Source organism: Scardinius erythrophthalmus, assembly GCF_964197995.2.
Source record: "Scardinius erythrophthalmus genome assembly, chromosome: 24".
NCBI classification, from domain to species: Eukaryota; Metazoa; Chordata; class Actinopteri; order Cypriniformes; family Leuciscidae; genus Scardinius; species Scardinius erythrophthalmus.
The window spans coordinates 32611124-32683212 of NC_138244.1; the positions used below are offsets into that span (position 1 = coordinate 32611124).

General features: G+C 41.4%; 2 protein-coding genes across 3 annotated transcripts; both read left to right on the forward strand.

Annotated features, from left to right (window-relative positions):
- The first annotated feature begins 3797 nt into the window (after positions 1-3797).
- On the forward strand, positions 3798-41092 carry ano1b (anoctamin 1, calcium activated chloride channel b). Of its 2 annotated transcripts, XM_081356043.1 has the most exons (24): positions 3798-4020; positions 6535-6858; positions 16439-16537; positions 16618-16769; positions 20224-20278; positions 20360-20411; positions 20545-20600; positions 21072-21113; positions 21192-21256; positions 21326-21460; positions 23073-23233; positions 24317-24399; positions 24766-24837; positions 25473-25547; positions 30089-30290; positions 30398-30509; positions 33571-33628; positions 33706-33806; positions 33899-34041; positions 34299-34451; positions 34727-34779; positions 38406-38590; positions 38657-38762; positions 38877-41092. In XM_081356043.1, exons 1-24 carry the CDS (start codon positions 3922-3924, stop codon positions 39099-39101), a joined length of 2808 nt encoding a protein of 935 aa, XP_081212169.1. In that variant the 5' UTR covers positions 3798-3921; the 3' UTR covers positions 39102-41092. The 2 variants fall into 2 exon arrangements, with proteins under 2 accessions (XP_081212169.1, XP_081212168.1); XM_081356042.1 differs by having other exon boundaries at positions 38406-38762.
- Positions 41093-68164: 27072 nt separating this feature from the next.
- Positions 68165-69814, forward strand: LOC308684710 (endonuclease domain-containing 1 protein-like). The gene is made up of 2 exons (XM_081355965.1): positions 68165-68546; positions 68967-69814. Exons 1-2 carry the CDS (start codon positions 68226-68228, stop codon positions 69564-69566), a joined length of 921 nt encoding a protein of 306 aa, XP_081212091.1. The 5' UTR covers positions 68165-68225; the 3' UTR covers positions 69567-69814.
- The last annotated feature ends 2275 nt before the right edge of the window (positions 69815-72089 follow it).

A 72089-nucleotide genomic window follows, 5' to 3' on the forward strand; every position in this document is an offset into this window, starting at 1 on the left:
GATGGACGGGACCATCCATGATGAAGGACACTTGGAGCTGGACGGGACCATCCATGATGAAGGAGACTTGGAACTGGACGGGACCATCCATGATGAAGGAGACTTGGAACTGGACGGGACCATCCATGATGAAGGAGACTTGGAGCTGGACAGGACCATCCATGATGAAGGAGACTTGGAGCTGGACAGGACCATCCATGATGAAGGAGACTTGGAACTGGACGGGACCATCCATGATGAAGGACACTTGGAGCTGGACGGGACCATCCATGATGAAGGAGACTTGGAGCTGGACGGGACCATCCATGATGAAGGACATTTGGAGCTGGACGGGACCATCCATGATGAAGGACATTTGGAGCTGGACGGGACCAACCATGATGAAGGAGACTTGGAGCTGGACGGGACCATCCATGATGAAGGAGACTTGGAACTGGACGGGACCATCCATGATGAAGGAGACTTGGAGCTGGACGGGACCATCCATGATGAAGGAGACTTGGAACTGGACGGGACCATCCATGATGAAGGAGACTTGGAACTGGACGGGACCATCCATGATGAAGGAGACTTGGAGCTGGACGGGACCATCCATGATGAAGGACATTTGGAGCTGGACGGGACCATCCATGATGAAGGACATTTGGAGCTGGACGGGACCATCCATGATGAAGGAGACTTGGAGCTGGACGGGACCATCCATGATGAAGGACATTTGGAGCTGGACGGGACCATCCATGATGAAGGACATTTGGAGCTGGACGGGACCAACCATGATGAAGGAGACTTGGAGCTGGACGGGACCATCCATGATGAAGGAGACTTGGAACTGGACGGGACCATCCATGATGAAGGAGACTTGGAGCTGGACGGGACCATCCATGATGAAGGAGACTTGGAACTGGACGGGACCATCCATGATGAAGGAGACTTGGAACTGGACGGGACCATCCATGATGAAGGAGACTTGGAGCTGGACGGGACCATCCATGATGAAGGACATTTGGAGCTGGACGGGACCATCCATGATGAAGGACATTTGGAGCTGGACGGGACCATCCATGATGAAGGAGACTTGGAACTGGACAGGACCATCCATGATGAAGGAGACTTGGAGCTGGACAGGACCATCCATGATGAAGGAGACTTGGAACTGGACGGGACCATCCATGATGAAGGAGACTTGGAGCTGGACGGGACCATCCATGATGAAGGACATTTGGAGCTGGACGGGACCATCCATGATGAAGGACATTTGGAGCTGGACGGGACCATCCATGATGAAGGAGACTTGGAGCTGGACAGGACCATCCATGATGAAGGAGACTTGGAGCTGGACAGGACCATCCATGATGAAGGAGACTTGGAACTGGACGGGACCATCCATGATGAAGGACACTTGGAGCTGGACGGGACCATCCATGATGAAGGAGACTTGGAGCTGGACGGGACCATCCATGATGAAGGACATTTGGAGCTGGACGGGACCAACCATGATGAAGGACATTTGGAGCTGGACGGGACCAACCATGATGAAGGAGACTTGGAGCTGGACGGGACCATCCATGATGAAGGACACTTGGAGCTGGACGGGACCATCCATGATGAAGGAGACTTGGAGCTGGACGGGACCATCCATGATGAAGGAGACTTGGAACTGGACGGGACCAACCATGATGAAGGACATTTGGAGCTGGACGGGACCAACCATGATGAAGGACATTTGGAGCTGGACAGGACCATCCATGATGAAGGAGACTTGGAGCTGGACAGGACCATCCATGATGAAGGAGACTTGGAGCTGGACGGGACCATCCATGATGAAGGAGACTTGGAGCTGGACGGGACCATCCTCGATGAAGGACATTTGGAGCTGGACGGGACCAACCATGATGAAGGACACTTGGAGCTGGACGGGACCATCCATGATGAAGGAGACTTGGAGCTGGACGGGACCATCCATGATGAAGGACATTTGGAGCTGGACGGGACCATCCATGATGAAGGAGACTTGGAACTGGACGGGACCAACCATGATGAAGGACATTTGGAGCTGGAAAGGACCATCCACGATGAAGGAGACTTGGAGCTGGACGGGACCATCCTCGATGAAGGACATTTGGAGCTGGACGGGACCATCCACGATGAAGGAGACTTGGAGCTGGACGTGACCATCCATGATGAAGAAGGCTTGGAGCTGGACAGGACCAACCTCGATGAAGGACACTTGGAGCTGGACAGGACCATCCATGATGAAGGACACTTGGAGCTGGACGGGACCATCCTCGATGAAGAAGGCTTGGAGCTGGACGGGACCAACCTCGATGAAGGACACTTGGAGCTGGACGGGACCATCCACGATGAAGGACATTTGGAGCTGGACGGGACCAACCTCGATGAAGGACACTTGGAGCTGGACGGGACCATCCATGATGAAGAAGGCTTGGAGCTGGACGGGACCATCCATGATGAAGGACACTTGGAGCTGGACAGGACCATCCTCGATGAAGGACACTTGGAGCTGGACGGGACCATCCATGATGAAGGACACTTGGAGCTGGACGGGACCAACCTCGATGAAGGACACTTGGAGCTGGACGGGATCATCCATGATTAAGGACATTTGGAGCTGGACGGGACCATCCATGATGAAGGACATTTGTTGCTGGACGGGACCATCCATGATGAAGGAGACTTGGAGCTGGACGGGACCATCCATGATGAAGGACATTTGGAGCTGGACGGGACCATCCTCGATGAAGGACACTTAGAACTGGACGGGACCATCCATGATGAAGGACATTTGGAGCTGGACGGGACCAAACTCGATGAAGGACACTTGGAACTGGATGGGACCATCCATGATGAAGGACACTTGGAACTGGACGGGACCATCCATGATGAAGGAGACTTGGAGCTGGACGGGACCATCCATGATGAAGGACATTTGGAACTGGACGGGACCATCCATGATGAAGGACATTTGGAGCTGGACAGGACCAAACTTGATGAAGGACACTTGGAACTGGATGGGACCATCCATGATGAAGGACATTTGGAACTGGACGGGACCATCCATGATGAAGGAGACTTGGAGCTGGACGGGACCATCCATGATGAAGGAGACTTGGAGCTGGACGGGACCATCCATGATGAAGGACACTTGGAGCTGGACGGGACCATCCTCGATGAAGGAGACTTGGAGCTGGACGGGACCATCCTCGCTGAAGGACATTTGGAGCTGGATGGGACCATCCACGATGAAGAAGGCTTGGAGCTGGACGGGACCATCCATGATGAAGGAGACTTGGAGCTGGACGGGACCAAACTCGATGAAGGAGACTTGGAGCTGGACGGGACCAAACTCGATGAAGGACACTTGGAACTGGATGGGACCAGTGGAGACTGTAGGTCTTGCAACATGGCGTAATCCAGCTCATCACATAACAATAATTCAGCGGGGCCCCTGCTAATAGCACAAACCTCAGCGAAGGGAGTGTGGGCGAGACAAGACATGAAGATGTAAAGTCAGAATTGCGAGATAAAAAGTCGCAATTACCTTTTTTATTTTTTAATCCATGGCGGAAACAAGTTTCCGTATTACAGAGATTTTACAAAGGTAAAAACAACATACCTAGCTATGTTGACATAATTCTGAAAGTCCCGTTTCCATAGACTAAGCGGACTTCTGACCAGCAGCCATGTGTGTGAGTGAGGGCATCTTGGAGGCTTTGATGTATGGCTTTATAGTTGAATCTAATATTAGCTCCTCTCACTCCTCTCACTCCTCTCAAGTAACAACAGGGATCAGTTGGTGACCTGCGGCTTGCTTCAATCTGAAAGACAGAAAGAAACAGACAGACAGAGAACGGTGTTGAAGATTAAGGGAGTGTGAGAACAGGTTCTTACTGGGATTGGGAGATGGATTTAACCGAGAAAGAAAGTGGCGTCTCTCAACCTCAGACTGCCTGCAAGCAAGCACACTTCTTAAGGGACGTGCTCTTCCATGGCAAATTTCAGGTGCGTGTGGCTTGTGTTAATGATTATTCAGGAAGTTTTAGGACTTTTATACCCCATATTTATAATGCATATGCAATATCTGCGGTTAATAATGACTATTATTGCTTAATTGACAATTGGATAAACGCACATGAAGTACATATAGATCAATAAGTACAGTAAATGAGCATGTGCTAGATCTATATGGTCTAATGCGTTTGATCCTAAAATATGAGCGCATGTCCCCATAAGATGAAGGGGGGTGCCAGAGGAAATCCTACACCCCATAACACAGTCAGCAGTTGCTGGATCGGTTGCTGTCGCTCCACAAAAAAAGCTGACCTCATAAATTAGGACTTCAAAAAATATTTTCTATCTAAGATTACTGTCGCATAGTGTGTTTGTGCTGAGCGCATTTACAGGGAACGCATCAGAACTAGTCACAGTGCAACAGAAGCCGGCTTACTGGACTTCATTGTCAATGTTATATCTGTCATATTATTAGTTATTAATTGTGGTTCCCATAGATGTAATAAGAGCCGGTAGTTGACAGTCTCAAGTTCAAGGTAACTCGTGTCGAACATGATTTAGCAGTGTATTAGCGGCTGCGTGTCAAACATGACTCAGATCCTTTCATTACGGGAGCTGAACTAAGATCAACACATTCACCAACATCTGCAGGAGTTTGATCTCCAGCACTCAAATAGTGTGGCCAAACATGGACATTTCATGTTCAGAAGTTATGAAACAGCACTGGATCTATAGTGGTCATAATTATGGCTTTCACAAAGGGTAATATTAAACTACTCAGAGATGAATGAATATGCACATAAGAGCGTTGTGCTCCTCCATCTGACGTTAAGATGATCTAGTTGTGTTGAACCTCACATTGCTGGTTAACACCAGTTGGTATATTCAAAGATCATCATTGCATTGTGCAATATTACTCATGATGACTACCATATTCTTCTGGATAGAAGGAGGAGGAGGAGAGAGAGAGAGGCAGTCATTTAGCACAGAGTCACTGTTTTTATGTTGTGTGTTTCTGTAAAATATATATTCATGTGAAATTATTTTCATAATTGAGAATATATTTATTTGGCAGATCAGAAAAGGCCTAAATAGAGTTGGACCTTATTTTTTTGCCAGGAATGTATTAGTCTAAAGATTGGAACAATTCTGTTGTTAAAATGCTTCTGTAAGACGTTTCTTCTGCTCGATTTATTTGGTCAAAATAATACAGTAAAAACAGTAATAGTGTTTCAGATAGCTGTATTTTCACATGTTTGCTGCTCAGTGATCAGTTGTTATTGGTGCTTAATTATTAATAATGATCAATGTTGAAAATAGTTTTTGCTGCTTCATATTTTTGTATAAACCGTGATATATATTTACAGGATTCAAAAGAACAGCATTTATTTGAAATAGAAATCTTTTGGTAACAATATAAATGTCTTTACTGTCACTTTGTTGTCACTTGTTATTGTTGAATAAAATGGTTTATATATATATATATACTCCAAACTTTTGAATGGTTGTGTTTCATAGTTTCCACAAAAATAAACAAATACAAAATATTTTCACATAGAAAATTCCAGTCATTCCACTGGTAGTGCTGAGTGTCTTATGAAGGCATTTAATGATTTTGTATTCTTTGTTATTGTGTACATTTTCAACTATAAAAATGAATTTTCGTCATTTATATTGTGTCCCTGTTGCCTTTGATTAACCTGAGAAAACAACATTTGGTTTAGTTGCTCATATAAGTGGTGTTTATATCCTAACATTTTACAGGCTTCTCAACAATGCTTATGTTTGTAAATACACACTAATCTCGTACACACTAGAGAGATTAAATAACACTAACACACTTTAGATCAGCTCTGAAAATGTCTTCTGCAGCGTTAAACACATTTACATCACACTGATTTACACATCTGTCAATGTCCTTCAGTTTGTTTTAATGGTAAAGATCCTGTCCGATACGACAGAAACTCTCTTTTCACAGTTTAGAATAACAGTAAATACACAGAAAAAAAAAAGTCTTTGAAACAGTTTTCACAAAGAAATTTCAAGTAACACTGAATTAAACGAGAAAGTGTTTTATTGTTAAACGCTCGACATCATTCTCATACGTGCATTATTTGACAAACACCGTGAAAATGATTTTTTCAGACGACTAATGAACAAAAACACGTGAACGCTTTCTGCTGACTCTCAACATTCACTCTTTCTCTTCATTCAGCATCCACTGCAACGGTGCCTTTAGTTTGCTAAAGAATATGATAATAAGCCACAATTTGTATTTGTCCGTGAACTTCTTCCAAGCGTTTCCGCAGAAGCCTTGAGATCATGACGAAGTGTGTCCAAAGCTTCATCATATGCTGATCTGAGCTCAGGACAATGAGGTGTACGAACACTTAGAGCTGCTGTGTTGGGTCAGATGCTGCGATCTTGACCTTTGACTGGCCACTGCAGTCACACACACACACACACACACACACACTCATGTTCTGGCCTCCTCTCTCCTCTCAGCTCCTGAAGTCTCTCACTCCTGAGGAGAACACTCAATGCCGGCAGGGTCTGTTCTTCCAGGACGGCCGGAGACGGGTGGACTATATCCTCACCTACCACATCAAGAAGAGCAGCCGGGCCGGGGGTTCCCGGCTCCGAGACAACGCCTTCACACGCACCCTGAGACGGGGCCGTCCCCCTCCTCCTCCTCCTCCTCCCCCGGCCGACGCCGAGCGGGGCTCGCCCGACCACCAGGAGCACCACGACCAGGACAAGGCCCAGCGCCGGGACGAGTTCGAGAGCGGGCTGCTGGAGATGGGCCTGGAGCTGGAGCGAGACGAGGAGGTACGTGTGTTTGTCCAGGCCCGCTGCACAGGGCTTTTGTCCGCCGCACGTTTGCTTTGTCTTTCGGCTGAGCTCAGCTGTTTCACTTCAGCACAAAACACACATTGTCGTGTCACACAGCACTGACGGCGAGAGCCGAGACTGACACACTTGCAGCTGCTCGTTCGGGGGGTTTGCTGTGGTCAGGCGGTCCTGAATGCTGATTGGTCAGTAAAGCAGTCCAGCCATGCTGGCATACCGTTACTGCAGTGAATATCAGTCGCTGTGTGTGTGTGTGTGTGTACTGGAACACACACACGGGTCTGGAGGCCTCCGAACTACACACACGAGCAGGGAAACCTTTACTTATTGCTTAACCAATCAAAATATAGGAACAGAACTACAGTATATAGTAACACCAGCTACTGTGTAGAAGAACATTTGATTTGTGGCCTTAAAGTCATTCTTATTTCTGAATATCCTTCCAGTGAGGAAATGACGTCTTATTGAACATGTACTTGCTGATAATATAATGGATTAAACGGCCACTTAAGTTTACGTAAAGAGAAAACACTTTCATGACTGTTCCTTTCCACACCTAAAGTTTAACGTTTAAAAACTCCTCTTTATAGTAACGCTTTATTGTAAAGTATATTTTAAACTATTATGTTTTAATAATCTTACAGAAGCACACTTATTTTGAAGTGTTGACTAACATACTAAAGCACATCTACAGATTATAATTTTAACTGTAGCGTGTTATTCAATATTACATTTAATATTAAAATATATTTTTATGTATTTAAATTGCACCTTCATTAAAAATATGTAATTACAAATACATTGAAAAACATGACAGACGTTTAATATATATGTGACATTACAGTATATTTTACTTGATCATAAATGCGTGTCAGCGCAATACTAATCACTCTAAAGCTCAGCTAACTGTATTTGACACACATGTAAACTATAATACATTTTCATTTAATTACAAGTGTCCAGAAACATTACATTACATTAGTTCACATTTACAGTAAGTTCTTTTAACATAAACTATTTCCGTAAAAAAAGAAGAAAAAAAAAGAAAGTTCGGTCATTGTATAATATAATTACTGACAGAGCATTAAAGCTTAATTTGGCTCAAGAAGACTCTGTGGTAGATTTCTCCCTAACCCTAACTATCTGAGGCGTCTCCAAATCGACACCCAATACCTTTATACTCTAGCTCTTGCGTCTTCAGGCGACAACTGGCCGAGTCTTACTCTAACTAGCTTGCTTCCCTAAACTAGCTTCCTTCCTAAACTAGCTTCCTAAACTAGCTTCCTCCCTAAACTAGCTTCCTTCCTAAACTAGCTTCCTCCCTAAACTAGCTTGCTTCCTAAACTAGCTTCCTTCCTAAACTAGCTTCCTAAACTAGCTTCCTCCCTAAACTAGCTTCCTAAACTAGCTTCCTTCCTAAACTAGCTTCCTAAACTAGCTTCCTAAACTAGCTTCCTGCGCAGGAATAAATCGACAAACAGACTCAAGCAAATGTCCTTTAAATGTCCACCGTAAAACAGTTTTTATAGAATCGAGAAAACAAATAAGACTAACATGTCACCTTCAATACGACTGGTTCAATTGGTTCAAAAGCCCCAACCTTTCCCTCTGGCACAAGCTAACTCTGATTTTGTGATTGCTTATCACAAGGTTTCAGAACTAGTAATCTGTCTAGTTTCAAATCCCTTAATTATTATTTATACACACACACACACACACACACACACACACACACACACACACACACACACACACACACACTCAAAGTCACAAGTTTTCCCCAAAGAGTTTGGAATCATTTTAAATCATTAAATCATGAATGTTGTTCCTGCAAGAAAAACAACTGCTAGTTGATTAAAGTTGATTAATTAAAATCCATCACAACTCTTAAATATTTTAATTTAAAATTTAAAATTAATAATATTTTAGAAACAGCTATACAATGAATAATATGAGGTTTTGTTTGATTTATTAGTATCTTTTTTACCTTTTGTCACCTGATATCAGTTTTGGCAGAGCTTCCACAGTGATACTGTAACACATGATCCCAAATAACATTCATTCGGCTCCAAAGCCTCTAATCATACAAATGTGCGTCTGCTGTGAAATTGTTTATATCTCCAAATAAAACAACAGATCGTTTTTAAATTGCTGTGCGGCCTTATTAGCAATAATGAATCTTACTTCTGTAAAGTGACCACTCCATCACTGGTAATGTGTTCTTCAGAATGAATGGGATTGACCTGTGTGCACCTGCTCTTCTCGGTGAACCAGCACACGTTTATGAGAGCGTATGAATGCATGTGAAACCATGTATAGTCTGGCTCATGTGCTTTGCTATTAAATGCCTCGCAGAGTTTCATGGATTTGATAATTGGCTGAAGTAATGATGATAGCAGCTGTTTGTTTTTTTGGTCTTGGCTGTGAGACTCTGACATGGGATCCGCTGTGCTGCAGTCTATGTAGGGCTCATAGTAGTGCACATGCTCCACATACTGTGTGTGACGCGTGTGTGTGTGTGTGAGAAACCCAATCTGGCGCGCCTCGTTTCCTGATTCCAACACTCGTCTTCTCACTGTTGCTTTAACCCTCCGGTGCTCTTTATTTGGGACTCACACTTGTGTTCTCAACGGTCAAAAGTGACTGAACCCCTGAAATGTATATTTTTTAGCAATGACATTTTTTCTTATATTAAAAATATTTTATGGTACTAATTAATATTAATGCAATCATTATTATGCATTTTTTTCCAACTGAAAATAATGCAATACTTTAATAAGAATCAATGTATATTTAATTTATATGGTGAAGACTTTACCGAGTTTTATTACATTTAATTACGTAATTCTGTATAGTGCGCTAAACTGTTTATTTCATTTGATTCTTTTTTTGTAATTGTATTTGTCCTATTGTTCGTAAAAAAAATGTTTTATGGAACTACTGACTGTTTCAACTCACTGCTGTTTGTTGACAGTGAAACTGCTCTGAATGAACAGATGAGGGGGTTAGGGGGCATTTGGGGGTTTTTATGAACGCATTGACTGGGAGGGTTTTGCTTAGGGCCCCCAGAAGTCTAGGGCCGGCACTGAATCAGACACTGGTGGGCGATCTGCAGACACTGTAAACAGACACTGCGTTAAACATTCTATAAATATGAAATATGTTGATAGCATATTTAAATGTTTTAAAAATGTAACGTTTATTTTGTTTTTGTTTTACAAAACCCTGCGTTTGTTATACTTTGTGTCATTGTGAATAGCCAGTCAGTCATAATACACATTTAAGGTTCATGAAACAGTTCTTGTTTTTTGTCAGATGTGACTTGCCATTCAATAAGTGAATCGGATACTAACCTTGTGAGAAAGAAGTGCACTTTAGCATACTTTTTAAAAGAGTATTTATTATAGAAAAAAAAAATACTGTTAGGATTTGCAGACAGAAAGAGCAGAACAGCCAGGGAAGCTCAAAAAGATCTTTATTAACACAAATTAAAAGGCAATACAAAAATCCTGGCATAACCGAACCCAGACATCAGCCAGAAGAGCTGGGAAACAAATGGCCCATGGCAAGGCAAAACAAAAGACAACAGGGAAAATGACGATGACGACACTTTGGGGAACGGGTACCCACTATGCCACAACGAGCCCTGCCGGTCCCAGTATGAAGCTGAGCACAGGCACACTTAGGAGAGCACTAGAGAGCCTGGTGTAGACGGGATGTCCAGACTATAAAAATCTGAAAGGAGGGCTCTAGAGGATGCCATGTCTCTGGTTGAATGAGCCCTCACGGCCAAAGGTGAAGGCAAACTGATAGGCCATAGAGGTAGCCTGAATGATCCAGTTGCTGATGGTCTGCAGGAAGCCCCTTCCTGGGCGACTCGAAATACACCAGCAACTGGTCTGACTTCCGCCATGAAGAAGACTTCCGGACATAAATCTTGAGAGCTCTGACAGAGCAGAGCAAATTAAGTCTTTCTTCATCCGCCGTCACGTGAGGTGGAGGATGAAAAGCCTGCTGAACCGTAGGCCGTGCCACATTAGATGGCACTTTAGGCACATAGCCCGGCCTGGGATGCAAGATAGCCTTATTATCTCCTGGAGCAAACTCAAGGCACTCAGGTGATATAGAGAGGGCCTGAAGATCTCCTACTCTCCTCAGAGAAGTAATCGCTAATAAAAAAGCAACCTTTAAGGGAAAGGTTCTTGGCCTCAGCCGACTCCAGAGGTTCGAAGGGGGCCTCGACCAGCCCTTCGAGAACCACAGCCATGTCCCATGTGGGAACTCTGGTACGAGCCGCAGGACACCTTGAGTGTAGACGGGGTAAGACGAGCCGAGAAGCGATCTTGGAGGAACTCCTGCACTGAAGCCACCGGGCAGTTAACTGGGTCCACCTCACGCTCTCTACACCAAACGGTGAAAACATTCCATTTTAGGCTGTACCGTTTCCTTGTGGAAGGAGCTCTAGAGCTGAATCTGGTCTCGACTACTCTTGCTGACAGGCCAGCCTCTCAGTACTGTGCCCCTTCAGGGGTCAGACCCACAGTTTCCATAACTCTGGCCAAGGGTGAAATATTGATCCCTCTGCCTGCGTCAGCAGGTCCCTCCTGATGGGAATCAGCCACGTCTGCACCATGGCATCCAACCCCAGTGGTGCTGGATGTGTGAGGGAGAACCACAGTGGACAGTGTGACGCTCTCTCGAGACGCGAACAGATCCACGTCCACTGGGCCGAACCTCTCGCATATTGACTTCACCACCTCGGAGTGAAGTCTCCATTCCTCTGGCCTCAGCCCCTGCCTCGACAGGATGTCTGCTCCCTGATTCTGGTCCCCTGGGATGTATGTTGCTCTGAGAGACAACGGTCTCCCCTGGGACCACAGAAGGATCTGATGCGCCAATCTGCATAGAGGGCAATATATAATCTGCAATATAGGCCACCACTGACATGTTGTCTGACCTTACAAGGATGTGGTGACCTTTGAGGTCTTACAGAAAGCTCCTCAGAGCTCGGAAGACCGCCAGCAATTCCAGGCAATTTATGTGCCAGGAGGAATTATGTTCCTGCCATAGACCTCTCATAAAGTGGCCGTCCATGACTGCGCCCCTGTGAGGGATGCATCTGTCGAGACGGCTTACCATAATAAGCCAGTCGTCAATATAATTTAGCACCCTGACACCATGAAGCCTCAGCTGAGCTAGAGCTTCATTCATACATCTGGTAAATGTGCGAAGGGAGAGAACTAGGCCAAACGGAAGAGCTAGGCGCCCGAAAGCGAACCTCAGGAACTTCCTGTGAGATGGAAGGATGGATATGTGGAAGTATGCGTCATTAAGTCATTCACAAAACAATACTCGGATTGAATTTGGTTCACGACGATGGGACTAGTGAGCATTTTGAACCTGAACCTCCTCAGAGACCAATCAATTGCCTGAGATCTATAATTGGACACAACCCCCCATCCTTCTTGGGAACTTTGAAGTAGCGGCTGTAGAACCAGGACTCCCTGTCTGGCGGAGGAACACGCTCTATGGCCTCCTTTACCAGCAGGGAGTTTACTTCCTGTTCCAATACCCGACCCTGCACTGGGTCGAGTGCAATCCAAACCACCCCGATGAATGTCGGTGGGCTGAAATGCATCTAAATATAAATCTGATAGATTTAACCACGTGTCTCTCGCCACCATAAACTGGCTGATAGCGCAGGGCCATTTCCTTGGTGACACGGAGAGAAGTCTGCAGCCTTCCTCATTTCTGCAGTATCCTCCGGAGTTGGTCCCTCGCCATCATCAATATCTTTTAGAAGGTCGGCCTGGTAAGCCTGTAGTACTGCCGTAGTGTGCAGACTGGCACCAGCCCGACCCGCAGCCATATAAGCCCTGCCCACAAAAGAGGATGTATCGCGGCAGGGTTTGGTGGGCAGCACCGGGGTCTTTAGGGATGACGCAGTGTCGGACGATTTACACAACTCGATGGGATGGGACCTGCACCACGAGGATCGCGAGCCTGACCATCATCATTGAAGACAATCGAACAATGCACACACAATTGGTGTGTGTCCCCACCCGTGATATAACAAATATGACACACACGACAGAGAGCGCTTGCTGAAAGCTAACGCTGTTGTGTGCCGGCGTTCCTTTGTAGCTTCCATGTATGCCGTCACACGTTACGCCATGACGCAACACCAGTCACGATTGGCTTAGTTTCCTTCATGCTTCAGAGGCGCTGCGCTGGGGGACGTTCACCAAAGTGTCATCATTGACGCTGTGTGAGTTCCCTCGAAAGGGGACACAAGCTTTGCACACAACATATCAAATGGACAGAAGAGCGCACGGCCCGAGCCAGATGCAAACCGCACACTCACACAAACACATGACGACAGCACTGTCACTGAAGAGACAGAACCATGACAAGAACTTTAAAATAACACACTGAAGTCTGGCATGTTAATTGCACTTAAATAAAAATGTATTATAGTTTAAATTTATATTATAACCTGAACTTAATAGGTTTTTCAACTTTTTTCATCCACCTAAGTAGGACTTTAGAACGTTTATATGTAATTTCATAATTACTTCTATTGTCTTTGAAATATGGGTTAAAGTGTAACTGCTGAATGTACTGAAAAGCATTTATGATAAACTAAAATATACTGTAATTTCTGTTAAAACTTGTATGTCATGTATATGAATATGTTTGTAATTACAGAGTACAATGTTTAAGTTGACATTATTTGATAGAGAAAGTGGAATTTTTAAATGATTTGTGGTAAGAAACAGTTTTATATTTAAGTGGACGTTTTATTTCATTAATATTATATAATCTGCAAGTACAGTTTCTCTTTCTCTCTCTCTCTCTCTCTCTCTCTCTATATATATATATATATATATACTTAAGATTAAGATAATCTACCCTTTTTAATTCAGTACAGTTGTGTGCGATCATTATAATGAAGCAACAACATTAGTGGTGCGGTATGTTTATATTTGAGTGTTATTTTGTGGCTATTTCGCTGTCTTTTATCTCCTTTATCCTCAGTTCATCTTTTGCTGTGTAGTGCTGCAGAAAACACTGGTCTGAGATATGCTGCATTCAAACATGTCAAGCTCCAGTCTGATGGGATTTATATCAGTCCTCCAGGAAATAAAGTCATGTTTCAGTGTGTGTGTTTGCAGGGACGGGCCAGTGCTTGTTCCAGTGAGTTTCAGATTCAGTGTGTGTGTTTGCAGGGATGAGCCAGTGCTTGTTCCAGTGAGTTTCAGATTCAGTGTGTGTGTTTGCAGGGATGAGCCAGTGCTTGTTCCAGTGAGTTTCAGATTCAGTGTGTGTGTTTGCAGGGACGGGCAAGTGCTTGTTCCAGTGAGTTTCAGATTCAGTGTGTGTGTGTTTGCAGGGATGGGCCAGTGCTTATTTCAGTGAGTTTCAGATTCAGTGTGTGTGTTTGCAGGGATGAGCCAGTGCTTGTTCCAGTGAGTTTCAGATTCAGTGTGTGTGTTTGCAGGGACGAGCCAGTGCTTGTTCCAGTGAGTTTCAGATTCAGTGTGTTTGTTTGCAGGGACGAGCCAGTGCTTGTTCCAGTGAGTTTCAGATTCAGTGTGTTTGTTTGCAGGGACGGGCCAGTGCTTGTTCCAGTGAGTTTCAGATTCAGTGTGTGTGTTTGCAGGGACGAGCCAGTGCTTGTTCCAGTGAGTTTCAGATTCAGTGTGTTTGTTTGCAGGGACGGGCCAGTGCTTGTTCCAGTGAGTTTCAGATTCAGTGTGTGTGTTTGCAGGGATGAGCCAGTGCTTGTTCCAGTGAGTTTCAGATTCAGTGTGTGTGTTTGCAGGGACGGGCCAGTGCTTGTTCCAGTGAGTTTCAGATTCAGTGTGTGTGTTTGCAGGGACGAGCCAGTGCTTGTTCCAGTGAGTTTCAGATTCAGTGTGTGTGTTTGCAGGGATGAGCCAGTGCTTGTTCCAGTGAGTTTCAGATTCAGTGTGTGTGTTTGCAGGGACGGGCCAGTGCTTGTTCCAGTGAGTTTCAGATTCAGTGTGTGTGTTTGCAGGGACGGGCCAGTGCTTGTTCCAGTGAGTTTCAGATTCAGTGTGTGTGTGTTTGCAGGGACGGGCCAGTGCTTGTTCCAGTGAGTTTCAGATTCAGTGTGTGTGTTTGCAGGGACGGGCAAGTGCTTGTTCCAGTGAGTTTCAGATTCAGTGTGTGTGTGTTTGCAGGGACGGGCCAGTGCTTGTTCCAGTGAGTTTCAGATTCAGTGTGTGTGTTTGCAGGGACGAGCCAGTGCTTGTTCCAGTGAGTTTCAGATTCAGTGTGTGTGTTTGCAGGGACGAGCCAGTGCTTGTTCCAGTGAGTTTCAGATTCAGTGTGTGTGTTTGCAGGGACGAGCCAGTGCTTGTTCCAGTGAGTTTCAGATTCAGTGTGTGTGTTTGCAGGGACGGGCCAGTGCTTGTTCCAGTGAGTTTCAGATTCAGTGTGTGTGTTTGCAGGGACGGGCCAGTGCTTGTTCCAGTGAGTTTCAGATTCAGTGTGTGTGTTTGCAGGGACGGGCCAGTGCTTGTTCCAGTGAGTTTCAGATTCAGTGTGTGTGTTTGCAGGGACGAGCCAGTGCTTGTTCCAGTGAGTTTCAGATTTAGTGTGTGTGTTTGCAGGGACGGGCCAGTGCTTGTTCCAGTGAGTTTCAGATTCAGTGTGTGTGTTTGCAGGGACGGGCCAGTGCTTGTTCCAGTGAGTTTCAGATTCAGTGTGTGTGTTTGCAGGGACGGGCCAGTGCTTGTTCCAGTGAGTTTCAGATTCAGTGTGTGTGTTTGCAGGGACGAGCCAGTGCTTGTTCCAGTGAGTTTCAGATTTAGTGTGTGTGTTTGCAGGGACGGGCCAGTGCTTGTTCCAGTGAGTTTCAGATTCAGTGTGTGTGTTTGCAGGGACGGGCCAGTGCTTGTTCCAGTGAGTTTCAGATTCAGTGTGTGTGTTTGCAGGGACGAGCCAGTGCTTGTTCCAGTGAGTTTCAGATTCAGTGTGTGTGTTTGCAGGGATGAGCCAGTGCTTGTTCCAGTGAGTTTCAGATTTAGTGTGTGTGTTTGCAGGGACGAGCCAGTGCTTGTTCCAGTGAGTTTCAGATTTAGTGTGTGTGTTTGCAGGGACGAGCCAGTGCTTGTTCCAGTGAGTTTCAGATTCAGTGTGTGTGTTTGCAGGGACGAGCCAGTGCTTGTTCCAGTGAGTTTCAGATTCAGTGTGTGTGTTTGCAGGGACGAGCCAGTGCTTGTTCCAGTGAGTTTCAGATTCAGTGTGTGTGTTTGCAGGGACGGGCCAGTGCTTGTTCAAGTGAGTTTCAGATTCAGTGTGTGTGTTTGCAGGGACGGGCCAGTGCTTGTTCCAGTGAGTTTCAGATTCAGTGTGTGTGTTTGCAGGGACGGGCCAGTGCTTGTTCAAGTGAGTTTCAGATTCAGTGTGTGTGTTTGCAGGGACGAGCCTGTGTTCGTTTCAGGCTTTGACAGTGAAGTACACACACTGTGTCTGTCTCCTGAGATTACACCTGCTTGGCAGCATCATGAAATCTGCTGTGTGTTTCCAGACCAAGACACCTGGAGTGGGCTTTGTGAAGATTCATGCTCCATGGAACGTGCTCTGTCGCGAGGCTGAGTTCATGAAACTGAAGATGCCTACTAAAAAAGTAAGGTTTGTCAAGCATGCCCAGTGTAAAGCAGAGATGTGACGAGTGACGACTGTGATGACGCTGTGCTCCTACTGTAGGTGTATGAAGTCAAACACAGCAGTGGCGTAATGGAAAAGATCAATGCGTTCATCAGCAAACTCACAGATCCTCTTCATCCCAACCTAGAAGAGAACCAGAAGCAGAAAGTGAAGCACCTCTCGTACCCGTTCTCCAGAGAAAAGCAGCATCTGTTAGTGTCCGCCTCCATTCTCAAGCACAAACACTTCTTAATGTCTGTTATACGTGCTGTTATAGATGGTCAGTGCGACTCCTTTCACAGGCATATTTTCACTGAGAGTAGTTTTCAATGTGACAAGAATGTAAAAAAAGGAAGAAATTCTGCTCTGTTTAGACCAAACTACCCTTCAGGTTTGATGCAAACACAAGTGTGTGTACAGACAAACACGCAGCCTTTCAAAGTTTACTCCACTTGATAGTGTGCATGAACACGAACACTAGAAGGTTTCAGTCTTCTGTCACGGGTTGTGGAAGAGACTCACGAATAACACGAAGAAGATGATGATGATGATGAAGGTAGACAGGCTTTAATTTCAACAAGGTACATCCACACTGAGACGAGACCCGACAAACACTGAACTAAACTGAACTGAACTTCAATAGGGGAGATAACGAGACACACACACCTGAATATAATGATGAAATCAAATGAATAACCATGACAACTGACAAAGAGCGGGAAACAATACAATTTCTGTTGCAGCGAATTTCTGTTTAAAGGTTTTGACCGATAAAAATGTGTGATAACACTTAATTTTACAGCGTCCTTGTTACACGTTACATGCAGTTACCATAGTAATAACTATAAATGATGCATTATTACATGCAACTAACCCTAAACCAAACCGTAACGCTAACCCTGAGTCCAGCGCTAGTGAACATAAAAATCACAGGAACAATCAAGTTGACTCCTAAGGTAATAAAATTAATATATTATTGGCAAACTGCATTGCACGGACAACTTCAGAGCCAGCTAAACTAACCTTACAATAAAGCATTATTGCCTAAATGCCCTCGCTCTCATGTGAAGCAAGGTCATTTTTGTAAAGGAAAACTGAAAATTAAAGCGGGATTTTCGAGGGATTATAGAGATTATAGAGATTTCAACATAAATGAAAAACTAAAACTAAACCAAACGAACAACAGTTCCCTTTTAAAAGCTACAATCGATGCTGCGCTGCTTAGCGCATTGGGAACGTCGCTGTGAATATAGTATATTTATCTCCTCTCTATCTACTATAGATCTTTGTTATTTAGTTATTTAGTCTAAGCTGACAGTGTGCAGATTTTCTCTTTCTCATCTCTTAACGATCTAAAAAGAGTTTAGAAAAAGTAAAAAAAGAGAAAGAGAAATGAGTCAACAGATTAAGCACTGTGTCCCTCCATGTTCTCGTCCCATGTCAGAACTGGATACACACACTTACTGTTTTGTCTGTTTGGGAGAAGAGCATGTGGCTCTTGTGTTGGAGCAGGACGAGTGTGAGCATTGCGAGTTGTTTACAGTCAAAATGCTGCGTGCTCGCCTTAGCTACTTCCAGACCACACCCACATTGCCATCGTGGGGCTCTCCCATGGATCTGGCTGACGAGCAAGAGACGGGTCCGTCCCTTTTGCTTGCTTTGTCACCAGATCCACGTGCTCCCTCGCATGATCCCGAAGCGCACCCCGGTGCTTCTTCGGCTCACGCGGGGATGACGAAATATCTCTTGGGTCTGCGGACTATGAGCAGCCAGCCTCTGAGCGTTCCTCTCGCGAAGATAAACCTGTTGAGGAATTGCTCGAGGTGCTTACTCGAGCGGTGGCCAGGTTACAAGCTTGACTGGCCACGCGATCAAGAGACCCCCAAACAATCTAAGCTAGAGGATAGGTTTCTGTCCGGTGGCAGGGACCACAACACCAGTCTCTCCCCTTCTTCGAGGACCTCCATGACGAACTATCAAAGTCATGGAGTAAACCAAATACTTCCCGTGTCTTTGTGCCCTCGACCTCGACTTTTTCGACTATCGTGAGTGCGAAGTCACGGGGGTATTCGGAGATGCCTCGGGTTGAAGAGACGCTCGCGGGCTATCTCTCTGTCTGGCAGTATTACAGGCGTACCAGGCTGACCTATTGAAGGATTTGAGTATTGGCAGTACCATCGACGAGGAAGCCTTCACCGAACTGCGTAGAGCCACAGATCTGTCTCTCCGTGCTACCAAACAGACGGCCCGTGCCATCGGCCATTCTATGTCAGCACTGGTTAGCACGGAGAGGCATCTGTGGCTGAATCTGACAGGAATCAAGGATAAGGATAGAGTTTTCTTGTTAGATTCCCCAGTCTCACCCTCTGGCCTGTTTGGCGACTCAGTTAGCACCGTCGTCAACAGAGGTCAAAAAGCATGAGGAATCTTTTGTGCAGTTCCTTCCTCGCCGCACTCAAGGGGAGGGGCCATCGGCCACCCAACCTCTCCCCGGTCCTTCAAGAACCAGGGAGGTTAAGAAGCAGAGTGTGGCGAGTCCCCTCGTAAGGATGGGGGACCGGCTCGCCGCATCCAGCAGCCTCCCAGACCAGACCTCAGGACTATTATCAATAAAAAGAGGAAGTCCTGATGGTCTGGCGCCCAGTCTGGTGGGGGTAGCCTCCCACGGGATGGGGTGTGTATTATATCTGACCGCCCCTTCTCGTTACCCCCACGAAACCTCTCCGTCCCCAAGAGCTACAAACTCTTCTGAGCAAAGAGGCCATAGAACATGTTCCTCTTCCAGAGAGGGAGTCGGGCTATTACAGCAGATACTTCCTGGTTTCCAAGAAGGATGATGGGGGGTTGCGTCCAATCTTAGATCTTCGAGGCTTAAACCGTACAGTCAAAGCACTCAAGTTCAAGATGTTAACCGTCAAACACCACATGTTTAACAAGATTTCATCTTTAATATGAATGAATTTGAAAGAATAATTTTTATTTATTCAATTTGTTCAATTCCAAACAATTATTTTATTTTTATTATTAAGAGGTTTGCACAAGAGTTAACTGTTAACTGCAAACATTAAACTTTGCTGAAATTAAAGGTCTTTAACTCTGCTAAACTATAAAAAAAAAATTAAAAAAAAAATGTGAAACTAAATAAAAAATGTTCACAACATAAAAACTAAACTAAAACTAACAAAACCATTAATGAAAATAAACTAAAACTAAACTTTTAAAATGATATTAAAATAAAAACTAATTTAAAAATGCGAAACTATAATAACAGACAGGAGATTTCTAGTACTCAGAGCATGAGACTGTAGAATAAGCTGATATGTAGTTGCAGAGTTACTGATAGTTAGTAGAATGACTGTTGGTGAGCATCACAATAAAGAGATATCAGATATTAATCAGACAGTCTACTAATACTCTTAGAGAGATAGTGGACATGCAGTTGCCTATAGTTAGTAGAATCTCTAAAGTGGACCTTCGACATGAAAGTGTTGCCTTGTATTTTAGCAGTGTTTACAGAAAGTTAATGGCCAGAGAGCAGGTGAATTCTGTTCAGGTGTTCTGAATGAGGTTTGCACATGCGATCTGTGTGAATGGACCTTAATGCAAGAGAAAGATCGAAGCAAAACACGCATTGAAAAACATACTTGTGACCTTTTATCTCTACAGGTTTGATTTATCCGACAGAGATTCCTTTTTCGACAGTAAAACAAGAGGTTCATTAGTAAGTATAAAGTATTGTCAGATACACAGTATTAATGCCATATTTGATCATTTACATGTTGTGATATGTGCATTGTTTTAGGTATGTGAAGTTTTGAAGCGAACCAAGTGCACAAAAGCCAAATTCAGCATGGGTGAGCTGAACCCTATTATTTTGGGGGGTTTAAAAATGAACAGCACCAAGTTTCAGTGCTCTATAGACTTAGATCTGCACCATTGACAGCAAACGTGCAACTGACGGAACAATCCTTCTGACATGTTGTTCAGGAATCACTAGCCTTCTGGGAAGCGGCGTTTATCTGGCTGCGTATCCACTACATGATGTGAGTATCCGTCACTGTTTCTGTGGATCTATACGACACCGAGGCTTTACTGTACACTGCAAAAAAACAAACGCTTTTCTTACTTAGTATTCTTGTCTTGTTTCCAGGCCAAATATCAACAAAATTCTTAAATCAAGATGCATTTACTACAGTAGTAAAAAGATGTCTTGTTTTCTGGGGCAATAAATCCAAATTAAGTGAGTTTTTGCTTAAAACAGGCAAAATTATCTGTCCATGGGGTAAGAAAAAGAATCTTAATTTATTCCCCCGGGAAACAAGACATAATATCTTATGGCATTTTACTACTTTAGTAAATGCATCTTGATTTAAGAAACCAGACAAAATACTAAGTAAGAAAATAATTTTTTGCAGTGTACTGCCACAGAGTTTGATTGGTTAATGGATGCATGGATCTCTGAGTAGCACTGGAATGATCTGTAGGATCTGATAGACTGTTTGCTTTACCATCAGGGTGATGTTGAAGGGGAAAACGCTGAGCCTAATGACCGGAAGGTGAGTCTCAGTGCCGTCTGCTCCTCCTGACCTCTGCGTGAAGGCTGTGATAGTGAAGTGTTTCTGCCTGTGTTTCAGCTGCTGTATGAAGAGTGGGCGAGCTACAGCGTCTTCTACAAGTACCAGCCCATCGGCTTGATCCGGTACATCTCAGACCCTCTCACAGCTCTCCGCGCTGGAGCTCCATTAGTAATCTCTCGCTTGTCTCGCAGGAAGTACTTCGGGGAGAAGATCGGCCTCTACTTTGCTTGGCTTGGGGTCTATACCCAGATGCTGATCCCTGCTTCCTTAGTAGGCGTCTTTGTGTTCCTCTATGGATGCGTTACTGTTGATGACGACATTCCCAGGTCAGTGGCCAATCAAAACGCACGACACACGCATATGCATTTATTAATATTAACTGTAAAGGAGGGCTGCGTTATCATTGCGTTACCATAAAGTGGAATTACTCTCAAACAGAAAATGACAAATGTCAGATTTCAGAAGTAAAATGGATCCTCTTATTTTGGTACAGACCAAATAACATATAATTAAGTATGTGCATTTTAACCCAGCAGTTTCAAACTTAACCCAATGTCAGCTTATAACGATTAAAAACTGGGTTAGTGCTGGGTAGATTACTGACAAATTGTAGTCGGATTACCAAACGGCACCCTCCCTGTCTCTCTCTTGAATCCGACACGGAAGAGACTTCAGTTCATCGACTGGCCACTAGAGACCGGCTGCAGAAGAGAGTCTATCCCATAGACCCCCATGTTAAAACGCCCAACTTTACAGCAGAAAAACACGTTTACAGCCTGGTGCAAAAAGTGGTTTTGGTCTAATTTTTTTTATAGCTCATCCGTTTAAATTACATTAAGACTTAAAGTTCTGCATAATTAAGGGCGTGGCCACTTGAGTGACAGGTGGATTGCCGCTGATGTCATTACTAGCCGTTTGTCTGCTGTCTGTTAGCGTCACGTCACCTCAGCTAATCCGCCTCGCTGCACATTTACTGTTATCCGGGAGTGACGCTGCCAAGATGGCGACGGCCGGCTCCGCCCACTAAGGGCTTCAGAAACGTATGGGTGACGTCACGAACACTACGTCCATATTACTTTACAGTCTATGTTGGTTACTGATTCCAAATTACATGACCAAAAAATTGTAGTTAGTAATGTAATCCATTTCATTACACATTTTTATTATGCATAATTACAAGTATCTAACCATAACCCTAACCGTCAATCTATAGTACTAAATACACAGTTCATTAATATTACTCAGTACTTATTTGAGTAAGTACAATGTAACTATGTCTCCTAAATAAAGTGTAACCTTGGAATCTGATTACGTAATCCAGATTACATGTTACTACCCAGCACTGTATATTGCAAAACAATTAATTTAGTCTATTTAGAAACCCAACACTTTTAAAAATAACTCAACGAAGGCAGAACCCAGCAGTCTGAGTTAAAATAACCCAGCAAATCTTAGAGTATAGTTTCCACAAAACATCTTTGACAAGTTCTATTTTAATAAGTGGAACTGCTATTAACTCATGTCTCAGTAAAGCTCAGTTCTGAAACACAGAAACACTGCTGGGTGATATAGCGCGAGCCCCCCATCCTGAGCTAAAGCCTCACACTGCTCAAGAGGAAGTTCATACGCTGAGAAAGAGCATATAAAACCCAAACATCTGTCTGAAAGTCCCTCTGGAGTTTGTCTCTGTCAGGATATTATGACAGCCTGAAAAGAGCCTGCTGGAACTGATCCTGCGCTTTTATCCACAAACTACACCTAAAAGAGTCTCATTTAAAATGATGCTGTGATAGTGTTGTACGTGAGCGTGAAGGACAGAATGGGAGTTGGAAATTGATTAACCTTCAGAAAATGAACGTAATGAGATGACATGTATTAGAGTATGTAATAAACAGAGGTAACAGGCTGAGGCTGAACTGGGTCTTCTTCTGTGTGCAGTATGGAGATCTGTGACCAGCGCAGGAACATCACCATGTGTCCGCTGTGTGACCGCGTGTGCAGCTACTGGAACCTGAGCACGGCGTGTGGGACGGCCCGCGCCAGCCACCTGTTCGACAACCCCGCCACCGTCTTCTTCTCCATCTTCATGGCGCTGTGGGGTGAGCTCCTGAGATCCTGAGATCCCGATATCCCGAGATCCTGAGATCCCGAGATCCTGATATCCTGTGATCCTGATATCCCGAGATCCTGAGATCCTGATATCCTGATATCCCGATATCCCGATATCCCAATATCCCGATATCCCAATATCCCGATATCCCGATATCCCGAGATACTGAGATCCTCCATTCTGCTCCTCGTTTCTGCTCCTTCATCAGTGTAGCCTTGTGTGTTCAATCCGACTGTCAGCCTTTCCTCAAGCAATCATCAGCACACACACGCACACACACACGCACACACACACACACACACACACACACACACACACACACACATGTATGTATGTTGAATATTAGCTACTTACATTTGTCACGTTGTAGCGACTGTTAATCATGTTCTGTGGTCTAACACAGTTTAGTGTTTTGCCTTACAGGTGTAATCTGTAGTCAGCTTAATTTATCAAGCATTTAGTGACTTTCCCCCTGTGTTTGTTGGAGGATCTGGAGCTGGAAGGACAGTGTGTGTCTCTCTATCTCGGTACGGTTCTGTCTGTTTTAGAGTAAACATCTCCCGTCTGCAGGGCTTTATCATGCGTGAGTGAACGGCCTCTGCTCTGCTCAGTGTCGAGCGCTCGGGGATCTGGACAGGAAGTCGTGACTTCGGCTCGGTTCGCAGGGCAGGAGTTCACACACCAGATTTACTGCGCTGCTCGGTTTGGGGGAGACACATGACAGACGACACAGATATGAGGATCAGCCAGGCGGCGTGGCTTTTAGAAACATCTTCACTGTTCTTCATTCAGGCTCTTGTACGGCTGGAAAACTGAAGCGTCTTTGTTTCCATTATGACTTTCATTTGAATTCTCATCCATGGATTCGACCAATACGTGAAAATATCTGCCACACACTCGGACTGATTTAGCTGCACTCATCATTACTAGACACCTCTATAATCGAACCGTTAATATTTGATCAGCTCCTGCTACATTTAGCAGCAGTTCCTCAGGTGTGTGATGAGTTCATTTCCTGCTGTCAGTGTGATTAATGCTGGCGTGTGTGTGTGTGTGTGTGTGTGTGTTTCAGCGGCGTTCTTCATGGAGCACTGGAAGAGGAGACAGATGAGGCTCAACTATGAGTGGGATCTCACAGGCTTCGAGGACGAGGAGGTCTGATCACATGACCACACACACTCAGTCACATGATCACTGCAGCTCATTTCTCTAGTGTCATTTAATGTTGTCATCCTCTTCTTCCCCCGCTGTGTGTGTGTGTGTGTGTGTGTGTGTAGGAAGCACTGAAGGTTTGAACATATTAAAATCTCTGATCTCTGACTGTATTCTCTTTATCCACGACTCACAGCTTTCCTCTCGAGTCTTTCACAGGATTTCTAGCATGCTGAGAGCTTTTAGAAACACTCGCCTGATGAACAGCCATGCAGAAATAAATCTTTCTTTCTTTCTGTCTTTCTTTCTTTCTTGTTTTTGAGTCAGTTTTGTCATATATTCATATATATTGTCATTTGTTTATGTCAGGATCACCCGCGAGCCGAATATGAATTCAGAGTGATGCAGAAATCGCTGAGGACAGACCACAAATCACAGAAGGTGATTCATTATGAACATGTTTGTGATGCTCTATAGCACTTCAGTGAAGCTGCTTTCAAACAGTATGAATTGCCAAAATGAACGGCAATATTTGCAGTAGGCTATAATATTTGCAATATTTGATAGTACATCTATTATTTAAATGATTTAATAGTTATCAGTTTTGATTAAATATTTATAACCATAGAATTACTAGGTTAAAATCTGACCTTGCTAACACTAAAAATACTCCTCTCTGATGTGAACACTGAAGGACATGATGCTCTTCCTCAGTGTTTCCGTCTTGTTATCCAGTACACATATCTAAACATTCTTACATCAAGAAAATGACTGAAGATATTAAGTCTTGTTTATGAAAAATGAATCAAAATGAAGTGAGTTTTTGCTGAAAACAAGAAAAAATAATAAACTTAATTTAAACGGAAATCTAGTTATTTTTCTGACCCCGTTGGTGGATATTATATTTGTTCTTGTTTTAAGCACAAAGTCACTCGATTTTGATGGTTTTATTTTCAGTAAACAAGACTTAATACCTGAAGTCTTTTTGACACTCCAGTAAATGCATCTTGATTTAAGAATGTTCAGATATTTGTGCTGGAAAAGCCAGAAACTCTGATTGTTCTTTTCTTCTTTAGCCAGAGAAAGAGAAGCTGACATGTAAAGACAGATTCCCTGCGTACATGACAAACCTCATCATGATGCTTTTAATGGTAAGGCTTGTGTTTCATATGAAGTCATACATCCGCCCACACCTCTGGGTAACACTTTACCATAAAGTCTTATTTGTTAACATTAGTTCATGCATTAGCTAACAGCATTTCTTAACCTTCATTTTAGTAATAGAGATGCAGTTATTTAAAGGGGTTCTATTGTGCCTCGTTATGAAGTCTTGATTGTGTTTTTGGGGTGTACTAGAATATGTTTTCATGCTTGATTGTTCAGAAAACACATTATTTTTCACATATGTATATTATTACAGCTCCTCTCTCCCCAGTCTGCCTCAAACACCCCGATTTAGATGAAGTCCAAATGTGCTGTGATTGGTCAGTTGGCCCAGTGTGTTGTGATTGGCAGTGATTAGCGCGTGTTCAGGACATGTCCCGCCCCTTCATAACCTTAATAATATTAACGATGGCGTCAATTTCAAACCAATTCGAGCCCGATTCAGACCCTGACAATGTTTACGAACACGAGGATCAGACAGAACGGATTTAATTCGGACTTTGCAAGCAATGATTTCACAGGACGTTTCAGAGTGGTATGTTTTTATTTTATTTTCTAATACGTTATAGATACAATGTTGTCCACCATTTGATCGTGATATTTGTTGGAAAACTAAGGTAATACAAACAGAAATCACTAATCCATGGTTAATTTTCTTAAGGAGCAGTGAACCGCCTTACAAATGCGAGAGGTTACAAAAGCTACAGAAAATAAGCTGTTCTCCATAAAATGTGCAGTGCACAGATAAACTTTAGGATTATAATGTTCAGGAACAGTGTTTAAAATAAAGTTAGCCTCAGGAAGGTCAAACAAGTGAGTTTTGGAAACGGGGTGGAAAAAACAGAGTCTCTTTAATCTTTAATCTAATGCCGCTTAACCAGGCCTCGTCCCCTTTTTTGCGTATTCCGTGGATGCACATTATTTACACGAGTAATATCGTGACATCATAAGATCCGGGAAAAACATTTCCAAACGAGCCGTTCGCTGTAGTTCTTGAAAAGTTTATTCTGTTAAATAAAATATCCCCCTTTGGAATGACCTTTGGAATGACCTATGCTCAAACAGCAACATTACACACTAACTAAAGCATAGTAGGACCCCTTTAAGGTTTGTTCATGTTCATTAACTAATGTTGACACAATGTTTGATTTTAACAGATACAACATTTGATTTTGCATTAGTAAATGTTGAAATTAGCATTGACTAAGGTGAATAAATGGTGTACAATCATTGTTAATTGTTCATGTTATTGTAACGTGTTACCCACATTTGAACATCAATATTCATATTCAATCCTGCATGTGAATATGAATATTTTGTCATATATACACTTAGCACAGGCAAACCATCATGATTTCATGTAACCCTCTGATGCATGGTGTCCACTAGAGATCTTAACAAACCATTTTAACCATCCAAACCACCACGGGTGATGACCGTTGACCCTTGCCCATCACTCTATATGACTGTCCTCTTTATATGTCGTTGTGTTCTTTATTTATGACAACATAAATTCAGCATGGCTGACGAAAGTGATGAAGCATCCACTGCCTCTGGAATATCAGCTTCTGTCTTTTATTCCAGGAGATCCAGACAGGTAAAAATACACTTTTTAATAGAATGAGATCTAAGGAACACTGGGAATTATTAATGTATTTGTTGCTGTTCACCAAAACACATCTGTCGTAGTGGGCACCATGCATCATGTACATCTGTTCACTGGGCATTTACAATATATACAGTACTATCATTCAACTGTTTGGGGTCAGAAATGAAGACTTTTATTCAGAAAGGACACATTAAATTGATCAAATGTCAAAAGTGACCGTAAAGAGAAAAAATGCATTACAGTGTTAAAAACGTACGGTTATGACTGTAACCCTGTTCCCTGAGAAGAGGAATGATACGCTGCGTCTTGGTGTTGACGCTATGGGGAACGGGATCAGCGTGACCGGTGTAAACAAACACCATTAATCATTGGCACACGGCAGTCCATGATGTCTCATGCGGAGCGCCCGTCTAAAGGAGATGCGCAGACGGTGCCATAGACACAGCATCTCATTCCCTTCTCAGGGAACCAGGGTTACAGTCGTAACTTAAGGCGTTCCCTTTCAAAGTGGAACCTCGACGCTGCGTCTTGGTGTTGACGCTATGGGGAACCAATACCCACTCCACCATGCTGAGGGAACGCCTGCCTCACTATGCTGTGAATATGCACAAAACATAGTGGGTATAGCAAACATTAGCTGGGTTTCCATCAGGTTGTTCTAGCAGATGACGGTGGTATTGGTAACCAACAGTAAATAAAACACAGTAGTGATGTGTGTTGTTCGACTGAATGAGCGACTGCTTTAAGAGAACGGTGAGAGAGCAGTTTCCCCTTTTTGTACATTAATACAAGACAGAATAATATGATTATCCTTTCGCCACTGCTCAGCCACACGACAAGTAGTCTCTAGCTTAATGTTATTTTGATGTGTATGTATATCACGTGTGATGACATTACCCCGTTGCTCTCGATTCTTCGCACTCAGATACAGCTACATGACTACAGGTATTTTTGTTAATCTACACGAGGCAAACCTTCATTTAAAAGCATAATTAGAATGGAAACGCCACTTTTAAGTTTGACCGTATTTTCGTTTTAGGTTAAATGCCTTGTGAATGGGAGTGAATGGGGCACTTCTATGATAGCTTCAAAAATCGCTATTTTTTAAAACACTAATGCGGCTCGACACAACATGAAACTGTGCTGGAAGTGTCACCAGGGGCTCTACACATGAACTCCAGCACTGAGAACAGTGTTTGTGTACACAGAGTTTACTAAAGAGAAAGATTTTGAACAACACACTTCCTTTTCCGGAATTTGACTTTTCCGTCACTCGTTTGTGATGCGATACCTCAAAATGTGCATAAAAACAGGGTGATGGATACATAGCTATTGACTCTACCCATGTGACTGATATAATGGCGGTATTCCCTAAGCCAAAACTCCCCAATGCTAGGAAAGATTCCCAAGCTTCTCTGCTCGACAGCAAGGGAAGTCCGGGCTGTTACACCTCTGGCCTCAGCCCTATACGGCCCCAAGAGCAGAGCTCTGAGGCGAAAACACCCAACATAGCCTCAGGTATGGCAGGCATATCGCACCAGTGTTTGAGAAGGCTCTTGGGGAGTAGCCTATCGAAGAGGAGCTTCTACTCCATGTCAATGATCCTAGATTGATTAGGGGAGAAGAGCTCATACTCTGACTTGAGTGAAGCACTTCTACAGGACTCACTATACTTTATGGCTAAACTATAGAGTGCTACAATGATATCGGCGATCCACCTATACTCATCAGTTTGTAACACTGATCTTCCCTTAAGGATCGCCCCACCAAAGGGGAGCATATATCCCTTCTTCAAGACCCAACAACTACGAAACAGAGGGACTCTTGTGAATTGCCCATCGTGGGTAAGGCCCAGAGAGAAGGAAATGAAAAGTGGATTAAAGTCGTTATTTTTATTTGTTTTTGCGCACAAAAAGTATTCTCGTCGCTTTATAAACTTAAGATTGAGCCACTGTAGTCACTTGGACTATATTAACGATGTCTTTAATACATTTTATGGTCAGGTTGTCTACTGAAAGACTTTGATAATTATTCCTGAAATGAACAGTTGTTTTCTTATCCTCAAATGTGTCCCACAGTTAGTTTCGGCTGTTGAAGAGGCCAGGCTTTGCTGTTTTGATCCCCATCATGCAGTCATAAATTCTCCAGCAGAATATCCAGGCATCTGCTGTTATCTCAAACTTGCAACAAATGGCAATAAAAGCAAAACACTGGCCCAGAATCACGACCTTACGGTCAAACACTGAAGCTTTTGAGACATCCCAAAAATACACATGAACAGAAATAGTTCAGTATAGCGAGGACTGGGCCAAACGCCTGCAGCTTCTCCACACAGTCTGATGGGCAGCTACACCAAGAGTCTGGACTGAAACGCTTAAAAACATATAATAATAATTCAAATAAAATGACAAAGCACATATCAAAGTTACTAAAAATTAAACTAAAATAATTATGATTATGCACTCAAAGATTCATAGTAACTTTTATATTCTTTTTCGTTAATATTTTTTCATCATGTGAGACTCGAAGCGATAAATTGTAAATAAACAACACCATCAATTATTAATTTAATATGATACAGTTTATTTTAAGGTGTCCTTGTTACAGTGTTAATTTAAATTTAAGTACTGAGTAATATAAATGAACAAATAGGATTAGGGTTTGGTTTAGGGTTAGTTGCATGTAATTGTGCATTATTGACTGTAATTGCTATAGTAAGTACATTTAACAAGTACTTAATCTTACTTTCATCATCACATCATGGCTTCATTTGAGAGCATAGCATTTTATCTTGTTTTTCACAGATTAAATGCTGGTGTTCATCTGGTTGTGCTTTCAGTTGTGTACTCATAATCATTTAAAATAAAACACATGTGCTTGAAAACACGCTGAATGAAGTGCATCCTTACTGTTCTACAGATCGGTGTGACGTTTGCTATAGTGTTTGGTGTGATTTTATACCGGATCTCCACCAAAGCCGCTCTGGCCATGAGCTCGAACCCCGTGACCCGCTCCAACGTCAGGCTGACGGTTAAAACCACAGCGGCCATCATCAACCTGGTGGTCATTCTCATCCTGGACGAGGTGTACGGGGCCGTGGCACGCTGGCTCACTGTCCTCGGTCAGTCGCTTCGTCTAGCACTGCTTAATGCCAACTTCTGTTGCTCATGTGTGAAACATAAAACAGAAGGGTTACTTCAATCATTTGTCTTATGTTGGTCTTCTCAGAGGTTCCTAAAACAGACAAGAGCTTTGAAGAAAGGTTGATCTTCAAAACCTTCATCCTGAAGTTTGTGAATGCGTTCACTCCCATCATATACATCGCATTTTTCAGAGGCAGGTGGGTATTCAATATCCTTCATGGACCCTTGTTTCAGGCACAAAAAAAAAAAAATGTTTAAATTTTTTATCTCACAATTCTGACTTTTCTCGTGCAATTTCAAGTTTATATCTCACCATTCTATCTAAACTTGCAATTGCGAGACCAAAGCCAGAATTGCAAGATATAAACTTGGAATTGCAAGAAGTAAAGTCAGAATTGTGAGATTTAAACTCGAAATTGCAATAAAAAGTCAGAATTGTGAGATATAAACTTGGAATTGAGAGAAAAAAAGTAAGAATTGTAAGAAATAAAGTCAGATTTGTGGGATATAGACTCGAAATCCAAGAAAAAGTAAGAATTGCGAGATATAAACTTAGAATTGCAAGAAAAAAGTAAGAATTGAAAGAAATATCGTCAGAATTGTTAGTTATAAATGCGAAATTGCAAGAAAAAGTCAGACTTGCGAGAAATAAACTCAGAATTGTGAGATTTAAACTCAAAATTGTGAGAAATAGTAAGAATTGTGAGACATGAAGTCAGAATTGTGGGATTTAAACTGGCAATGCAAGAAAAAGTTAGAATTGCGATATATAAACTTGTTTTTGCAAGAAAAAAGTCAGAATTAAAAGGAAAAAAAGTCTGAATTGTGAGAAATAATCTCGAAATTGCGAGAAAAAAAGTCTGAATTGTGAGTTATAAATGCGAAGTTACAAGAAAAAGTCAGACTTGCGAGAAATAAACTCAGAATTGTGAGATTTAAACTCAAAATTGTGAGAAATAGTAAGAATTGTGAGACATGAAGTCAGAATTGTGGGATTTAAACTGGCAATGCAAGAAAAAGTTAGAATTGCGATATATAAACTTGTTTTTGCAAGAAAAAAGTCAGAATTAAAAGAGAAAAAAAGTCTGAATTGTGAGAAATAATCTCGAAATTGCGAGAAAAAAAGTCTGAATTGTGAGTTATAAATGCGAAGTTACAAGAAAAAGTCAGACTTGCGAGAAATAAACTCAGAATCGTGAGACAAAAAGTCTGAATTGTGAGATTTAAACACGAAATTGTGAGAAATAGTAAGAATTGTGAGATATAAAGTCAGAATTGTGGGATTTAAACTGGCAATGCAAGAAAAAGTTAGAATTGCGATATATAAACTTGTTTTTGCAAGAACAAAGTCAGAATTAAAAGGAAAAAAAAGTCTGAATTGTGAGAAATAATCTCGAAATTGCGAGAAAAAAAGTCTGAATTGTGAGTTATAAATGCGAAGTTACAAGAAAAAGTCAGACTTGAGAGAAATAAACTTAGAATTGCAAGAAAAAAGTAAGAATTGAAAGAAATATCGTCAGAATTGTTAGTTATAAATGCGAAATTGCAAGAAAAAGTCAGACTTGCGAGAAATAAACTCAGAATTGTGAGATTTAAACTCAAAATTGTGAGAAATAGTAAGAATTGTGAGACATGAAGTCAGAATTGTGGGATTTAAACTGGCAATGCAAGAAAAAGTTAGAATTGCGATATATAAACTTGTTTTTGCAAGAAAAAAGTCAGAATTAAAAGGAAAAAAAAGTCTGAATTGTGAGAAATAATCTCGAAATTGCGAGAAAAAAAGTCTGAATTGTGAGTTATAAATGCGAAGTTACAAGAAAAAGTCAGACTTGCGAGAAATAAACTCAGAATTGTGAGATTTAAACTCAAAATTGTGAGAAATAGTAAGAATTGTGAGACATGAAGTCAGAATTGTGGGATTTAAACTGGCAATGCAAGAAAAAGTTAGAATTGCGATATATAAACTTGTTTTTGCAAGAAAAAAGTCAGAATTAAAAGAGAAAAAAGTCTGAATTGTGAGAAATAATCTCGAAATTGCGAGAAAAAAAGTCTGAATTGTGAGTTATAAATGCGAAGTTACAAGAAAAAGTCAGACTTGCGAGAAATAAACTCAGAATCGTGAGACAAAAAGTCTGAATTGTGAGATTTAAACACGAAATTGTGAGAAATAGTAAGAATTGTGAGATATAAAGTCAGAATTGTGGGATTTAAACTGGCAATGCAAGAAAAAGTTAGAATTGCGATATATAAACTTGTTTTTGCAAGAACAAAGTCAGAATTAAAAGGAAAAAAAAGTCTGAATTGTGAGAAATAATCTCGAAATTGCGAGAAAAAAAGTCTGAATTGTGAGTTATAAATGCGAAGTTACAAGAAAAAGTCAGACTTGAGAGAAATAAAATTAGAATTGCAAGAAAAAAGTAAGAATTGAAAGAAATATCGTCAGAATTGTTAGTTATAAATGCGAAATTGCAAGAAAAAGTCAGACTTGCGAGAAATAAACTCAGAATTGTGAGATTTAAACTCAAAATTGTGAGAAATAGTAAGAATTGTGAGACATGAAGTCAGAATTGTGGGATTTAAACTGGCAATGCAAGAAAAAGTTAGAATTGCGATATATAAACTTGTTTTTGCAAGAAAAAAGTCAGAATTAAAAGGAAAAAAAGTCTGAATTGTGAGAAATAATCTCGAAATTGCGAGAAAAAAAGTCTGAATTGTGAGTTATAAATGCGAAGTTACAAGAAAAAGTCAGACTTGCGAGAAATAAACTCAGAATCGTGAGACAAAAAGTCTGAATTGTGAGATTTAAACACGAAATTGTGAGAAATAGTAAGAATTGTGAGATATAAAGTCAGAATTGTGGGATTTAAACTGGCAATGCAAGAAAAAGTTAGAATTGCGATATATAAACTTGTTTTTGCAAGAACAAAGTCAGAATTAAAAGGAAATAAAAGTCTGAATTGTGAGAAATAATCTCGAAATTGCGAGAAAAAAAGTCTGAATTGTGAGTTATAAATGCGAAGTTACAAGAAAAAGTCAGACTTGAGAGAAATAAATTCAGAATTGTGAGATAAAAAATTCGCAATTACCTTATTTATTATTTTATTTTGTGGCGGAAACAAGCGTCCATAATCTCCAGCGCAGTTTTATCTCAGCTGTGGTTCTGAAGTGATGCAAGTGCTTATGGGTTATTAAAGCCTGACGCTGCATGTGAGTGTGTTGATGCTGAAGCCAGACTCTGACGGCCGTGTTTCCGCACAGGCTCGGTGGGCGTCCAGGCAGTTATCTCTACGTGTTCGAGTCCTACCGCATGGAGGAGGTATGAATCATGAGCGCGTGTTCTGTGAGGAGTGATTGTGGCGGGTGAATGACGGCTGTGTTGATGTGTTTGATCAGTGCGCTCACGGCGGCTGCCTCATGGAGCTCTGCATTCAGCTCAGCATCACAATGCTCGGGAAACAGCTCATCCAGAACAACCTGTTTGAGATCGGCGTCCCGTGAGTACACACACTCTTCAACACGACAGGCTTTATGGACATGCTGAACCGTTTGCATTGCTATGGTTTGGGTTGTATTTGCTTTATTGCAGTAAACTGAAGAAGCTGATCAGATACATTAAATCCAAGAGACGCTCTTTCCAGGAAGAGGAACGTGAGAAGAAGTTACAGCGTTATGAGACGGATCATTTCCTGGAGCCCTTCGCTGGCCTCACGCCCGAGTACATGGAGATGAGTGAGTGTCTGTACAGAAACCAAAGCATCCGACCAGACTAACTCTTCATCACTTCTCTTTTTCATGTGTATTTCATTGGGACAGAATGGTGCAGCTCTTTTCTCAATTCTTATTAATAACTAATCCTGGTCCAGCTACGACCAGAGACACTGGCTCATGAGCGGTGATGAGCTTGTGATGAAGCTTCAGCTGTATGCAGTGTGAAGATGGCGAGTTTCTAATATCACTGCAGTAATTATTACTGTTCATTCCTGCAGTAATCCAGTTTGGCTTTGTGACTCTGTTTGTGGCATCTTTCCCGCTGGCGCCTCTGTTTGCCCTCCTCAACAACATCATTGAAATACGTCTGGATGCCAAGAAGTTTGTGGGAGAACTCAGAAGACCAGATGCAGCCAGAGGCAAAGACATCGGTCTGTATTTACACAATCACAATCATATAATAAAGCTTATATTATCAGCTTAAGCTCTGCGATCAGCATCCATGGCATCTCTGTCCACTATCTTCACAAAACATTTGAACTTGAGAAAAATAATGGAATATTTATGGACTATTTATAGATTATATTATTGAGCTGGAATATTCCTGCACATCTTTACATAATCTCAGTAGCTGAATGTGTGTGTTATACGAGGTTCACCTCAAAGTCCTGATTCACTGATGGTGTTGTTCATGATGTCTTTACAGGAATCTGGTATAATATTCTCAGAGGAGTCGCAAAAGTGGCAGTGATTGTCAATGTAAGTCTGTGTTATTGGGTCCGTCTAATGCTAGCGGATCACATACAGCACATTATACTCTAGAACGCTGCCGTTATGAAGAAGGGTTTGAGATGACGGCTCTTGAATCACTTCTCTTGTCCTGGCACTAGTCAAATTTGCATGTCAACCCTAACTTTCTCAGTCAGTGAGACCTGTTCAGATGATAACTGCTCCTCATGGAGACGTCTGTAAAATATCAATCTGCGTGACACCTGAGTTCTGGGATCCTATGAACCCGGGAACACGCTCATCACATATACAAAAGGACTGTTATTGCTTGGAAAATTTATAAATTAATATTTATTTGAACTATAGGAAAATAATATCCTCTGTATTGTTTCTGTATAGCATTTTATCTCTCATAATGATGGATGTCATTTTAAAAATGTGGAAATGAGTAGAAATATTTTCAAAGGTTTGCGTGCTTTTGTTCTTGTTGTTCTGAACAGCTCGCGCTCACTGTAGTGGATCAGGGACATAACATTACTCTTTGAAACGGTTTCCAGCGTTTCAGTGATAAGTCTCTGTCTTTAAAGTGTGTGCACATCTCCACGAAGAGCAACAGTTATCACACGACGCTCGGCAAAATGACTTCAGGACTGATCCTCTCTTATAATCTCAGAGATGTGGATTTGGACGGCAATTAAATCTCCTGACGACCTTGGTGTTTGACTGTAATCTGACCAGGAATTTTTACTAGGATGTCTGGAGAAAAACACTAACATTCTGGTTTCGGAAAGCAATAAAGTCACTGACTAACCCCTGTAAATGTTAAAATTACCTTGTGTCCCCATGAGAAACAAGTACAATCCAAATAGGGCAATAGCATTTACAGACTAGAGAAGTCTTCACAACAGTGGCCTCAAGCTCCGCTTCTGGAGATTTCAGCTCCGACTGTCCGGAAGTTCACTGTCGAGGAGACTCACGCTGGTCATAGCAGTGTTGTTTCGTCAGGTTAGATAGGCTACTGATTATTAATCAGTCAAGTCAAGTCATCCTCATTTATATAGCGCTTTTAACAATGTAGATTGTTTCAAAGCAGCTTCACAGAGATAAACGTATAATTTAAGGTAACAGAGATTATTTTGGCTTTATAGCGGTTCTTTAATAAAGTTATTTTCCAGCTAAAGTTAGTTTTGATTGATTCGCTTCCGTCGCAACGATCATTTGTTATTAAATTAGGGGCCGCTAAGACGACACCATTCTCTCTACACAGACTTTAAACGCGAACCTGTGAGAAACGCAGATGGCGTTCACATGCACATTAAGAATTGGTTCTATAGTTTTTTTTTTTTCAATATTGATTTTTATTGGTTTTATGACAACAACAACAACATAACAACGGGAAAAAAAACCCCAAAAAAAACAAAAACAAAGACAAAAACAAAAAACAAAAAACAAAAACAAAACAAAACATATACACCCACCCACCCACACAGAAAAAGGGCCAGAGTACATTACGAATGACATAAGTGCCTAAAATAATTACAAAGGAGAAAGATCAAACACATACAAAAAGGGGATAGAATCAGCATTAAAATCACAGTATTATAAATGTGTCAAAGTCCATTACATGCTACTGTTATTAAGCTGATGGAGGAAGGGACTCCAGATCTTAGAAAACTTCTTAAGAAACTTTGCTTCATTAAACCTCATTTTCTCAAGATGAATGACAGAGGCCATTTCAGCAAGCCATCTCTGAAAACATGGGGGAACAGTGGATTTCCACTCCCTCAATATAATTCTCTTAGCCACCATCATGCCCAGCATTAATGCCAATTGCACATAATAAGGAAAAGTTGAAACTGTGCCAGAGTAGCCAAAGATGGCCAATTCTACTTCAGGCAAAATAGCCAGGTTATATGCCGCAGAATACCAAGAAAATATATCCTGCCAATACCTATGGAGTTTTGGGCAGAACCAAAAAGAATGAGATAAGGTTCCCTCTGCGCCCTGACATCGATCACAAACTGGAGACACTTCCGGGTAGATCTTGTGGAGTTTGACTTTAGAATAATGCAGTCTATGTACAATTTTGAACTGAATTAACTGAAGTCTTGCATTAATAGAACAGCTGTGTATTCTTTGTAGGATTTCAGACCAGAGGTTGTCAGATATGTTGATTCCAGCATCCTTTTCCCAAGCTACCTTAAGATAATCAGAAGAAATGTTTATTTGTGAAGAGAAGAGAGAAACAAATTGTGAAACCATATGCCTAGAATCAGGTGCTTGTCGCACTAGGTTAAAGAAGCGGTGTTCTTCCTGCTGAATCATATAATCACAAAATGTTTGCTGAGCATAATGCCGAATCTGCAAGTATCGATAGAAATGAGAGTGAGAAAGGCTATATCTACCAAGAAGGTGTTCAAAAGAGGCAAAGCGACCATCTGTGTATAGATCAATAAATGTAGAGAGACCCTTGTTATTCCACAACTGAAAGATTCTATCGCTCAGACCGGGTGTAAAATTATGATTCTTACAGATAGAAGAATGAACGGAAGGCCGTGTGATACCAAGAAATTTCTTAATTTGTTTTAATATTCTTAAAGAGCTATGTACAACAAAATTTTTAGTAATGCTCTTTAAAGGAGTATTTAAATTGGAAAGTAATAAAGCAGGAAGAGAGCTCTTGATTACAGAATGAGATTCCATATGAATCCAGGTAGGAAAATCATCAGTCTCAATATGACACTGCGAATCTTTACTCCAATACATCAAGGCTCTTACATTTGCTGCCCAATAATAATGTTGAAAGACTGGCATTGCTAGCCCCCCCATCTCAAGAATTGGTTCTATAGTTATGTGCGTTTGAATATATGTTATAAAATATTTCAAAATGTATATGATGTTTAATAGGGAGCCAGTGCAGTGTTGACAGAACTGGGCTAATATGGTCATACTTCCTGGTTCTGGTAAGAACTCGAGCTGCTGCGTTTTGAACTAGCTGTAGTTTGTTTATTAAGCGTGCAGGGCAACCACCCAGTAGAGCATTACAGTAATCTAGCCTTGAGGTCATGAACGCATGAACTAATTGTTCCGCATTTGTCAATGAGAGCATATGACGTAATTTAGATATATTTTTAAGATGGAAAAATGCGGTTTTACAGACACTAGACACGTGACTTTCAAATGAAAGATTGGTATCAAAGAGCACACCCAGGTTCCTAACCGACGACGAAGACTTAACAGAGCAGCCATCAAGTGTTAGACAGTATTCTAGATTATTTCTAGGTTACATATTTATAGTTTTTTAAACACTTTTTACTCGTGTTTGAAGTTCTAATCGAATCCTCGTCCACATCGCAGTGGGTTGTGGCCAATATTAGCCGTTAGAGTGAAACTGAAAGTGGAGGGAGACCAGTATAGACTAAAGTTACTCCACAAATACTCTAAAAGTCACATTACAACAGTTTATGTTTGCAGTGTTCCTGTCTTTGGCAAGCTTCACTTGAAAAGTTAAGGTTGTAAAACTGTTCAGAAGTAGTACAACTCAATCATGATTCATTAGTTCATACTTAGTATTTTTCTAAATTTATTATTTTCTGCTCCCATTAATACGCCACCTTTGTACAATAGCATGTTATAAACTGTCCTCTTTCCTGCAGGCGTTTGTGATCTCCTTCACGTCGGACTTCATTCCCCGGCTGGTCTATCAGTACATGTACAGTCCGGACGGCTCGATGCACGGCTTCGTCAACCACACGCTGTCTTACTTTAACGTCAGTCACTTCCAGAACGGCACCGCCCCCGTGGAGCCCTTCCACCTGGGCTTCCGTGTGGACATCTGCAGGTATGAAGTGCTCTCAGAACGGCTCCGTTACCTCTCGACACACACGCTTAATGACATCTCCTCCAGGTATAAAGACTACAGAGAGCCTCCGTGGTCTCCGACGCCGTACGAGATCTCCAAGGAGTTCTGGGCTGTGTTGGCAGCCAGACTAGCATTTGTCATTGTCTTTCAGGTGAGTGATATCTAAAGGCTCATCAGTGCGAGACTCACAGTATGAGTGCAGTGTTTACAGAACATCAGTTAAAATCAGGCTAAATTCTGGTCAACTTGTGATTTATTTGTGCAGAATGTGGTGATGTTGATGAGTGATGTTGTGGACTGGATAATCCCAGATATTCCCAAAGACATCAGCTTACAGATCCACAAGGAGAAGATCCTCATGATGGATCTGTTCATGAAAGAGGAGCAGGGAAAGACACGGAGCCAGGACAGCGTGATGAGTGAGGAGATGTGTCACGGTCCTCTAACGCGCTCGCGCTCCATATCGCACACACCCTGCAAGAACTACTGACGTTCCTGTCCTTACATTCCCCTGACGAAGACGTGCCGTTGGGTCTGAAGCCTCACTGCCTTTGCCTTCGTATTGTCCAGTTCTTCACTCTGATTTATGTGCTCAACGCTTCTTCTTATCATATTCATTTCCCTCACAGCCACCAAGAGCTTTACTAATCACAAAAACCCATTACTAAATATGTTCTAAGAACGTTTCGCTAACGTTCCCATTAGGCTATGAACACGTTATTTCGGGATGTTCTCTCAACATTCGAAACGTTTTTCTTGGTTATGTGAACGTTAAGGAAACATTCCATTGTAAACATTATGGCAATGTTACTTTTGAATGTTCTCTGAATGTTCTGAAACAAGTAATGAACTTCCGACTAAAACATTTCAGAAAGAAGTTCCATGAACGATGTATTTTGTGCAGATGTTTTAAGAACGTCATTAAAGACCAGATAACTTTGAACGGACGTTCTATTAACGTTACCGGAAGAACGTTTGTTCAGAACCTTGCCACAACATTAGACAAAGTTCTGAGAACGTTCCCTGTTGGCTAGGACAGTGCTAAGGCCTGAAACACGCTCTACGCGAGTATGTGAACACACACATTTCTGGATACGCGAGCTTGAGTTCATGTGTCACTGCGTCAGAGAGTTTTACATCAGTGTAAAGCAGTTTACCTGCCCGTAACAAACATCATAACTCCATCACCCCTTTGAGTCCTGAAGGCTTTTTATTACCATAGATTGATCAAATGTTACAGTATGTACGGTACGAAACCACACGCTTGCAATGCGTTGGCCAAGCATTCACATTTACACACCTGAGTACGTTTCTAGCCTATGAATAATCTATACAAACATCACATTAAAACAAACTGAACTGTTTTATACATTGATGAAATGATCACAGGGATTGAAAACCTCAACTGAATCAACAATTTACCGTTCTGACCATAAAGGGCTGCTGGATGTTTTTATTGAAACGTGATATTTAATATGGTTTATTTCAACCCTTAAGGTTCTGGTTGTTTTGTTTGCAGTTTCATGTGACTGAAAATATCTCCTTCATTTATAACAAAGCCTAAACATGGGAGACATCGTGAGGATCTTTAGACAAGGACCTATAGGAACTTGAGTCATTTAATGAACATTTCAATTATTAGAACTAAATGTAATCAGAGGTCACGATGCAATTAGATCCTCGTCTGATCCTTACACATTTAAATTTAAAATATTTATATTAGTTTTGGGAATTTTGAAACGTTCAAGCTTCTTTTAAGTGGACGGCCTTCAGTGATTCTCCTGTACGTGAGCCTTTTACTCTTTTACTCTAATGTAACTTGATATTTCATGTTTTCACATTCATTGTATGATGGTATTTTTCTAATGCCTTTAAGTCTTTTGTACATTTGACGCTTTCATATTTAAAGGTGCTTGATAGGATATTCAGTATCTGTGCATTGAGCAAGCATTAACTTTGTGGAACATTATTCACATTTTGTTCATAGAGTGTAACGGACTTGAAAACCACAAATTCCATGATAAGTCCAGTAATGTTTTAGCTTTTATACAGAATCATAAACACAGACACACACACACACATAGACTGTTAGATTTCCAGAGCATCTGTATACTGTCCTGAGACTTCTGGGTTTGATCGAAATGTACTTTTTGCACCAAATGGACTGTACAGTAAAAGCGAACTCAGCTCAGCCTCACGAGGAACCATGTAAAGACACAACGAACTTTCATGCTCCAAAGATAAACCATTTCTGTGCTGTTATATTTTTATGGTCTTAAATATCAAGCAGAACAATCATATTGGTTTTTTTTTAAGTATGATGTTTACTATTTACTGCCTTACATGTCTACTAAATGAACGCATATTCATGATATCTTCTGTCTTATTGCCTTAAACCAGAAACACAACGTTCTTCAGTGATTTGTGTAGCTGTGTACTGTAATGTAACACTAAAAGAAATAAAGTCTACTTCAGTTGTCAGTTTTGTATTGCTGACGTCTGCAGCGTTCAGGATAGTTTGGCTTTAGTTGTCATTATATGGTTTAAGTAATTGTGTATACTGTAGGTGGAAGTCTTTTGGGTTGTAATATCAGATTAATCCAATATTTTCTAAGACTGATCATATCATCTTTGATTCATTTAAGGATGTCTGTAATTCATTTTAAATGTCATTTATTACCAACCAAACAAAAAAAAGAGTCAGATTCAGGTGTCATATTCAGTTCTTTCAGTGAATGATTCGGACAGGTAACTCATGAGTTTGCGAGTCTTTGAATGATTAATTAAAAGAGCCATTAGAGTCAGTAGTCACACTGTATGTCTGGATGGTTGTTTTTACGTTACAAAAAAACAAAATCCCCACGGCCCCGTTTAGGGTTAGGGTAATAGCCATGTCCTGGTCCTGTTCGGGCCTGGGCCGCCGTCCCATCGGGGCTTCCGCTTGATTGGGTGCTCTGGTGTGTTTCGGCTGCCGCTCCACTCACCGTCTGTTTGTTTTAATGTTAACGCTGCTGTATTTGGTTTTAAGTTAGAAACTTCTTTTAGCATTAGGTGAGTGCCTATTACCAACATAATCCAATCTGAATTTAAACAAAACATTGTTCGACCAGACCGGGATTATTGTGGTTCACAAACTGCAGTTTAACATCAGCACTGTATGTGTACTGCAGTTTACATCACTCCAACGCCTTGTGTTGAGCATTTCTGCCTCTAAAGCCACTATCATCACTGCCGTCCACCGACCACCAGAGGCACATGAAGCATTTCTGCCTCTAAAGCCACTATCATCACTGCCGTCCACCGACCACCAGAGGCACATGAAGCATTTCTGCCTCTAAAGCCACTATCATCACTGCCGTCTACTGACCACCAGAGGCACATGAAGCATTTCTGCCTCTAAAGCCACTATCATCACTGCCGTCTACTGACCACCAGAGGCACATGAAGCATTTCTGCCTCTAAAGCCACTATCATCACTGCCGTCCACCGACCACCAGAGGCACATGAAGTATTTTTGCCTCTAAAGCCACTATCATCACTGCCGTCCACCGACCACCAGAGGCACATGAAGCATTTCTGCCTCTAAAGCCACTATCATCACTGCCGTCTACTGACCACCAGAGGCACATGAAGCATTTCTGCCTCTAAAGCCACTATCATCACTGCCGTCTACTGACCACCATAGGCACATGAAGCATTTCTGCCTCTAAAGCCACTATCATCACTGCCGTCTACTGACCACCAGAGGCACATGAAGCATTTCTGCCTCTAAAGCCACTATCATCACTGCCGTCCACCGACCACCAGAGGCACATGAAGCATTTCTGCCTCTAAAGCCACTATCATCACTGCCGTCTACTGACCACCAGAGGCACATGAAGCATTTCTGCCTCTAAAGCCACTATCATCACTGCCGTCTACTGACCACCATAGGCACATGAAGCATTTCTGCCTCTAAAGCCACTATCATCACTGCCGTCTACTGACCACCAGAGGCACATGAAGCATTTCTGCCTCTAAAGCCACTATCATCACTGCCGTCCACCGACCACCAGAGGCACATGAAGCATTTCTGCCTCTAAAGCCACTATCATCACTGCCGTCCACCGACCACCAGAGGCACATGAAGCATTTCTGCCTCTAAAGCCACTATCATCACTGCCGTCTACTGACCACCAGAGGCACATGAAGCATTTCTGCCTCTAAAGCCACTATCATCACTGCCGTCCACCGACCACCAGAGGCACATGAAGCATTTCTGCCTCTAAAGCCACTATCATCACTGCCGACAATCGACCACCAGAGGCACATAAAGCATTTCTGCCTCTAAAGCCACTATCATCACTGCCGTCTACTGACCACCAGAGGCACATGAAGCATTTCTGCCTCTAAAGCCACTGTCATCACTGCCGTCCACCGACCACCAGAGGCACATGAAGCATTTCTGCCTCTAAAGCCACTATCATCACTGCCGTCCACCGACCACCAGAGGCACATGAAGCATTTCTGCCTCTAAAGCCACTGTCATCACTGCCGTCCACCGTCCACCAGAGGCACATGAAGCATTTCTGCCTCTAAAGCCACTATCATCACTGCCGTCCACCGACCACCAGAGGCACATGAAGCATTTCTGCCTCTAAAGCCACTATCATCACTGCCGTCCACCGACCACCAGAGGCACATGAAGCATTTCTGCCTCTAAAGCCACTATCATCACTGCCGTCCACCGACCACCAGAGGCACATGAAGCATTTCTGCCTCTAAAGCCACTGTCATCACTGCCGTCCACCGACCACCAGAGGCACATGAAGCATTTCTGCCTCTAAAGCCACTATCATCACTGCCGTCTACTGACCACCAGAGGCAAATGAAGCATTTCTGCCTCTAAAGCCACTATCATCACTGCCGTCTACTGACCACCAGAGGCACATGAAGCATTTCTGCCTCTAAAGCCACTATCATCACTGCCGTCTACTGACCACCAGAGGCACATGAAGCATTTCTGCCTCTAAAGCCACTATCATCACTGCCGTCTACTGACCACCAGAGGCACATGAAGCATTTCTGCCTCTAAAGCCACTATCATCACTGCCGTCTACTGACCACCAGAGGCACATGAAGCATTTCTGCCTCTAAAGCCACTATCATCACTGCCGTCCACCGACCACCAGAGGCACATGAAGCATTTCTGCCTCTAAAGCCACTATCATCACTGCCGTCCACCGACCACCAGAGGCACATGAAGCATTTCTGCCTCTAAAGCCACTATCATCACTGCCGTCCACCGACCACCAGAGGCACATGAAGCATTTCTGCCTCTAAAGCCACTATCATCACTGCCATCTACTGACCACCAGAGGCACATGAAGTATTTCTGCCTCTAAAGCCACTATCATCACTGCCGTCCACCGACCACCAGAGGCACATGAAGCATTTCTGCCTCTAAAGCCACTATCATCACTGCCGTCTACTGACCACCAGAGGCACATGAAGCATTTCTGCCTCTAAAGCCACTATCATCACTGCCGTCTACTGACCACCAGAGGCACATGAAGTATTTCTGCCTCTAAAGCCACTATCATCACTGCCGTCCACCGACCACCAGAGGCACATGAAGCATTTCTGCCTCTAAAGCCACTATCATCACTGCCGTCTACTGACCACCAGAGGCACATGAAGTATTTCTGCCTCTAAAGCCACTATCATCACTGCCGTCCACCGACCACCAGAGGCACATGAAGCATTTCTGCCTCTAAAGCCACTGTCATCACTGCCGTCCACCGACCACCAGAGGCACATGAAGTATTTCTGCCTCTAAAGCCACTATCATCACTGCCGTCCACCGACCACCAGAGGCACATGAAGCATTTCTGCCTCTAAAGCCACTGTCATCACTGCCGTCCACCGACCACCAGAGGCACATGAAGTATTTCTGCCTCTAAAGCCACTATCATCACTGCCGTCCACCGACCACCAGAGGCACATGAAGCATTTCTGTCTGAGTTTGCTGGACTGTTCTCAATGCTGTGTTTTAAATTCAAGAGGATTCTTATTTTGGGGGATTTTAATATTCACATTGACCAAAATTACTGTGCGATGACAAGCGACTTTTTATTTTTACTGGATTGTTTTATTCTTACACAGTTTATCAGTGTTTCCAACACACATGCAAGAAAAGGTCAAACTTTAGATCTTGTGATTGCAAATGATTCATTTGTTTCTCAGCTGTCTCCTGCCGACAGTCTTTATTAATGTGGAGCTGCCTCCTCTTCATACATCATCTTCACGTACTGTTCATTTTCATAAATGGAAATCAATGAATCCTACTGTTTTTTCTGAATCTAAAAACACAGAACAGTGCCTGATACGGCAGACTCAGTTCAGGTTCCTGGGTCACAGAAGCTCCTGTGCTAGCGTTCTCTGATGCTAAAGCCCACAGTCGTCTGCACAGACGCGAGCCGCTCCGGTCTCAGGCGTTTCGCTGCAGGACCATGATGACGGCCAGCTGAAACCAGTGGCCCACTGCTCCAGGGTACTGGCCGATGCTGGAAGAGGTTCCTGATTCCTTCAGTCCGTGACAATGAGCCAGCATCTGCTTCAGTTCCACAGACACAGGGGCCAGAGGAAGTTCATGGTCAGCCAGTAATCCTGATAACATCCCAGTAATTCCAGTGCAGAACATCCAGGAACTGGTCTACCTGAGTCTGATTCCAGTCACACTAAAATCATTTTAACGAAAAGGGTGAAAACAAGGTCTGGATGAACTGTCACAACTCCACAGACATACAAGGACTTTGTGAGATGAAAGAGAAAACATTCATAAAAAAAAAAGTGAAAAGAAATGTTGTTTTCTAACTATAGTAAATTCATAGTTCAATGTTACATTTGTTAAGGAACTCATAAGGAAGGGTCATGTGATATAAAGAGTTTAATGTGTTATAGGTAATGTGTCTCTTATCCATTAGGTGGCGCCCAAGTGCTTGCTAAGAGTTCAGTTGCTGATGCCCAGTTTGTGTTTGTGTGTGCAGTTAAAGCTTTGATGGTAAAAAAGCTCAGACTTTAAGGAAACTCCTTTATTGAAACATCACACTCAGGAGACTTAGCTGTGATTCTCATATCTCTCATTTTAATATGAACAGAGTTCAAAAGCTTTGCGTTTAAAGAGCTAATCAAATATTTCAACTCAGATCAATATTTCGTGTCTAATTATTTACTGCTCTGGCAAATACCCATGTAATAAGCGGGATAATGTAAGTTGTCATCAGAGGTGAAATTATATCTTATTCTGTATCCAGTAATAAACTAGAAAAAGCAAAACTAATTGATTCAATGAGATCAACAACTCTCTTGATCCCCGTTACGATCCACTCAGTCTAGGATAAGGGAAAGCAACATTAAAGTAATTAAAATTTTAACAAAACAAATGGCTCCAAAAGTTAAACCAAAAACAACAGAAACGTGGTACAACAAGGTTTTTTGATGTAACTCAAGTAAGGAAGTTTAAAGACTTCAGGAGTGGGGGAAAAGCCCAAAGAAAATACATAACCAAAACGCCTTTAACCGTAGGGATCAAATCTACACTTACCTTAAAGGAAAATAAAAGGAAATAAACGCAATAATTCCCTGACTTCCTCTCTAGTTTAAACAGGAGAAAAGAATTACAAAAATAAAAGAAAGGGGAACCCACTCCCTAGAACTTCCAAGTTAGGAATATTTACCATATTTACAAGAGAAACAGAGGGGAAAAAAAGGTTAACATTTGGTTTCACAACAGCAAAAAGGTGTCTACTTCAGCGCCGCACTAGTTAGACAAGGTAACAACAACAGCAAAAAAGAGAAAGTTTTTAAATCAGTCACAACTGAACAGCAGCAATGTTTAGAAACAACCAATAAACTCAACCAGCAGTAACTAACAGGCCTCCTTTAACTGGAGATCAGTGCGGCTTTATACTCTTTTCCCTGAGGAGAAGACCAGTCCCCAACCGAACAGGAGATCACCTTCACCAGGCTGTACCTGCACAGACAAACGACCACTACTGCCACCTAGTGCTCTGAAACACAACATACAAAAATAAAATTACACCGCAGGACGTAACAATCCCCTTCAGGGGCCTGTTTCAGAAAGCAGGTTAAGTGAAAACTCTGAGTATGTTAACCCTGAAATGAGGGGAACTCTGAGTTTTCTGTTTCAGAATGGGAGGTATGTTAAACCTGAGAAAGCAGAGTAAGTCAAGCCCGTTTCTGAAAGAGAGGTAACACATACTCAGAGTCTGTTACCATGGCAACTTACTCTGTGAACCTAACCTGGTCAGGAGCAGGTTTTCTTCGGTAAACCCAGAGTTTCTTTCGGTCTCCTCCCACTTTTTAAAGAGGAAGTGGTGTTTAAACACCTCATTCATTCTTTCAGTACCTTTTTATTAATAAAATTAATCTTTTATTAATAAATAAAATATTTTTTTACTGCTGTTTTTTTTTTTTTTTTTTAATAAGATGAAGTCTATATAACTCCTTAACTGGCAACTGAAAATACAGTAGTAGATTAGAGTTACATAATGTAGTTCTAAACAAATTCTACAGAATTAAACTGTGGCATTTACTGAAAATCACTGAACTGTGTTCATCTGTGCAGCAGAAGTTGATGGACCGTCCTCCAGCTGTTCTTCCACACTCTGGGGGCAGTGGGAGAGATATGAATACCTGTTTATTCTTAGATTTAAACTTTGATTCTATAGGCTACTCCACATAAAAAATGTGAAATAATCAGAATGTGTAGATTGTTTGATGTGTAGACACATAATGTTAACATTACCTCTGTAGGCCTCTCTGTGGCAGCAGAAACTCTTTATCCCCTTGTGATGAGCATTTGATTGAGTGCACTTTATAACACTATTTGTCATAATTTCTGGTGTATTGAGTAGGACACTTACGACTGCCTGTGGTTCTGTTGGGACAGGAGGCTCCAAAAGACAGATATTACCATCAGAATCCGTTGGGACCAACAAAAATCCTAACCCAAAGTAAAATAAATGGAAATATCAAAAATAGCCTATATAAAAACTAACACATATGTAAACCTCTTACATTTTATGAAGGCCCTTGGATCTTTGGGACTGGCTCTGAAGTCCCTCCAGGAATTCTCTCAGCTGTAAATGCTGCTGCACTGCTGGACACTGGATGCTATTTAGTTATTTAATATGTCACATGTTTGTAAAGTCAGGTAGCCTACACCCATGATATGCTCAAGCCTTACCTGATTGAATTATGTTTTTATATTTAATTTTCAGCTGCTGTCATGTTCTTCTAATGCCTGCAGGATTGCACCTACATGAAAATTAAAATTAGGTTGAAAAACATACTGTTCTTCCAGTTTCACCTCAGATATTATAACAGTTGGGTAAGTTACTTGTATTACTAACTACAAATGACATCTTCAACAGTGTAATTAGATTAATGTTATAATGACTATCTTTAGAAATTATTGGTCTACTTATTATTAATTACTAAATCCCATGTCAACCTTAAACACTTGAACAATACAAGGAGAGACAAGAAACAGCACTTTTAATGCTTTCAAATAAACAATATACAACTGCATGAATTATTCTTGAATTTGACCAAAGTGTGTAGAGGGAGAAGGTTACATTAAAAATGTATGTTAAATATACAGAATTGTTCTATAGTCTAATACAATTACATCAGATTTAACCTTAAATTACAGAAGAATTAAGAGTAATCCCTTTAATTAAATTACAGTATTTAGATTACTTGGTAATTAATTACACCCAACACTGTATAACAGTAATTAAAATGTGAAGAAATATGCAGACCTCTTTTTGTCTGGCGCTGTTGCCATGGTGACTCGTAATATCTGCGCTCCATTGATAATGGCTTTTTATAGTTGTGGTGCACGCGCTTAACTCAGAGTCAGTAAACTCTGAGTTGATTGAACTAACTCATTTCAGCTGTTCAGAAACCGAAAACTCAGAGTTTCCCATCTCAGGGTAAGTCAACTCAGAGTTCAAGTTTTAACTCAGAGTTGGTTGAACCTCCTTATTGAAACAGGCCCCTGAAGAACTCCTTAAAAAGAGAGTGGAACATAAAGCACAGTATGATCAGGTATCAATTGAAAAAAAAAAATCAACAAAATTTGCTTTGGTCTAAAGGGAATTTTTATGAACATGGGGGAAAAGCGTAATGCCAAACCTCACTTAATAATAAATAAATAAATACATACATATACGAAGAAATGTAAAAAATAAATAAATGAGTATTTTTTTCCACATTTATTTTTTCCCCCATTTATTTATGCATTTATTTATTTTCATTTGTATTAATTTGAGCCTCTAGAGTCGACGATCTGGGGATAAACCGCTCCAGCTGATGCATGTCTGTTGTTCATAACATAACATACACATACAGAAAGAATATAAATGTTGCAAGATGATTTCTGTTCATTATGTCACCATTAGAAACAAGGAAAAAAAGAATACATTGAAAAACGAAACAGCATCATCAGTATCGCAGCTTTCTTGTCTTTACGGCATGTCTAAAGAGTGTCTGCTGACGTCACACTGCTATAGTTGTTGGGTTTAGCATTAAGCTTGTATAATGAAGGCTCTGAGCTTTCTTGTCTGGATTCAGCAAACATTTGGACGTGTAAAAATAGTGTAATGTGGTAATTCTGTGTCTGTGGTAATGGCCTTTTCTCTAACAGTTTTACATTAAGGTTAATCCACCATTAATCAAACTCGAATATAACGAAAGTACAGGAACAGTCACACATTCTGTGTTTAGAGTCTTTCTGTAATGTTCCATCACTGATGAACAGAAGTCAGAGTACTAACTTTCAGTTACTAACAGTCTCGCATTACTGTTAAACAGCCAGAAATCAAACAAGTAAACAACACTAATACTGGATCAGCATACGGTTAACACACACATGTAAAGTGTCGAGTCTCTGGAAGTTGTTTCCGGCTGATCTTTACATCTCCACCCCAGCTCTTCTGGAGCGTCAGCTGCTCCGCCACTGCTGTGTGTCTGAGTCTGGAGCATTCGGCCTCACAGCGTCTCAGGGAAGACAATATGGTTTAATTTTTTTATTTTAAAAAGGCTAATTTTCAGGGTTAATGACTTGTAGGACCATAAAGACATTTTTTTAAATAAGTCCAACTAAATTTAAAATACATGGAAATTTCTGGAAAGTCTATATAAAAGCCATTTTGTCCCTATTTTTACGAATATCAGATCAGATACTGTAAACCCGAACACTCAAAATAATTAATTGGTTTGAGTAGGACAAACTTAAATTAAACTTATTAGTTCAGTCAAATTAACTTTTATGAGTATTTAGCACTTTCTTTTTCTTTAAAGTTCACAGAACTGATATATATTAAGTAAACTGAACTGTTTCATTGTTTTGAGTTTTATGAAATTATTTATTTTAATTTAGACGAACTTAAGTTTGACTGAAATGGCTGGGATGTCTATTTCCCAGCATGCTTTGCCGATGGCACTCGAAAGGGAGAGTAAATGCTAAAATTAAGTGTAATATAATGTTTTTTTTTGTGTAAGATTAATGTTAAGTGTGAGATTTAGTAGTGATTAATGTTTTGTTATGCTAATTTAGAGGAATTTCTGTTAATGTTGGCTTTAGGATAGTTACCATCATGGTGATAAGTGGTGCATGAGCTTGATTTGAGAACAAATAATCTCTTTATATTCTTGCGCTCATACAGCAAGAGCTTCTGTATAACATACTATTGTTAAAATGTTAGCAAATTAATATGTTAGCAGATTAGCTCTTTAAAGCTAACTAAGTTTATACTAATAAAAGTGTTCACATTGAGATTACATGAAAGTTTTAAGTTAATTATATGGATTAATGTACTTATACATTTTAATTGTTCTTTAACTTGAAATGTTTAAGTACAAAATAAAAATCTGCTAGTTCTTCTTACTTAAACTTTGAATTTCAGAACTTAAAAAATTTGAGGCAATTGATTGCCTTAAATGTTTTGAGTTCTGCCAACTTTTTCGGGTTAGGTCGTGTCCACCTTGTCAAAATGAATATTTTACCTCGTCTTCTATACCCATTTCAAACGCTGCCAGTTCTCATTCCTAACAAAGCACTTAGACAGTTGTGTGGCGCCATTATTTCCTTTACTTGGCAGAAATAAAGACCTAGACTGAGATAAAGCTTCTCAACACGTTTGAGTAGATGTGGAGGTCTAGTGGCCCCGGACATTACGCTATATCAGCTCTCTGCCCAACTTCGCTTTACACTGGAATGGCACTTGAACAATCCATGGCACTTGGCACCAAATACACAGCTTCATAACAAAACCATCTCAGAGTCTATTCAAGTGGCAGATAGCTCAGATAAAACCAGGGTGTTATGGGAAAAGGACTTTGGAGAAAATTTTCAGACAACTGATTGGGAAGCCGTGTGTGAGATGCCCTCCTATCTCGCCAATAACTCAGCCTGGGAAATGCAATTTAAAATTGTTCATCGTTTGCATGTGACTCCAGCCCGAAGACATAAAGCAAACCCAAAGCTCTCCAACCTCTATAATAAATGTAAAAGACTGGAAGGAACCCTCTATCACGGTTTCTAGAGCTGCTCGACAATACAACAATTCTGGATGGGTGTCCTAAGGGAACCTGAGAGCATATTTCTCTGCTCATTACAATAAGGACCATGAGCCAGGAACTCCCGTCCAAACTCCAAGGGGCCGCCTTCTTCAAATCTTACTCCACTGTGCCCGCACATGCAAACTCGTCCGCTGGATAATAGGGGTGGAACGGTACACAGAAGTCACCTCGGTTCAGACATCTCGGTTCAGACATCACGGTTCCGTACGAGTTCGGTACAATGGAGGGAAAAGCAAAACAAAAGCCTTGTATTTTTTAAATAGGTTTTATTAATAAAGTAAGGCATTGAACCAGTTTATTTGTAGTGCACTGACAATAGTTTTATGCAATTAGATTATTAATTAAATTAATAAAAAGACAAAAAGACCTTGAGATATGCTTGGTATTGTTTCAAATCAATATATTTGTTTTAATTAACACTAACTTTATTCTCATCTGAATTATAAATAATTTATTTCTGTAGAAAATAATACTACCATTAAAAACACATTTGATTTTCTTTTTTAATCAATGTAGAATGTGTGACTTAAAAATAAACAGATCAGTACTGTCTGCACAACTGAGAATCTCCACAGACATTACTGGTGGAACTATACCAGCAGATCTTTCTGACTGTGTTGTTAAAGGTCCAGTAAGGGATTTCTGAGAAACACTATTGATATTTGAAATCAAACAGTTAAACAGTTTAAAATATAAAACATGTACAAATATATTAAAACAATTGTCATTTACAGTTTTATAAAGATGTATGTATGTATACTTTGCAATAAAAACAATTTTTCCACTCGTGGACCCGACAGGACACCTTGCTGATGTACGGTGGAATATTAAGTATTTCATTAAGAGTTATTTAATATTTTAAAATAGTTTTTCTATATTTTCTTCCAGCTACCACCAGAGGTGCTCAGTCACATTCTTCTAGATGTTGTTTATGAAGAAGGAGACAAAGCCTTTCACACTCTGTCACTAGTGTGCAGAAACTTTTATGAAACCATAAACCATACAGGTTTTCTAAAGAAAAAAAAAGAAAAAAAAAAACTCACATTGCCTGGCTGGACAGTATGTTTATGTACTACTTTTATGAAATGAATTAAATTTGTGCACTATATTACAAATGTATTATATTTTTACTTGTGTCATTAAATAACTGTTATTATAATGAAACCTGCAATACCTTTAATAATACCAGCTGATAGGGCTCTCTGTATGTTTACAGCATTATGTGAGATTTGTTTTCTTGAGAAAAATGAACATGTAGGCTATCTACTGTACCTAATATTTATCCAAATGAGTCATTATTGAATCAAGACTGGAATCAAATCCCAAGAACTGAATTGAAATCGTGAAATTTGTGTTAAGCAGTAATACAAACAGTAGCCTACCAGTCATTGTACCATGAAACATTGTAACACGTTGTCACTAAACTTAATACAATTCTGTTTAGTTACCAAATCTTTTGACAATCACAATTACACTTAATGTGATGCAAGTTGTTTTTGTACACAAGTTAAACTAATATATTTAATTAAGATTATTGCATTAATTCAGTTTTTGTAGGAAGACCATTGACTGGAAGTCTGTCAGTGTGATGTGAGGGAGGAATACAGGGTGGCGTTTGAGTTCATCAGGTGTGATGCCTGTGGATTCATCTACTAAAACACCTCTGGAAAGAGGTTTGATGGCTTCGGTTCAATGCACTGCTACTACAGAATGAGTGGAGGAATGAGCTTTCTTTGTGTTTTTGATGACAGAAATTGAATTGACGCTTCAAAAACATGAATTGTTGAAAAATGACAACTGAATAAATGTTTTGTGGATAAACCGGTGTCTGTTTTGCTAAATTAGTTAATGTCACTTAACAGAAGGTTATTAAACAGTTTTTACTCCTCTATGTATCATGTAGTGAGTGTTTTATCAAACATATATATTTGTTTTTATCCAGCAAAACATTGATTTTAGTTTGTATTGCACTTTAAATTAAAGTACAAAAAACTATATTGGAAATCAGTTCAAAACAGTGCAAATTACTAATTGTATAATGTATTTTTGATATGTGTAACCAATACAATGGTAAAAACGCTAAAACAGGTTGTTTCCAAATGATGAACAACGAGTGTGACTCTAATAGTGTCAGGAGACATTTTTATCTTTAAAATAATAATTGTAATTCGTTTTTTATGATTTATTTGAATGACTGATCCACTATAAGCCGTAAAGTCGCGGTGGTGATGACGTCATGTAACCCGCGTCATGCAGAAGTCACGAAGGTAACGTTCTTTCGAGTGTAATATTCTTAATACCATTATCGCTATTTTAACAGTGAAAGAAAAGTGTGGCACATGGCCAGATCACAAGAGTGGCCGGAAGTGGTGCAGAAGTTGTTTCAGTTCCAGACATGGTGTCTATCTGAGAAAGGAACTCAATAAATTTAACATGCAGCAAATGTATATAAAAATTCTTCATTTTGAGGTCATTTTCACTTGTACTTCTGAAACAGCTGTTTTTTCACATTTTGAAATTTGGTACTCTTGTAGAGATGGTCATTAAAAGTAATTGTACCAATTTTTGAGCCTCTATGACCAACTCTATAGCGCCATCACCAGTTCAAACATTCTACATTGAAATGGTTATAACTTTTGGACCCTTTGATCTAGAAAAATTAAACTTTGTACACCTGATTCCACTCATTATAGTGATCACAATCAATATCTTACATTAGACTCCGCCCATTACAGTAGTGGCCATTTTGAAAAGTACAGTATTCAGTTTATTTGCTACTCCTCATTCAAATTTTGTCCAATGCTTACGAAAATTGGCACAGATGATCTTTGTCCTGAGCCACACAGAAATGACTTAGCCGATTTTTTTATTCATCTTTGTTCAAAAGTTATGGTGTCACAAACTTAACAAGGTCGACCCAAAATTGGTTCATAGGCTGAAATCTCGGCCAAAGTTTGATCAATCAAAATGAAGATTGGTACGCTTCATTGGAACCATGATCTGAAGGGCCATGCTAAATTTGGGAACAGCGCCACCTACAGGTCATGAGATGTGGAAAATTGGATCATCAACAGCATGTCCTGAAGGTACATGAGAAGTTTGAACAGAGCGCCACCTAGTGTTCCAGATATACTTTTTTTTTTTTGCAAAAACACTTATAACTTTTGAAAACAGTGTTCGAAATTTGATTTCTTTATGTCATTATGTTCCTTGGTTTATGCCGATTCGGACGATATCTCATTTGTCATTTTCCAACAGTGTGACTGTATAATTGTATTATTATTAAACTTTTTAATTCAGTTAAATAATTTAATAAATCTGAATTAAAAACAATTAAGCCAATACAATAAAATAACCACACTTTTAATTCAAGTAACACAAAAATTGGACAGAAAATAAGCCTATATTAAAATAATATTAAATATCAATATTTAAATATCAATATAAAAATTTTCTGTTATTTCAGTGTCATGCATGTTACCCTGATGCTGATTTGTCTTGTTTATGGGTAACACTGTGGACTGTCTGTTCATTTGTATTGTACATGTAGTTTGAATTGAATTTGTAGTTGAATTTGAAAAAAACAACACAAGGCCACAGAAGACCCCTCCCCCCCTCCATGATCAGCCCCTGTGCCTCTCCACCGCCAGCGTGAAGAGGACACTCGACACTATCAACTCCCGCAAAGCAACAGGTCCAGACAATATTCCGGGTCGTGTACGGAAGGACTGCGCAGAGGAGCTGAAGGAGGTCTTCACAGATGTCTTCAACACTTCGCTGAAGCAAGCCACAGTTCCATCATGCTTCAAAGCCGCCACCATCATACCTGTGCCAAAGAAACCTGTACCATCCTGCTTCAATGACTATCGCCCTGTGGCACTGACACCCATCATCATGAAGTGCTTCGAACTACTTGTCATGTCACACATCAAATCCATCCTCCCCCCCACCCTGGACCCCCACCAGTTTGCATTCCGAGCCAAATGATCTACAGAGGATGCAATCTGCTCTGCCCTTCATCCAGCCCTTACCCATCTGGACAAAAAAGACACATATGTGAGAATGCTATTCATAGACTTCAGTTCAGCATTTAACACATTAATTCCGCAACAACTCAACTGCAAACTTGACAAACTAGGACTAAGTACTTCACTCTGCAACTGGCTATTGGACTTCCTCAGTCAGAGGACTCAAGTAGTGCGTGTTGGCAACAGCACCTCAAGCAGCATCACACTGAGCACAGGGGCCCCTCAAGGCTGTGTGCTCAGTCCACTGCTCTTCACGCTGCTGACACAGGACTGCACAACAACTCATAACACTAATCACATTATTAAGTTTGCGGACGACACAACTCTGGTGGGTCTCATCACCAAGGGAGACGAGACTCACTACAGGAAGGAGGTAGACCTTCTGACCACGTGGTGCAGAAACAACAACCTTCTGCTGAACGTCAGAAAAACCAAAGAGATCATTGTTGACTTCCGGAGAGGTCACACCGAACACCTGCCACTGTCCATCGATGGTGCTGATGTGGAGAGAGTGAGCAGCACCAAATTCTTGGGGGTGCACATCAGTGAAGATCTCTCCTGGACTACCAACACTGCATCTCTGGTGAAGAAGGCTCAGCAGCGTCTCTACTTCCTGCGCAGACTCAGACGGGCAAGTGCTCCACCACCCATCATGAGCACTCTCTACAGAGGCACCATTGAGAGCATCCTTTCCAGCTGCATCACTGTGTGGGGCGGGAGCTGCACTGAATACAACAGGAATAGAGACCTGCACGGGTCGACGGGTGACCCGCAAATTTTGTTCAAACGGGTGAGAAATATCCAACTGTGTCGGATACGGGTGCGGGTCGGGTCGGACACGGAGGAAACACGGGTTTAAACACGGGTTTAAAACAATCACGTGCAAACGTAAAAATATGCATATTTTTAGGAACACACTTACAAAAATATGCCTGTATTTCAAGTTGATAAAATAATTTAAAATCCACATCAGTTTATTTGTGCCCACGCCCTCTCAGGAGTCTGTCTCCTACCTACTTTCACTTTGAAAAAAAAAAAAACGTCATAACCGCGCGCGCGATCTGCTTGCAGTCGGCGAGATGGATGCTGAAGAGTTGGAGAAAAGAATAGCTAGGACTAGAAGATTGTAAAGTTGTCGACAATACGTTATCAAAAATCAAGTCCATTGTGTGGGAGAAATTTTGAGATATCTGAAGAAAACAATATTGTGAAAGGATTTGCTGCATGCATTTTCGTGTTGGATAGCCGCAAATGTGGATTCATCGCCGAGGAAGCACGCAGTTCTATCGAACAGTATTTTTCACATTTAACATTGTTAAATATGTGTTGTGTGCTGGCGTGTTTGAACCCAAAATTGTCAGATGTAAGCTAGACAAAATTGCGTGGCAGAAAATAGTGTTGTAGTCGCGTCTGTTATTAGGCTACTCGAGTTTTGTGGTAACGTTGGCTATGTTCTTCATGTACCGGCCGTTTGACAGATTCGGCTGAAGTTGTCCTTGTGTTAATGGTTGTGTAATAACTTCTGTATGACCGGGCAATAAACATTTTTGTAAGTGTGTCTATAATGTGATAGTCTAAACTGATTTTATTTCGGGTGCGGGTCGGGTGTCGGTTCTATTTTAAGCGGGTCGGGTCGGGTGCGGATTTGAATTAGTGCTGCTGTCGGAAAACGGGTCGGATTCGGTTGTAAGCACTGCGGGTACGGGCGGGTGCGGATTTAAAAAATTGGACCCGTGCAGGACTCTGAACAGGAATGCTCTTCAGCGCATAGTTAACACAGCCGGAAAGATCATTGGTGTGCCACTCCCCTCCCTGAAAGACATATACTCCACCCGCCTCATCCGCAAAGCGACCACAATTGTGAGCGATGAAAGTCATCCAGCTCACAATCTGTTCAGCCTCCTGCCATCTGGGAAGAGGTACAGGAGCCCCTACTCCCGCACTACCAGACTCAACAACAGCTTCATCCATCAGGCTGTTAGGATGCTGAACTCTCTCCCCTCAGTCACCAGGCCGTCAAGAAGATGCCCCCCCATGAACTACATGTTTTTGTCTTCACCGTGGGATGGAGGGAAACGTAATTTCGATTGCTTTGTATGTCTGGAACATGTGAAGAATCGACAATAAAGCTGACTTTGACTTTGACTTTGACTTTGAATGGGCCACTTTAGATGATCTGTAAGTCATCATGTGGCCTTTAGTTATACCATCTGTCTTTTCATAGTGTTTATCAGTTTATTTTAAAGTGTGTACTGTATGTTTGTGTGATACAGGTAAATTAGCTGTCACGGTTTGTGGTGCAAGACAAACACACAATGAAGAAGGAAGTATAACCAGCTTTAATAATCCTCAAGGCAAATTCAAATAAGATAAAGCATTCCAACACCACGTACACACGGATGAGACCCCACCATGAAACTCAAACAGAAATGAACTTAATTAGTGGACATAATGACACACACACACCCAGAGGCGAACCAACATTAAGTTTGGGCCCCAGGCAAAATTAATCAATGAGGCTCTTCTAAAATTTCTTTGTTGAATTTTGTTCATTTTTTTTACAACATTAAAGTACTTATTTTTTAATTAACAAAATTTCTATATTCATTTATATAATAGAATATACATTACAATCTTCAAGATACAGTACAATCTTCAAATTTATAACGGATTGTCACCTTAAAAACATTGCTTTGTGTGGTGGTGACAGGAACAAGCAATGCTCCTACATATAGCACCAGTGTGAAGGTAAGGTACAATGAGTCGCTGACCCGAGAGACTAGTTTAGTCAAGCCTTTAATGGCGATCGCAGATATACAACAACAACAACAAGAAGTAGCCCACGCGCATGCTCCGCCAGGGTCTGCGTGTTCACGCTCAACGTCAAGGACCACGTCACGATCCACATACTGGCACCACCCGTATTCCTCCGGATTATACACCCTCTTCTCCGGCACCTGTCGACTTGAGAAACACACAAACCGGGAAACAAAAAGGTGGTATGTGACAACACAAGATGAATTGAATAAACCATCTGTGCAATGTCAACAGCACAGCAGACCTCACGGAGCTGCATAGAACACCAATGCAACACATCAGACAAAATCCTTTAGGCCAAAATAAGGATAGAGGTGAAGGCAGCCCATCTATTGAAGCTCATAATCTTTCAACTTGTTAGGGGGCTGATGGAGACGGGCCGGGACAGCTGAGGGGGAGGCCATCTCGTGACATGGAACCTCCACCGAACAAGATGAGGACACATCTCTATCTTCCTGGCGTCCACTGCCATCAGACCTTGGGGATGAAGCAGGCTCCGCTATCGCCAAGGTGATATCTGGATTACTTGGGGGAGCGCTAGGTGGCACTCCGCACTCCACTTCACTCTCAGATGCTGCACAGTCTTCACAATGACCTACGACACTTGGGAAAGAGTCAACTTTATAACAGTCAGATAAGTGGACCCTATAAGAAGCACACCGCAGCTGGGAACCCGTAAACTTGCGGATGTTGCACCATGTTCCGTTCATCATCAATCAACAAAGTGGCTGTGAAGGATGTCACACACTCACAAACGACTAGGATAAGCTGACGTCCACGTTCAAGCATGTCAGCTGCAAAGGTAGACCTGAACACTGGGGACTGTGCCAGTGCAGCACATTGGTGACATCCCTTACTGGTAAGCTGGACGGCCAACTCCGAATCCAGGGCCTAGAAGTACCGGCCGACGACAAGTCTCAACTGGTGTGCCGAGGGGTGATCTAACCTAATATGTAATGACATAAGCAAACCATGCAACTCTGACCTAGGAACGACGATGCACTCAGTGGTGGTCGACAGTGGTGTGTTATGCCATACGACTAAAAGCCCATCTCTTGCCAAGGTAACAGTGTTCAAATAACGTTTCACATCTATAACTTTAGTAATTCTCTTGGAGTTACCCTACGAAGGTCCGGACACTCTGCCTGAATGGACAACCACATGGCTCTATTGGCAAAGGGTACCTTTTGAGTTCCACGTAAGATGTCACACCACAGAGACCACAGATTCACGGATGAAGCTACCCACTTGACATGTAGGACTGTCACATTGTGCAGCATTACAATTAGCATAATCTGATGGGAGAATAACAAGCCCGGCAACATTACGAACAGAGACCTGGAAGCGTCTTGCAGTCAACAAGAAAGTGGTAACTCGCGGGCTTGCAGAGAATTCGCCCCTGCACAGCTTTTCAAAGGCCTGCACGCATGGTTTACTATCACACAAAGCCAACATTGCAAATGCGGTGCAAACTAGCGCGAAAAGTACCCTCACTACACACCCACCCCAAAATGTCTGTCTGGACCGGGGCAACCACAGTCTTACTGGGAGCTAAGCACAGATTGCATGCCTGGAGAGTCACTAAGACCTTTATCCACACTGCAAGAAGGTCTTTAGGGTGTCAGCCCCACAATACAGGCAATCAGCCACCAATCCCTGTTGAAGGAGGTCGCCAAGTACCCGACAGGTCAATTCTTCTCGCACAGTTTCTAAACCAGGCATGCCCATGGCACATCTGGCATACACCCGGACCCCTTTAAATGGCGTGACCACCCTGCAGTACTTCATAGAGAATTTGGACAGTGGAATTTGGTAGAATGCCTTGGTGAGGTCAGTGGCGACAATACTGAGCAATCTGACGCAACGTGGCGTCCACATTTGGCATAAGTGACAGCTGGGGTTTGCTATATCGACCCACATCGGAAAATACTGTAACAAGACGAAATGGGTTGACGTATTCAACATCGACGTTAGTGTCTTAAGGCTTTCAAAAAACACCTAGTGATTCTAGCTCGTTGAATTGAGCCAGCAGTTCCTGTAACTGGCCCCTGGAGTACTGTGGAACTCTTCCCTTCCGTTGCGGCCCCATGTTTACCCTCGCCTGGAAGGGGCCAGCAGCGCCATTATAGCTCCTACTGCAGACTGAAGACCTCATCAAATCCCCTATGAATCTCATGAAATATGAATGACATGAATCTAATGTCTGCCATTATAATACCATTGGGGTCTATTGAGATAAGGTCAGAGAATAGTGCTACACTGGGCAAACTGGACTTGCGAGCAGGGTTCTGAGGAGTTTCGATTGGGGCCTGTTCGGTGAGGGACACCGGTACGTACATCATGCGAACACGGCATACATGTTCATGTTTCTTGATGCCCTGAGGTGCGTCAGTCAAATTGGGAATCCTGATTTTTCAGGATACCCCACAAACAACGATGGACCAAACCAGTGCGCACGACCCTCATGCGGCTCTAACTGTATCAAAATCTTTACAATTATCAACTGACAACGAAGAAAACGTCTCGGGTTACGTCTGTAACCCTTGTTCCCTGAGAAGGGAATGAGACACTGCGTCATAAAAATTACTCTTTGGGGGACGCTCCCTGAGCGTGCGCCTCTGAAGTATGAATGAAACTATTCCAATCCTGATTGGTGCTGCGTTATGACATAACATGTGACGGCATACCCGGAAGTATAAAATGACGCCGGCACACACACGCGTTAGCCTCGTGATGAAGAAAGCCACTCCCAGGCATGAAGGGGCGTGGCAAGGCGACGCAGTGTCTCGTTCCCTTCTCAGGGAACAAGGGTTAAAGACGTAACCCAAGACGTTCCCTTTCGAGGGAACTCGCACTGTGTCTTAAAAACGACTCTTTGGGGAACGAATGCCCACTATGCCATGCACCAAAATGCCTGCTCTTGTGTGAAACTGTATCAGGCACAAGCTAGGGCGAGAGCACCAAGGTTATAATCGTTAACGAAAACGAACGAAAAAATGAAAACTAGGTGGGAAAAAACATTGTTGTTAACTGAAATAAAAATAAAAACGAGGCATTACAAAAAAAAGATAACTAACTAAAACTGTAAGGTGTGTTTGGCAAAACTAACTAAAATAAAATAAAATTATAGAGTAAATGTCCTTAGTTTTCGTCTTTGTCGAGGTCTTTCATTTTTTAACACTATTTAAAACACGCAGCGTATTCGTTCAGCTGCTCCCTGCTCTCCCTCCATCTCTCTGTCACTCATGTGTCTCTCACATGCGCGCGCACACACACACACACACACACATAGCCCCTCCCCTCCGTGCACACCACGTCTCCATGAGAACGAGTGTTCGTTCGATGTTGAAAGCAAGTTTGCGAAAGGTTGGTATCTCTATCTCGTGAACACCTTTACACAATCACACATTAAAAAGTGGTATAAAAATATTTTAAATTCTGAATATAATTTTGTCAGTGTGTTAATGTCGACCCGAGAAGCGATTGCGCCTTCTTTAGAAAGTTAACTAGTCGCAAGTTTGAGGTAAAATGCACTTTTTGGTTGTGGTTGTTGATGTCAAAACATACAGGCTATTGACTGTACAGAGTAAATTTAGTAGGGTATGGAAATTGTACAGCTGTGGTAACGTATTTGTATAGGGTGTGAATTCTGTATAGAAGATGTGTAGATTTTTGGTACGGCGTGTGGATTTTGTAAGAGGCAAAGGAATTTCAATGAGGTGTGATTTTTTTTTTCTAAAATTGTATGATGTTTTTGTTGAGTTATTACACAATACTTTTTCTGACCTTTTTGAATCTTGCCCCTGACAAATAACCCAAATTACAAAAAAAGACTAAAACTAACAAATGAAATATCAAACCCATAAACCGATTTGTAAACCACAAACGAAAAATGAAAAATCGAGCCAAAATCTCATTTTTCGTTTTTTAAACTAAACTAAAAAACGAATAAACGAGCTGGGTTTCATTTCTCGTTATTCCATTCCAAACAGGAAATGAAATGATCAAAAAGTACACGGTCGGTGTAAATCCGTGTATCATCCGATCATTTCATTTCCTATTTGGAATGGAATAAGGAGAAATTAAAAGACGAATCGTTTATTCGTTTAGTTTAATAAACGGAAAATGAGATTTCGGCTCGATTTCTTGATTTTCGTTCAGCGGCGCTGAAACGGCCCTTTCATCTGATTGGTCAAACCGCTTCGTCTTCAGTACAGGCACACTCAAATCCCACTACGGTTTTGCACCACTCGCTGACATTTGATGCAGAAATATGTTGCTGGGAACACAATTGGTGCTGCTGCGATGCTTCGCTTCTAATACGACACTTGAGAGATCGCAAGCCATAGGCTACAATATGCTGACATGGAGTTTGGTGTTTTATGTATTATTTCTATAGACAAAAAACTATCAATGGTTATTGATGGTTGTAAAAAAAACAATGGCTATCTGAACATCTTTGCCAAGCGCAAACCCAGCAAACACAGAACGTTGGCACAACGTAGCCAACCTTCTAACAACGTTTTATCAACATGGCCAAAAGGTTGCTATTAATACGTTGTGTGGTGAAGGTTGTCACAGCATTGTCACAATGTTGACATTAAACCACCGTTCAGGGCCAATGCTTAAGGTTGTGCCAACGGTGTCTTGACAACCACTGGACTACATAATGTACCCGTCACTGCCCTGAAGCGCTAAAATCAGCCTTTTAAATTCCAACCACCTGTTGTTGGGCTAATTGTGTTCTCATTCATCATCGAGCAAGGATATGTGAGTATTGCGTTTAGCCTACCTCAGCTATCAAACACAACCTAACGTTAGCTTTAATTTCTAATGTGATTAATGAAGCATCGCTCGCACTGTTTAGTTTTTCGTTTGATTTTGCCGCTATTTAGTCTCATTCGTTTCTTTTCTCCTCTGGATTTGTGGATGTTTCCCCGGTGACACCGGCTTTCGGCTACTGTCCACCATACACAGTGGTGTAGTGGTAAAAAAAGAGGTGGGTAAACTATAAATTCTGGTGGACCACGACGTGGTCACCCGGAAAGGTGGGCCACTGCCTACCGGTGTATGTGTATCCTGATGACATCGCTATAGGCTATCATTTGATGGTACTACCAAGGGTATCACTGGTTGTTCCCTCATCATAGGTCACACAATCACTATTCAATTCATGCATTAATCTAAGTTCTTGTTAAAGAGACTCAAAAAGGAATAATATGGTTGAAATCTATAAAGTTTACTAAATCACAAAAATATTTAAGAGAGATAGAGAGGGAGGCTTATATCCAGGGCTTCCAATGCAATGCACTTGTACATAATAATTAGGGATTTGGGATTATTTTCAGTCGATTAATCTGTTGAATATTTCCTCGATTAATTGATTAGTTGTTTGGTCTATCAGAAAAATGTGTGTGTGTCGGCGCGCTGCACTCTCTGCTCAATGTTCTGCTCCGTGTTTGCCCTGCGCGTTCTGCTCTGTCCTTAACGGCACAAATGCTCGAATCACCGATCGGCGATCACGCACTGGAAAAGAAAAGTCCGCTCAAATAACGTGAAATTTAGAGGTGGATAAACGCAATGTAGAGGTGGATAAACGCACTTTGGAGGTGGGCAAACGCTATTTCTGAATTTTGGGAGGTGCGTAAACGGCGTTTACGTGCGTTTAGCCTCCACTACATCCCTGGCCATACAGACCCGGTTTTGTTCATTAAATGTTCTGATCTGCCTTTGCTTTTTATGTTTTATTTATTATACTTAAAATAAATTTGTATATTCGTTTATTTTTTTTTTATTTTTTTATTTATTTATTTTTTTTACAAATGTATGACTTTTGGAAGTGCAATTTGATTATATGCAGTTTTAATAAAGTTGAATTAATGAAACCTTCTGTCATTTTTACTCTTCAAAGTGTAGGCTACACTTGCAGGTGTTGATAGCCCCATTAAATAATAATATAGATAAACAATAAACTTTAAAAAGTATATAATTATCTAACAAAATGCACTGTCACGAGGTGACGAAATTCCAACTTTGTCCCTTGCAAGGCGGAACTAATGTTCGCCGAGATTGCCTCCCGCCGGACCCATAACAACCAGATAACAACGGAACACCGGGCTAGTTCCGGGTTAGCGCAAAATCCCTGCGAATGGGGTGATTAGCCAAAATCGCCGGCAGCTGTGCACAAGGGGATTGAAGCCCCGCGATTGGGACACGTTGCCATTAGGGGAGGATAAAGGGAGAGAGTTCAGACCAAAGGGTAGTTTGGGGACTGTGTATCTCGGAGGAAGTGTGAGCGGTGGAGAAGAGGAAGTGTGAGCGTGAGCGGTGGAGAAGAGGAAGTGTGAGCGGTGGAGAAGAGGAAGTGTGAGCGGTGGAGAAGAGGAAGTGTGGCTGGCAAATGGGCGCGGGACTGTGAGTTAGGGAGAAAGAGCACGCTGACTCAACCGGAGGAAGGAAATCGCTGTACAGTAAGATCGTTTGTGAGAGACTGTGAGTAGTCCAATCGATCTCCATCTGCTCTCTCTTGTCTATGGGACTCCCTGATGTAAATGCCAGGTCAGAAAATGGGCGACGGCCATCTATATATGTATTTCCCACTGAGTGTTGAATTGCAGTGATGAAGTGAGGTGATGCACTGTCTTGATGTGTGAAGTGTGAACTTAAACCCGCTGGATGTCCATTACTTACCTGAGTTTTCTATCATGTTCTAAGACGTAAGAAGAGGCTAACACTGTTGTACTCCACAGATATTTGAGTGTACTATCTGACAGTCCATTGTGAAGAGGGACACGTAGGTGAATGCTTAACCGACTGTTTTGCAGTAAAAGCTCCCCAGCCGCAAGTTCTCTGTCTGTCACCTGTAGAAGAAGAGGATTACGTGCCTGTACACTCACCTGTCTGCTTTGCAGTAAAAGCTCCCCAGCCGTAAGTTCTCTGTCTGTCACCTGTAGAAGAAGAGGATTACGTGCCTGTACACTCACCTGTCTGCTTTGCAGTAAAAGCTCCCCAGCCGTAAGTTCTCTGTCTGTCACCTGTAGAAGAAGAGGATTACGTGCCTGTACACTCACCTGTCTGCTTTGCAGTAAAAGCTCCCCAGCCGTAAGTTCTCTGTCTGTCACCTGTAGAAGAAGAGGATTACGTGCCTGTACACTCACCTGTCTGCTCTGCAGTAAAAGCTCCCCAGCCGCAAGTTCTCTGTCTGTCACCTGTAGAAGAAGAGGATTACGTGCCTGTACACTCACCTGTCTGCTTTGCAGTAAAAGCTCCCCAGCCGTAAGTTCTCTGTCTGTCACCTGTAGAAGAAGAGGATTACGTGCCTGTACACTCACCTGTCTGCTCTGCAGTGAAGCCCTCCAGCCGTAAGTTCTCTGTCTGTCACCTGTAGAAGAAGAGGATTACGTGCCTGTACACTCACCTGTCTGCTTTGCAGTGAAGCTCCCCAGCCGTAAGTTCTCTGCTTGTCGCCGGACGAAGAAGGGGATTACATACCCGACTATCCACCTGACTGCTCGCAGGAATTCCCCTCGTCGTACCCCTGTCTGCTTCCCGCTGTGAAGAAGAGTACGTACCCGAAACACGCACCTCAACTGTTTCACCACAGTTCCTCTGGTTGCAAGTTCCGACCCGTCCTCCCCCTGGGAAGAAGGGAGTACGTCACCCGAAATACGCACCTGAACTGTCCTGCAGCAGCCTCCTCCCAGTCGTGAGGCCCGACTCGTCCCTTCCACTGGAAGACAGCGAAGCCACTCACCAGAGCACCCCCTATACTGCACTCTGTGGGCCTTCGGCGGGTCCGTAGGACGGAACGACCCTGCCCAGAAGGCTCACCATTTTAAGTCTTCTTATCCATTTTTATACTCCATAAAATACTGTTTACTTGAAGTCTTGTTGTCTGTCATCCTTGCCTGACCTCTGTCCGACTCCCCAAGGGTGGTAACGGGTCTCAGGGGTGGGTGCAGCCTGATTGGCCCGCCCCGACCTGTGACAGCACCATATAAAAATATTGTCAGAACATCGTCTCTCAGTTGCTGAATGTCGCGCAACAACGTTGCCACAGCCCTGTCACGTCTTACAATTCTACATTGTTACAATGTTGCGAGCACGTAGACAGCGACGTTGCCATAGCAGAAATGCAACGTGCCAGAGATGTTGCCACAACGTAAATGTGTTTGTTGGGAACCAGTACAGAAGTAATCAATAAATGATCGGGGAGGGTCATGCCTTTTTTCACAATCATTTTGGAGGTCATAGAAAAATGTATTGCTGGCTAAGGGGAGGTTCAAGTCTTTTTTGACTACAGATCTCAAAACTCCTCCGGAAGCCCCTTAAATAAGAAACGAACAGTCCCTAATACAACCTTACAAAACCCTCAACTTTTTGTAAATGGTCTCTTTTTTTGATAAACTTTTTAATAACACACAGCACAGGCACAGCATTTGGACATTACCATATAAATATGTTATTTCTAATAAAGTAAAAAATCATTTACACAATTATTCATAGATATTATCCTATAAATGCCGACATTAATAGATATATTCATACTGTTTGTGATAAATGTAACATCATTTGAAGATATTGATTTTTTTTTTATTGACTTTAAAATAGACATGACCAAAACAATTAAACACAACTCTCCTCATAACATTTTACTTTGTTTTCAAAATATAAAAATTATATAAAAATAATTTTTCATAAAAAGAAATTATATTATTAATATTTTAATTATTTTGGCAAAGTTTTATATTCATAAGACAAAAATAACTCAAAAGAAACACTCTTAAATTACCTTTTATAACACCAATCTAGTTTTATTTATTTTTACATGTTCATTTTATATTTTAGTTGTTGTTATTCTTTGTTTGCACTCTGAACTGTATCACAATGCCATATATGTATTGAACAATAAAAACCTTGAGCTCACAGCAGGGATGTCCATGACAAACGAGAACAGAGACAAAAACACGAACTGGTGATGGAAAACAAAATGCAAACGAGTCGCCGCTTACATTCACTTTTGTGTCTGGTCTTCTGTCATGGGATGTGGTGCAAGACAAACACACGATGAAGAAGAAGGAAGTATAACCAGCTTTAATAATCCTCAAGGCGAATGTCTACTCAGATAAGCAGTCCAACACCACATCGTACACACGGAGGAGACCCGACCATGAAACTCAAACAGTGTCTCTGTGCCAGGAGTTGTTCAAGCACTGTGTTTTTGACTTCAGTGAAATAGCAGTAAATGCATTATAGTTGCGTCTTTGGGGCAAATATATTAAAGATAAAGTAATGTAATATTTGTCCTCTAAATAGGTGAGAAAAGGATATGGCTGAAAATGCAACACAAAATGAAGGGGAAGAAAAGAAAAGTTAGAATGTGCCACAATCACACTAAAGACTCCCATTAACTATCACTTCACTCCGTCACTAAAAGCAAACACTGACTTTATATTTGTGGCTTTATATCAGTCGTTTGGTGAAATCTGGAGCGCTGAAGACATAAGAGGACAAATGTAATCAATGACTTTATATGGAATCATTTTATTAGATTATTGTATTGCATAACTTGTGTCTTCTGTCTTGTCTGCAGTGAACAGTGCTTTAGTCAGATCTGTGTAAATGATGTCCACTCACATGAGACTGACAGCGCTCTAGAAAAGCTCTTTTAACACATCTAATCATGTGATGATGTAATGTTCAGTTTTCTTTCAGTCATAATATGCTTTTTCAAAGACAGATTCACTTTGTAATTGTTGAACCTAATTATTAAATTAATAAAATGTGACTGCCCATATATAATGTTTATATAATGTTTATGACTAATTAGCTGAAACAAACACTAAATGTGTGTAAAGTTCATCAGATAGAGCTCATGCGTTTAAGTGTAAATAAAGCCTTTAATGTGCTAAAACTAGATCATCAGCAGTGCAGTGTGAACCTCTTCAGCTTTTAACTCTTTCTTGTGTAGTGAAACCTACAGACGTGTGTTTCTATCTCTCCTCCCCTTGTGTGTTAAACTCTATAAAGAGAGAGAACATCTACATTCTCCACTCTCGCCTCTTCTGACACAGAGAAATCCACAGATTCAGTTTCTGCTCTCACAGTTTGAGTTCATCATGAAACTGCTTGTTCTTCTTCTGTTGCCTTGCCTCGCTCTGAGTGAGGTGGTGCCGGGTTTTGGTAATTGCATACAGTACTTTTTGGAGAATAAACCTCCTCAATTCACAGCACTATCGGGCACAGCACTACCACAATGGTTCACCTCAGTCAAGGAGATCTGCCAGTGTCATCTGGACAACAACAAGCAGAAAAAGTGTCTTTATGCAACTCTGTACAACACAGACTGGAAGATCCCCATCTACTCTGCGTATGTGATTAAGAAGAGTGAAAATGTCAGAAGTGTTGAGAGGAAAGATCGTTGGTACATCGAACCTCAGGTAATTATTCAACTGTATATTATTATAGTATATTGGTCACACTTTATATTAGGTGTCCTTAAACTACTATGTACTAACATCAATAAAAATAAGTACATGTGTTGATGTTGTCCTGTAAACACTTGTGCTGTTATTGAGGATGACACGGGTAATATTAACACAGGTTTACTGGTTTAAGGGGTTTACAGTGTCATTATAGATGTAATTACATGCAGATATACTAAAATATAAGTTAAATGATAAACTTGTATGTACACAATAAGTGAATTAATTAATTAATTCAAATGTTAGTACATAGTAGTTAAAGACAATTAAACCGGGTCCAGTATATTTATTTAAAATGACAATCAATAATTTTAATTTTGACAGGAACAGTCTGAGGTAGGATATTTTTTTATATTTCTCTCTCATGTCCTTTAGCTGGATGATGATAAAGCTGAGGCATGTATGGCACCTAAACCTAAAGGTCACAAAACCCTTACATATCAGGCTGTGAATTGTGACTATGATGGACAGGACCCTAATTGGCCTTCGTATGACAGAGGTCACCTCTACCCAGTTCAGCACACAGACGATTATGACTCCATGCTGGCCACCTCCACCCTGACCAACGCCGCTCCACAGGACGCATGTTTCAATCGGCTTCAGTGGAACAATCATGAGAAGAATGTTATTAAAGATCTGAAGTCCTGTACTGAGGCTTATGTGGTGACTGGTGTAGTTCCTGATCACAACATAAAACTGAATAATAGAGTGACTGTCTCAAAGTATTACTGGAGAGCCACCTGTTGTCTGAAGAACGGTGTGTACACAGGGAAGGGTTACTTTGGACCTGATGGCACTGACATGACAGTGAAGGAATTATCAGTTACAGACCTACAGAAACAGCTGGCCACAGATTACGGTGTGAATATTGTAATTTTCCCAAGCCTATCAGCCCCACCACCACTACCACCCACACCACCACCAAGCCGCAAAAGACCCAGGGTAGAGGAAGACATAGATGATGATTGTGACTAGTTTAGCCTTTAGCCTATGAGCTAAAGTGGATGATCTGGCATCTACATCTCTGACTGGAGTTGGTAATATCTGGAATCAGATCTTCATACTCTAGATCATGACTTCATAATCCTGTCCTGCCTTTCTGTTATTTTAATGAAGATCTCCAGCCATCTTTGTCCACTTCACTGTTTCTGGATTAACATGTGTGTGTAATAAATGCTGGATGTGTAATCAGTTACATTTAATAAAGACAGTGTGCAAATGTGTCTTAATGTGTTTAAACCCTTTATTCAACACACACACACACTCTCGCACACACACACACACACACACACTCTCACACACACACACACACACACACACACACACACACACACACACACGCACACGCACGCACGCACACACACACACACACACACACACGCACACGCATACACACACACACAAGCCCATATGATCCTCAACACCAGGTGTAAAAGATGTAGTATTAAATGTACTCAAAAATGGACCTTTACAGATGAAGGTGGAGTTACAGTAATCCGGCAGTCTCTATGGTAATCTGTTTACAGTATTGCATACATACTGTATTGTAAAATGCTGTATTTGATGCCATCTGTCTCCCTTCTACTGATGCATCTCTGATCAATCTGATGTTTTACAGTCATCAGCTGTTTCCTCTCCCTTATACTCTATTCTGCTTTACAGTATTTGCACAAATGGCAAATTTCTCTCTCTCTCTCTCTCTCTCTCTCTCTCTCTCTCTCTCTCTCTCTCTCTCTCTCTCTCTCTCTCTCTCTCACACACACACACACACACACACACACATGCGTGTGCACACACTTAGAACATCATGGTGGTTATTATCTATAAATCACTTGTGTAAAAAGAATTCATTACATTTGGTTATCCATATCAGAAATTGCAAACAAATTCTATAAAAACTGTGTATTACCCAGGGGGCAAAGGGGGTTTAGCAGACATGGGCTGCTGTAAAAGGTTGTCATATAAAAATGAAATCTATGATGTCTGAGGATCACAACCTGGGTGGCCAACCCGGTCAACAAGCTGCTGGAAACTTGTAATTAGGGTCAAAACAATGCTACCTCAAATTCGGCTTTAACTCCCAGAATCACCCAAACATGCTAAAACGGTTTAATTATATTCATGAATCGTGAGCCATATCTCCCTGATACTTTATGCTAGAAACAAACTGAGCACACCTTTAGAAAGAGTGGAAGATAAGCTTTCATATGATGCCTTGATTGTACATGTAATTAGAATGTAAGAGTTAACAATGCCTCTTAATTCATAGGTAGGCAAAAAAAAAAAAAAAAGAATTGAACATTCCATTTGTAATCGGTAGCATTCTTTTCCCTTTGTTGTTGTTACAATAAACAAATTACCATGTAAAGTTAACTTTTACTGGATGAAATTTTTTTTACTAACCAGACAGTCCTCATGGCCCATAACACATTTAGAGGGAATTCAATTTCAAGCCTATAATAGCCTGTCAATTCAAACAAGATCCAAGAAAGAAGTTTACCATTAACTGGTGTTAATTGTATACTGCTCTGTTTCTGTGTGTACAGTATATCGTTTGCATATTAATGCAATATCAATTATTTGTATTGCAATGTCTATTTCTAATATTCTTTCACAAGTGGGATAGCTTTATTTATTCTATTGAAATAAAAAAAAAAGGATTTGAGGATTTTGGGTTAGGCTGGTTAGTGTTCAATCCTGGTGTTTGGAGTGTGAGACAAAGGTACTGACAACTAAATGCTGAAAGACTAAAACACACAGGAGTCATGTGTGGAGTAGGTTTAAAAGTATTTACTGATTAAAACTGTTACATTAAGTAGCAATTTGTACCAAAAAAAACAAAAAAAAAAAAAACGAAACAGACAAACAGATTACAATTCAGGGTGATAACTATTTTCTGTAATAATGTTTATACAATTTGTTTAGCTGTTTCAGAATGCTCTCTAGTGTTTCAGCAGGCTGTGTCCTGCTACATTTGGTTGCCAACCCCTAGCAACGGCATCCTATGTAGCATGGAGCCGTTCTTCTGACAACCTTTAACCAGAGATGGGCACACATACATCAAAAAGTATTTAATTAAAATACAAGTAATTTGTAATTTGAAAATACAAAAATATATTTTTTACAGTCTTCTGTAGTGTAAGTGTGGCGTTAGGTACATGTAAGAGTCTAGAATATTGCAATATTATTGTTTAGTGCAGAAGATGCGCTTTTAACGTACATGTTGCCACATACTGTCATAATAAAAGATAATTACGCATATAACACTATATTTGTATTATTTACACAAAAACTAGTTAACGCTGCTGTGAGGGTGTTTCTAATAGCGCGGCTGTGACAAAGTTGACAACTTTCTTTCTTCCGACTGCCATTATCTATTTTTTTACTCTTTTGAAAGTTGTGAAAACACTGTTGTGGCATTTTTCTTTTGCTATTTGAGCAAATTGGAACACAAAAATATATATTTAATGTAGTCTTTCATTCACTGCTATAGAAGTT

Bases quoted from the DNA above. Each gene is read 5' to 3' on its own strand.
- ano1b (XM_081356042.1), top strand. From the start codon at position 3,922: ATGGATTTAACCGAGAAAGAAAGTGGCGTCTCTCAACCTCAGACTGCC. The intron at 21,461-23,072 runs GTCAGTGGCCAA...TTCTGTGTGCAG, and splicing joins GTTGATGACGACATTCCCAG to TATGGAGATCTGTGACCAGC. The intron at 30,291-30,397 runs GTCAGTCGCTTC...TGGTCTTCTCAG, and splicing joins ACGCTGGCTCACTGTCCTCG to AGGTTCCTAAAACAGACAAG.
- LOC308684710 (XM_081355965.1), top strand. From the start codon at position 68,226: ATGAAACTGCTTGTTCTTCTTCTGTTGCCTTGCCTCGCTCTGAGTGAG. The intron at 68,547-68,966 runs GTAATTATTCAA...CATGTCCTTTAG, and splicing joins GTTGGTACATCGAACCTCAG to CTGGATGATGATAAAGCTGA.